The 72,089-nt window shown below is 36.7% G+C and overlaps 1 pseudogene; it reads left to right on the top strand.

Moving 5' to 3' along the window:
• Window positions 1-14,159: 14,159 nt before the first annotated feature.
• On the top strand, window positions 14,160-57,965 carry LOC109268572 (40S ribosomal protein S6-like; annotated as a pseudogene).
• The last annotated feature ends 14,124 nt before the right edge of the window (window positions 57,966-72,089 follow it).

The raw sequence follows: 72,089 nt of genomic DNA, 5'->3' as shown, positions 1-72,089 counted from the left end.
AAGTTTATTTTGATATAGAAGAATAGTACAAAGAGTTCCTATACGCCATTAACCTAGATACACTAAGTCTAAATTTCTAAAAGTGCAATTGCTGGCTCAAATTGCTGTAAATCCGAATACAGTGTTGTCACATAATGCCAAATTACCTTCCTTAAGGGTTGCATCAAATTACATTCCTACCAGCAATACATGAGAGTGCCTGTTATCCCAAGCCTTGAGGAACAAGAATATTGCCTGCTGGTCTTGAATTTGGGGCACTGCGATAGTTGAGAAATGGATCTTAGTGTAATTTAATTTGCGTTGAGCTATCATGAGTGAAGCTGAACACCATCTTATATGTTTAAGGCCTCTTTTATACCATTTTATATCATTCTTTTCCATTATTTATTTTTCTTTGGCCCATTTCTCTAGCAGGTTTCTGGTCTTTTTTCCCCTCAGGTTTTAAGAGTTCTTTTATATTGGTTTTAATATCTCTCATTCTGTTTCACATGTTGTACTTACTTCCAATGTGTCTGTTGTTTTTCAACTTTGCAGAAGTCTTATTTTTTTAAAAAAAAAAATGTAGTTAAATTTAACAATCTCCTCTTTTACTAACATAGATTTTGAACCCTAGTTAGCCTCTTTTGCACCCATCTCTCCCCCTGCCCTTCTTATAAAATTTCAGCCTTTCTCCCCTATTTATATCACTGTTTGATCTGGAGTTTATTCTTGTATATAGTGTGAGATATATATATATATATATATATATATATATATATATATATATATATAATTTTTTTTTAATTTTACAAATGGCCATCCAGTTATCCAAGCACCATTTATTTAAAAGTTTATTTTTACCCTAGTGATTTGCAATGCTAGTTTTAATATGTACTCAGTTTCCATATTCTAGACTACCCTATTTTTTATTGTCTTTTCTCGTATCAATACCAAAAATTTTTAATTGCAAACACTTTATAGTCTGTTTCCATATCTGGCAGGACTGTTTCCTCTCATTTATTTTCATTCTCAGAGATTCCTAGCTATTCCTGCATACTCATTTTTATGTATATTATGTATGGGTTTTAGTTTCGGCTTCTCTAACTGTACTAAAAAAAATGGAGACAAACGTCTTTAAGGTGATAATTTTTTTCTAATTATTGCTTTAAAAAATCCAGTGAGTGGTTGCCAGAGTGGAGGGAAGAGGGGGGAAGGTAGCTGGCCACAAAAGGGCCCCACAAGGGATCCTTGTGATGGGGCTGTTCTGTATCTTAATTGCAGTGGTAGACACACAAATCCATACATGTGACAAAACTGGTTTTATTAGTTTATTATTTTTCAGAACATGCAACATTCATATATTGTTCTTCCATTCTTACCACAACTTTGGTTTTAGTTCTACAATTAAGTATATTAGTTGCATCAATTCTTTTGGTTTTCTAGTTGTGTATTTGTTGGGTGAAGTACATATCTCAATAAGAGCTCATAGGTAAAATATCCCTTCAGTTCATGAACGTTTAAGATTGGTTTTCTGTACCTTTGATGCTTGCAACATAACTTGGTTGGTTGTAGAGTCTTTGATTTATTTTATTTCAATTCTGGAAATTGCCTCACTTTATGTCTAGGATCTTCTATTCAACCTTGTATTTCTGAGTTTCATCTATATTACCACAGGTGGTAATTGACTTCACTAAAAGGTATTATTTCATTCTGTGAATGTATCATGTATTATTTTATTCATGGACAATTGATTTGTTTCCAGTTTTGAACTATTATGAATAATGCAGCCTTGTACAATTTTATACATATCTCTTGGTGCCTATGTTTACACCTTTTTTTGGTGTACAACTTCTTTATACAACTTTGCAACTTCTTTGTCATAAAGTACGTGTGTATTCAATTTTAGGAACTACTGAAAAACTTTTTTCAAAATGTTTGGACACGTTTATGGTGGACAACAGCAGTACATAAGAGTTCCCTTTGCTCATATTTTCACCAACACTAGCTTTCAATTTTCAGCTCTCTTGTGGGTATTCAGGGGTATTTCCTGAAGCTTTAATATACATTTTCCTGATTACTAATGAGAACAAACACTTTCATGTTTCTTGGTCATTCTCTTTGGTGAAAGGTCTGTTAAAATCCCATGCTCATTTTTCCACTAGGTTGATTGTCTTCTTAATTTTTTTAAAATGACTTGTGAAAAGGTCTTTATATGTTCTAGAAACAAACTTTTTGTGAGTAGTAGATATTCTAAACAACTCTTTTTCTATGGCTAGCTTTTGACAGTCTTATTGGTGAATATTATGGACAGCAGTTCATAATTTCAATGTAGTCATTTTTTCATTTTCTTACATTAAAGTCTTCTTTTAAGAATGTCTATTCCTCCTAAAATGTTAAGGTGATCTGCTATATTATACTCTAGAAGCTTTATTGTTTTGTCTTTAACATTTAATCTACTTGGAACTGATGTTTGATTATGGTTGAGTGATCAAAATTTATTTTCCTTTCATGGATATTTGAATATGCCAGAATGATTTATTGAAATTGACCCATTTTTCATTGCTCTCTGTGCAGCCGTTGACTAATGCAAGTGGCCATATATGTGTGAGTCTCCTTGCATAATCTCTTTCTTTCCATTTTTTTATTCTTGTACCACTAAATTTCAGAGCAGAAAGAAGATGCTATTATTTGCAAAATTCAAAGCAATAAGTGGTACTTAAATTCATTACATATATTTATTGAAATATGTACAACCTTCTTTATTTAACATATACATATTGAAAGAATAAAGTCCTATGTAATTTCCTGCAGTGTTCATTTATTCAAAAAATATTTTAAAGCCAAATGTTCAATCCTGAAACAAACTCAACTTAGTCAACAGGTATTATCTTTTTTATATATGCATAGATTTAATTTGCTCATATTTTGTTAGGAAATTTTTTCCCTGATCATTTTTGTGGTTATATCGATGAAACTCCTTGTAATTTGCTTATATTATCATTCTTCTACTGCTATTTTCAGGTTTTGATGTCACAAATAACTTGGCCTCATTAGATAACTAAAAAGTGCTTTTCTTTAATCTGTGCTCTTAAAGGTTGATTTCATATCCTTTTTTGATGGCTTTCTTTTTTAAATTTTGATATTACTATCAGGTTCACAATACAGTGATTCAATAATTCTATACATTACTCATTGCTTATCGTGTGACGTGTACTCTTAATCCCCTTCACCTATTCCACCCATCGCCCACCCACCTGCCCTCTGGTAACCATCAGTTTGTTCTGTATATTTAAGAGTCTGTTTTTTTGGTTGTCTCCTTTTTCCTTTGTTTTGTCTCTTAAATTTCATATGAGTGAAATCATATGGTATTTGTCTTTCTCTGACTGACTTATTTAACTTACACTCCCTACATCCATCCATAGTGTTGCAAATGGCAAGATTTCATTTTTTATGGCTGAGTAATATTCCATTATATATATACTGCCTCTTCTTTATCCAGTTTATCTAGCTATAGACACTTGGTTTGTTTCCATAATTTGGATATTCTAAGTGGTGCTGTAGTAAACATAGGGGTGCATATATCCTTTTGAGTTAGTGTTTTTGTATACCTTGAGTAAATAACTAGTAGTGAAATTACTGGAACATATGGTAATTCCATTTTTTAATTTCTTGAGGAAACTCCATACTGTTTTCCACACTGACAACAGCTTACATTCACACCAACACTGCACAAAGGTTTATTTTCCCCACATCCTTACCAATACTTGCTCTTTCTTGTGTTTATTTCAGCCATTTTAACAGATGTGAAGTGGTATCTAATTGTGGTTTTGATTTGCATTTCCCTGATGATGGGTGATGTTTAGCATCTTTTCATGTGTCTGTTGACCATTTGTATGTCTTTGGAGAAATGTCTGTTCATGTCTGTATATTTTTTAATTAGAGTTTTTAGGATGTTGTGTTGTATAAGTTCTTTATATATTTTGCATACTAATCCTTTAATGGATCACATTTACAAATATCTTCTATTCAGTAGGTTGTCTTTTACTTTTGTTGATCCACTCATTTCTTGTGCAGAAGCTTTTTATTTTGATGTAGTCCCAATAGTTTATTTTTGCTATTTTCTATAGCAAAATATTATTTTGCTAGTTTATATTTGCTATTTTATTTTGTTTCCCTTGGCCAAGGAGATAGATCTAGAAAAATGTTACTACAGCCAATGTCAAAAAAATTACTGTCTGTACTCTCTTCTGTGATTTGTATGGTTTTTTTCAGGCCTTTAATCATTTTGAGTTTACTTTTGCGTATGGTATACATGGTCTGCTTTCATTCTTTTGCATATAGCTGTCCAGTTTGCCCAACACCATTTGTTGAAGAGACTGTCTTTTTCCCATTGCATATTCTTGCCTCCTTTGTTGAAGATTAATTGACCACAAAATTGTGGGTTTATTTCTGAGCTTTCTATTCTGTTACATTGATTAATGTGTCTGTTTTTATGCCTGTACTATACTGTTTTCATTATTACAGCTTTGTTGTACATATTGAAATCTGAGATTGTGATACCTCCAGTTTTGTTCTTCTTTTTCAAGATTGCTTTAGTTATTCATGGTGTTTTGTGGTTCCATACAGATTTTAGGATGATTTGTTCTAGTTCTGTGAAAAATGCTGTTGGTATTTTGAAAAGGACTGGATTAAATCTGAGGATTGCTTTGGGTAATATGAACACTGTAGCAATATTTGTTCTCCCAATCCATAAGCATGGAATATCTTTACATTTGTTTGTGTCATCTTCAATTTCTTTTAACAATGTTTTATAGTTTTCAGAGCATAGGTCCTTTTACCTTCTTAGCTAAATTTATTCCTAGGTATTTTATTATTTTGTTGCAATTGGAAATGGGATTATTTTCTTAATTTCTATTTTTGCTACTTCATTATTAGTGTCTAGAAATGCAACTGATTTCTGTATATTGCCTTTGTATCTTGTGAACTTATTGAATGTATTTGTCAGTTATAGTAGTTTTTTTTTGTGTGTGGAGTCCTTAGGGTTTTCTGTTTTCTATATATAGTATCATGTCATCTTCAAATAATGAAGGTTTTACTTCTTCCTTACTGATTTGGTTGTATTTTCTTTTTCTTGTCTGACTGCTGTGGCTAGGACTTCCAGTGCTTTGTTGAATAAAGCAGTGAGAGTGGACACTTTTTCTTGTTCTTAACCTTTTCTTGTTCCTAATCTTTTAGGGGAAAAGCTCTCCATTTTTTGCCATTGAGTATGATATTAGTTGTGGGGTTTTTATTTACGGCCTTTATGAAGTTGAGGTATTTTCTCTCTAAGCCTGTTTTGCTGAGGGTTTTTTATCGTAAATGGATGTTGTACTTTGTCAAAGGCTTTTTCTGCATCTACTGAAGTGATCACATGGTTATAATCCTTTCTCCTGTTGATGTGATGCATCACATTGATTGATTTGAGAAAATTGAACTACCCTTTTATCCCTGGAATAAACTGCACCTGATATTGGTGAACAGTTTTTTAAAATGTATTGTTGGATTCAGTTTGTTAATATTTTGTTGAGGATTTTTGCACCTATGTTCATCAGCGATATTGGCCTATGTTTCTCTTTTTTTGTAGTGCCTTTATCTTGTTTTGGTATGAGGGTAATGCATGCCTCATAGAATGAATTTGGAAGCTTTCCTTCCTCTTCTAGTTTTTTTTTTTTTTTTTTGAAAAGTTTGAGAAGAATGGTTATTAACTATTCTTTAAATGTTTGGGAGAATTCACCAGTGAGCTATCTGGTCTGGGACTTTTTTGTTGTTGTAGTTGCTGTGTTTGATTACTGATTCAATTTTTTTAATGTTTTATTTTATTTATTTAGAGAGACAGAGATAGAGAATGAGTAGGGAAGGGGCAGAGAGAGAGGGAGACAGAATCCACACCATCAGCACAGAGACCTATACGGGGCTCATATCCACAAACCATGAGATCATGACCTGAGCCAAAATCAAGTGTCAGATGCTCAACCACTGAGCAACAGGCGCCCCTATTAGTGATTCAATTTTATTGATAGTAATTGGTTTGTTCAAATTTTCTATTTATTCCTATTTCACGTCTTGGAGATTATATTTTTTCTAGGAATTTATCCATTTCTTCTAGGTTGTCCAATTTGAGGCATAGAATTTTTCATAAAATTCTAATAATTGTTTGTATTCCTATGGTGTCTGTTGTTATTTCTCCTCTTTCATTTTTAATTTTGTTTATATAAGTCCTCTCTTTTTTTGATAGTCTGCTTAAAGGTTTGTCAGTTTCCTAGAACTTTTCAAAGAACTAACTCCTTGTTTTATTGACCTGTTCCATTGTTGTTTTTAGTTGCTATTTCATTTATTTCTGCTCTAATCTTTATTATTTCCTTCCTTGTACTGTTTTGGGGTTTCGTTTGTTCTTCTTTTTCTAGCTCCTTTAAGGGTAAGGTTAGCTGTTTATTGACAATTTTCTTGCTTCCTAAAGTAGACCTGCTCTAAATTTGCCTCTTAGAACAGCTTTTGTGGTATCACAGATATTGGACTATTGTGTTTTCATTTTCATTTGTCTCCGTGAATTTCTTTGTTTTCTTGTTTGATTTCTTGGTTGACCCATTCATTGTTTTGTAGCATGTTGTTTAATCTCCAGGTATTTGTATTCTTTCTATTTCTTGTTATTGATTTCTAATTTCATAGCATTGTGGTCAGAAAAAATGCATTGTATGACATTAATATTTTTAAATTTGTTGTGACTTGTTTTGTGGCCTAATATGTAATGTATTCTAGAGAATGTTCCATGTGCACTCTTTAGCTTTTGGGTATCTATTACTGGTTTTTGGTTTGTGGTTATCATTAGATTTGTATATAACATCTTCTACATGTAGCAATCTATATTAAGTTGATGATTGCCTAAGTTTGAATCCATTGTAAAATCACCAAATTTTTACCTCCTCCCTCCACCTTTTAGGTATATGGTGTCATACATTATACGCAGACTTTGTGAATCCCTTGACTGACTTTTATAGATATGCTTAATTTTTTTTTGTGCTTCCTACTTTTCTTACTTTTACTTATGGTCTTTTCTTCTACTCACAATCTTCTTTAACATATCTTGCAGGGTGATTTAAGGGTGATGAATTCCTGTAACTTCTGTTCATCTGGGAAACTCTTTATCTCTTATTCCATTCTGAATGATACCCTTGCAGGCTTTTTTGGTTGTAGGTTTTATCCTTTCAGCACTTCAAATATATCATGCCACTCCCTCCTCGCCTGCAAAGTTTCTGCTAACACATGAGCTGATAACCTTATGGGGTTTCCCTTGTATGTAACTGTTTTCTTTTGCTGCTTTATTCTCTCTTTATCACTACTTTTTGCTATTTTAATTACTATGTGTCTTGGTGTGGTGCTCCTTGGGGTGATTTTGTTCAGGGCTCCCTCTGCTTCTTAGGTCTGGATTTCTGTTTCCTACTCCAGATTCAGGAAGCATTCTGATATTATTTCTTCAAATAAAATTTCTGCCCCGCCCCTTTTTTTAATCTCTTCTCCTTCTGTGACCCCTATGATGTGAATATTTTTATACTTGATGGTGTTGTTGAGGCCCCTTAATCTATTCTCATTTTTTATTTTTTGTTTTTTCTCTCTCCTTTTAATTACTCAGTCCTCTAGGTCACTGATTCATTCTTCTGCTTCCTATAGTCTACTATTTATTCCCTCTAGTGTATTTTTAATTTATGTTATTGAGTTCTTCATCTCTCTTTGGTCCTTTGTTATGTTTTCTATTCTATGTCTCTGATATAGGTATCAAAGGGTCTCACTCAGGTCCTCCACTCTTAAGTCCAGTGAGTATCTTTATGATCATTACTTTAAATTCTCTGTCAAGCCTATTACATATCTCTATTTCATTTAGCTCTCTTGCTGTGATTTTGTCCTTTTTTTTTCCTCTGGGACATATTCCTCTGTCTCTTAATTTTGTGTAACTCTCTGTGTGTGGTTCTATGTGTTAGGAAAGTCAGCTACATCTTCCATTCTTGAAAGTAGTGGCTTTATGAAGAAGAGGTCCTATGGTGCCCTGCAATGCAATGTCTCCTGTTTACCAGAACTGATGCTTCAGGGTTGTTTCCTGTGTGTGTTGCATGCATCCTACCCTTGCAGCTGAGCCATGTTTAACTTCAGTCCAGTCATTTGCACTGGCTCTTTTTGCCTGTTTTGGGCAGTTTGGTCCCTGTATTTTTAGTGGGCCAGTCTGGGGCTATCTTGGGCTTGAATTGGGTTAGACCAAGCATTTGCAAGAGCTGCAGTAGCACCTAACTGTAGGGTGCTCTCCCTCAGTTGTCTCCTGTGAAGTTTTTGTTGGTGAGTGGGGCCTTCAACCAGACCACATGTCTGTCCCCAGCTCACTGCTGAGCCCACAGTTGAAATTATGTTTGTGGTTTTCTTCCCTTCTCTCTGGGGCAGGAATCACTTTGGGATGGTGCTTACCCCTATCAGGGCTGCTTGTACACTGCCAGGTTTGTGGTACCACTTTGCATGGACTCTTGCTGTGGGTGTATTGGAGGGTGCAAGTTTGCAGGAGAACTCAGAGGTGGGACATGCAGTGTTAGCAAAGATTGTTAGATCTGCTGTGGGAGGAGATGTGGAGCCACTTTGGAGTATTCCTGCCAGGGCTGGTTTGAGGGGTAGGTCTGTAGAAGAGTTTGGGGGCAGGTGTGTGCTGTTAGCAAGCTAGGTAGAGTGTTTTGGGCTCTGCTGTTTCCTGCAGATGTCCTTGTATCTAGGCTGAGGGATGCAGGAAGGAAATGGCACCTACCAACTCTTTTGTTTTTGGAGAAGTCTCCCAAAGATCCCTATTCCTCCAGCACAAGTTCTGAGATTAGCAAATAAATCTCCTTGTTTACGCCAGGAATTTTCAAACTGCTTCTTCTGTGCTGTATCTCAGCAGTGCTGTTTGTTAGTTGGTCTCTTTAAAAGCAGGGACCAAGTTTCCTTTTGCCTCTGGCTCTCGAGAGCCAAGAGTGCTGATTTTTAAAATTCTAGACATTAAGCCCCACTGATTGTACTTACTCAAGAAGGCAAGCCCCTCTGGTTTTCAAAGCCAAATGTTATGGGAATTCATCTTTCCAGTGCAGGTCCCCTGTGTCTGTGATGCCTGGTTTGGGGTCTATTCCCCACCATGTCTTTCTCCTTCCTACCCTCTTGGATGTGGCCTCTTCTCTACATTTAAGTGTGGAGAATCTGTTCTGCCAGTCCTTGGGTCGTTTTCTGGGTTAGTTATACCGATGTGGGTGTTATCTAGGTGCATTCCTAGGATAGGGTGAGCCTAGGATCCTTATATTCTGCCATATTTTCTGGAAGTTTTGATGTATATATTTTTAACTATTTTGGATAATTCACTGGTAATGTAATGTTGACTGTTGAGTTGTGGGGTTTTTGTTTGTTTTTTGTTTTGTTTTGTTGTTTTATTTTTTGAGGATGGTTGAGTCTTAGAAAGAGTATGAGTAAAAAATTCTAAGTTCTGGAAAACAGTGTACAATATGATATTACTTGTATAAAGCTCAATAAGCATAGAGAATCAGTACATACTTTAGGAATACATGATATGTTATAAAACAATAGCTGTATCTTAAAGAGAGAATATTAAAAATATCAAGATTATGGTTACCTTGCAGTTGCTGCCAAGGGAGAGGAGTGCCCACGAAGATGCAGTATTCTAGGCATTAAATTATTTAAGCATTCCTTTAATTATTAGCTTTACAACATATATATATATGTATGTATATATATATATATATATGTTTTACATTTATGTTGTGTATCAAATATTACACTATAAAAATTTTAAAGTAAGTAAATATTAATAGGGAATATTTGCCTCATCTTAAATGACTGAACTTTTTTTAATTAAATTGTTGATTTTTTCAATAATTGACTAGGTTAAGGTTTTCAGCCATCAAATGGAATCAAACCTCAAAGTGGACATTCTACTCAAATAATAAAATAGAGCATGTTGCACTTTTACACCCTTGAGGTTTTTTGTCTGGGTTTTTCCTATTTACTGTAATTCCTTAATAGGTATTTAGTAAATATTGATATAATGAATAAGGTAGTTGATTAAGTCATGACATTCCAGCCTATTAGGTGAAAATGTGGAACTAAATAATGAATAAATAGCCCCTAAAATTCAAGAGGGAAGATTTTAATTAACAAAGGAAAAAGGGTGAAAACTTGCTAGAGGGACAGAAATTAATCTTATACAAGTGTGTGAAACTTTAAAATGTCCTTGCAAAGAGCAAAGTAAGGTCTTTGAAATACCTAGGGAGAGGAGCTCGTTTGACAGTGAGAAAATTAGAATAATTCTAGGCATAGAATGTTGCCTAGTGACTTATTAAGCATTTTCCTCTTGATTTAAAAGATCAGCCAAATGCTAAAGTGCCTGATGGAACTTGGCCCAGCTTCCTAAAATTGCTAATGATTGATAGCCACCATTAAAAAAAAAGAATACAGATATAGCAGCGTTAAAATAAAGGCTGAAAAATTATTTCCTCACTTACAAAATTGAGACAAATGGCAAACATTTTCAGGCATATTATTTACCTAAATATTTCTGAAGTTAAATGGGTAAGTTTTTTCAACCTACTGAGAAGGTAAAGTAATGGTATAAATGAGGAAAATATGCAAGACCATGGGTAATCCACCAAGAGAGAACCTGTTGCAGTAAGCAACTGGGTGTGGGAACCATAAGAAGATGATTATGTGTTAAGTGCTCTATCCACAGCTATGGGTCCTTAGAAGAAATCACTAAAACAAACAGCTTTCAGAGTTTCATCCTTCCATTTCAGGAGTCAAAAAAGAATTTAAATTATAGAACAAAAACTTACACTATATCTAAGGAGTTGGGGTTGTCCTGTCTGCTATCAACTCCTCTACTTACTACTGTGAATATCTTTGGGAAAATAGAATTCCTTCATCAGTGCAATACACAATAATCTGCAGACTAGCAGAACAATTCTGCTCTTTTTCAGAGAGTGTTGTAAACATCAAATGGGATACATGAAATCTAGAGTTATAAAGGTCATATAAATATATTATATATACATATAAACATACACGTTTTATACATATATATATATGTATGCATATGTATGTGCACCTAATGTGTATAGATATATACCTGTGTGTGTGTGTGTGTGTGTGTATATGTTATATATACACACAATTATATATATATATATATATATATATATATATATATATATATATACACATACAAACATATAAAATCATGTGAAAGGACCATATGTGATGTATTAAGGAGAATTGTTCATTAAATTTTATGATAAGCTGTTACTGAGTCATGTCTGCTAATTATCCAATACCTCTTTTCAAAATACCAAGTTGCAGTATTTCCACATTATATTTTTTGACTTAATATCTTGTTTATTTTAAAAGATCAAATTATATTTGTTTAATCAAAGCCAAGTTTTTATATTTAAGAGCTGAGTCTGATAGGTTACATATATTAAAAATTGAGTGAGCTCTTGCCATCCTAGAGAGACATCATATTAACATGTTATTGATATAATACTGTGCATCTGGCCTTAACTCTAGTGCCTAAATTTAGTCATCCATTCACATCCAGTTTTCTTGAAAAAATGAAGATGCATATTTTATTTGTTTAAAGATATGTAGTAAGGTTTTTTTAATTTATTTTTTTTTTAATTTACACCCAAATTAGTTAGCATATAGTAAGGTTTTAAAGTCAAACAGATTAGGTTTAAGTCTGTCTCCTCAGATATGTGAGTGGGTTCTAAAGTAGTATCTAGATACTAAAGTAGTGTCTTTAGTCTCAATTTTCTGTCTACTAAAAGGGGAATCTGCATACAAACACAGTCACTTCTTTGAAATTCTAATGTTAAATATTATGAAGAACAGAAGCATTTTGTAACTTAGTTATTGGAAAATGAACTAACATGAATCCATTCATCCAGATAACCTGACTTGAACTGATGTAAGACAGCTTATAATCTTTACCTATACCACTTAGTGTTAATATGCAGACATTTCACTCTAGAAAGTAATGTGTTTTATTAGATGGTTCTGCTCTAGATTCTGCTGGAGGTGTTACATTATATAAGATACAGGCTTTTGTATTACTTTTCTAAAATTCCCCAAACTCTCATCCCCAAGACATATCTGGCCCTAATATGGACCTATTATGCTTTCCTTGTCAATGTTCTTATGGGAATTACATGTTATCAGTGTTAAGCACCTGGCAAGCTTTCAGGGTGCCCTGAGATGGGGTCACATTGGAGTCCCTAGGGAAGGAGGATTCAGAATTCCATTTTCCTCATAGCTGATAGAGAACATCAGATATCCTAGCTGTTAAACCTGTTGGGATTTTAAATTTTAAAAAGCTGTCTAATTGGTCTATATGCTTCTACTCAAACTTCTAATAAATTTCCCCACACTGTGGCAAAAATCATTCTTTTGGAAGAAAAATCTGATACTCACCTGTTTGCAGTCCTTCAAAGCCTTCCCATCAATCTTATAGTAAACACAGAAGCCCTTACTTTGGGTGCAAGGCCTTTGCAGGACCTTACCCTGTGTGCTTTACCCTGTTTACCGAACACTAGCCCTTCAGTCCCTCGTGACTGGTTGCACCTTCCCATCACAGGCCCTGGCACAGGGCTGTCTCCTGGGTTTTTAAAGCTGTTGTCACTATCTACTTAGTTAACGTCTACTCATTCTTCCAGAGCAAGCTCAAATGTAGTTGTCTATGGCAAGCCCTCCAACATTCTTCTATCTTTTAACTCAGCCAAATCTCCCATCGAAACTTTCATTGCATCATAGCTGTATCCTTTGCAGCAATTCCCATAGTTGTGATTTTATATTTGTGTTAATTGTTGGTGAATTTCTCTTTCTCCCCCCCAGTATACTCTGAGGCCCTTAAGTTAGGTGTCTTTTTTTCTTCTTATTATTTTTCAATAGTGTGCCTTTATTTTTTATACAGGTACAGAATAAGCAACACTGTTTATGCTACAATAAATATATTGAGCTTTTAGTATATAATTTATTTTTGCTTTATATGGTTTTTTGATATTAAATATAATTTATGACCTTGCATTTTGTACATGATAGACTTCATTCTCTCCTTGCTGGGGGAAGAGTGACTCTTTCAACCTTCTCAGCCAGCACCCGGGGCGGTGTCTATGTTAATTAAGCTGAGAAACACCTGACTGCTATCTCTTTTTTTTAAATGTAATTTATTGTCAAATCAGCTAACATACAGTGTGTAAAGTGTGCTCTTGGTTTTTGGGGTAGATTCCCATGGTTCATTGCTTACATACAATACCCAGTGCTCATCCCAACAAGTGCCCTCCTCAATGCCCATCACCCATTTTCCCCTCTCCCCCAGTTTGTTCTCTGTATTTAAGAGTCTCTTATGGTTTGCCTCCCTCCCTTTCTGTCTGTAACTATTCTTTTACCCTTCTCTTCCCCCATGGTCTTCTGTTAAGTTTGTGAAGATCCACATATGAGTGAAAACATATGATATCTGTCCTTCTCTTACTGACTTATTTCACTCAGCATAATACCTTCTAGTTCCATCCACTACATAACTGCTCTCTTACCAAAGGGTCATATGAAAGGAAAAAATGTGTTGCCCACCAGATACAGTTTGCCTCAGAGGCCCAAACCAAACAGTTGTATTATTTGCTCAGTTGAATTCCTCGAGAATTTCTCTGATTATTTTTTGGCAAATGTACAATACAGTTCAAAGCATATGAGGATAACTCAGGTACTCTGGTCATAAAATTTGCCTGCTTTTGTTCATACTTTGTGGCAAAATCAATACTCTAAAAAGTTTGAGTTTCAGGCAAAGAAACTTTAAGGGTTTATGTAATCCCAGAACTCCCTAGATTGTCCTAGAATGGCCCAGAACAGAGAGACCTGAAGATTCTCATAGTCTATACCAAAAGATGAATCAACACACATTGTTTAGGAACAGAGTGGTCAGCACTATGCTTGGAAGGATGGGAAGATTTATAAGTAGCTACTAAGTGCACATTAAGAATATCAAAGTGGTTAGACAAACTGGAGACACGTAAACACTTCCTTGTTGGCTCTTGACAATGTGCACATCATATGACCCTAGTTGACAGAAGTCCCAGAGTACTATGGCCATATCAGGCCACACTACTGTCAGTGGTGAAGACCTGATACCTGCAGCCTCAGCTGCTGAGCTCCTGAGGGCAAGGCCAAGAAGTATTTTAGAAACCCTTCATCCTCTCCCAAGTACACATTTATTTATATCTTGCAGGTTTACTTGTGATCCATTAGAAAAGATTTAGATTTAGATTCCCAATCTTGGGATTCCCAAGTTGTGACATAAACCCACTATGTCTACAATATCTCTCTGGGCTGCTCTGCATCACCCACATGGGACCTGGTAACAAAGGGAACATATGCAAACAGGAATCTCAGGCTTCTTGCTGCACTGAATAATAAAGTCCTTTGTCTTGACGTAGGTGTCTTAAAGTTTCTGTCACAGCATCTATGACACTGGAAGACTAACATGCTCACATCCAAATAGGGTAAAAATCACAGATCCTTTCAGTTTTTTGTATTATCCTACTCTGCTATCCTCCTGATAGTAACAGTCTCTGCTTACTAGACGTACTTTCTTCTGTTCTTTGCCTGCATCTTAACAATGAACAGTCTAATTCAAGCTATCTTTAGTAAGGCCTCAGGGACTTGTGATTTGACCAAGGCCCCTCTCTCAGTAGTCCCACCTGCTGGTCCATTTAGTTACCTAGCTTTCACTCTCATTTTTTCGGCTGCAACCAGATTGATCACTGTCTCTGTACTCATTGACAATTTAAATTAAAATGATGTTACATTATGCATACCCCCACCTACCTTACATAATGGTGAAGGTGGTATGTTTTATGCCAGGGTATTATCAAATATATGTGAAATGTGAACTCTCTTCTACAAAATTAGAGAACAGTCTTATTTCTAGCTAGCTGCATTATCTATTAAATGTAGCACATGAATGGAAGAATAAATTAATAAATATCTAAAGCTTTAATCCTTAAAGATCAACCTTTTTATTGTGGTAAAAAACACATAAAGGAAGTCTACCCTCTTAACAAATTTTTAAGTGTATAGTACAGTGTTAACTATATGCACTTTGTCATACAGCACATCTCTAGAAGTTTTCAGCTTGTGTTACTGAAACTCTATACTTGTTAAACAGCAACTCCTTGTTTCTCTCAATCCCCATCCCCTGGCAATCACCATCATTCCTTCTGTCTTTATAAATTTGACTACTCTAGGTACTTCATATAAGTGGAATCATACAATATTTGTTCTTTGGTGTCTGGTTTATTTCAGTGACAATGTCCTTGAGGTTCATCCATATTAAAGAATATGACAGGATTCCTTTCTTCTTTAAGGCTGAATAATATTTCATTGTATGCATATACATATTTTTTATTTTTTTATTTTATTATTATTTTTAATATGAAATTTATGGTCAAATTGGTTTCCATACAATACCCAGTGCTCATCCCCACAGGTGCCCTCCTCAGTACCCATCACCCACCCTCCCCTCTCTCCCACCCATCCACCGTCAAGCCTCAGATTGTTCTCAGTTTTTAAGAGTCTCTTATGCTTTGGCTCCCTCCCTCTCTTTTTTTTTCCTTCCCCTCCCCCATGGTCTTCTGTTAAGTTTCTCAGGATCCACATAAGAGTGAAAATGTATGGTACCTGTCTTTCTCTGTATGACTTATTTCACTTAGCATAACACTCTCCAGTTCCATCCATGTTGCTACAAAAGGCCATATTTCATTCTTTCTCATTGCCAAGTAGTGTTCCATTGTGTATATAAACCACAGTTTCTTTATCCATTCATCAGTTGATGGACATTTAGGCTCTTTCCATAATTTGGCTATTGTTGAAAGTGCTCCTATAAACACTGGGGTACAAATGCCCCTATGCATCAGCACTCCTGTATCCCTTGGGTGAATTCCTAGCAGTGCTATTGCTGGGTCATAGGGTAGATCTATTTTTAATTTTTTGAGGAACCTCCATACTGTTTTCCAGAGTGGCTGAACCAGTTTGCATTCCCACCAACAGTGCAAGATTCCCATTTCTCCACATCCTTGCCAGCATCTATAGTCTCCTGATTTGTTCATTGTAGCTCTGACTGGCATAAGGTGGTATCTGAGTGTGGTTTTGATTTGTATTTCCCTGATGAGGAGAGACGTTGGAAAAAAGACAGTCTCTTTAACAAATGATGCTGGGAGAACTGGACAGCAACATGCAGAAGAATGAAACTAGACCACTTTCTTACACCATTCACAAAAACAAACTCAAAATGGATAAAGGACCTGAATGTGAGACAGGAAACCATCAAAACCCTAGAGGAGAAAGCAGGAAAAAAACCTCTTGGGCCTCAGCTGCAGAAATTTCTTACTTGATACATTTCCAAAGGCAAGGGAATTAAAAGCAAAAATGAACTATTGGGACCTCATGAAGATTAAAAGCTTCTGCACTGCAAAGGAAACAACCAACAAAACTAAAAGGCAACCAATGGAATGGGAAAAGATATTTGCAAATGACATATCAGACAAAGGGCTAGTATCCAAAATCTATAAAGAACTCACCAAACTCCACACCCGAAAAACAAATAATCCAGTGAAGAAATGGGCAGAAGACATGAATAGACACTTCTCTAGAGAAGACATCCAGATGGCCAACAGGCACATGAAAAGATACCATATTTTTTAATCCATTTATCCATCAACAGGTATTTAGGTGGCTTCTATCTCTTGGCTGTTGTGAATGATGCCACCATAAATATCAGGGTGCAAATACTTACTCAAGATCCTGTTTTCAGTTCTTTCTGGTAAATAGCCAGAAGTGGGATTGCTGGATTGTTTGGTAATTCTAACAATTAATTTTGAGTAAATTTAATAACTATATCTTAGTTTAATATCAAGTTAATATTCTCATTTCTGAATTTTTTATCAAAAGTTCTTGAACCTGAGAATTCCCATGAATTTGCTACAATTCAGTGAAGCATAGCTAGGTCTTTTTCTTCCATCCTGGCAGAGCTATCTTCATACCTGCTATGGAGCTCCAATGAGGAGGCATTTCCTTACACTTTCTCTGTATCACATTCTTCCAGTTACAAAGTACTCGGCAGTTTGAGATCTCTCTACTTCATGAGACTCACCCAGCCTTTCACAGGAACTATTTCCTCCTTTCTAAGTAATCCTCTCTTATAGTGAAATAGAAAAACCATATCTAAAACCTCTTCACCTTTTCCTGAAATTAGACCACAAGTTTGCAATTAGCCAATAGAGCAGATGGTTGCCTGTGGCAGAATCCTGGCATCCACTACAATTGGACTGAATTGAAGGGTCAGTTTTATTGGCCCTATAATTTCTAGATGTGAAATCAATTTATGATCACTGCTTCTTCCCTCAATAAATATCAATGTTTTCTGTCTATTTTCTAGGCTTGTGGGTCTTGAAAAGTTACTTCTTAAACTTTGCCTGTACGTATATAATAGGCAGTTCACTGATTACTAGAATTAGGAATGATTAGGTCCAACTTCCTGTACTGAGTACAATATCAAAACTATTTGCCCTCACCCTGCTGGCTGACATTTCTAAATCTTTCATTTGTTACCTTGGTTTTGCACCTCATCCCTAGGAGTTTATACTGGCACTTAAAATTTTTTCATTTGGTTTCAAATATTTTGACAATTCTATTTTAAAATCCAACAGCTTTTGTCAATGGAAACATTTGCATTGTGCTGTGCAAGGAACATTTTAAAGTACCCAAGGGAGCGCAAAGCATCCCACAAAAGATAACTCACTTGCAATGTCTCTGAGGTGATTAAGGGAATCAGGACATATGTGTTTCTGGATGCCAGTATGATGGGTTCACTGGCTTTATCAGTAGGGTGGATAAGGTCATTGATAATTATACACTCTATTCATGACTCATTTTTATTGAGTTTCATAAGCATATCTGGTAACTATTATGCTCCTATCAGTCATATTCTCTTTATTCTTCCTGGATTTATCACACCTGCCACAAACATTAATGTGCCTAAAGTATAACTGGCAATGAGTGCCATGATGCATTTGATGTTTGAGAAATAATGAAATGTCAGTTCCATTATAGAACAATGTGGCATTTAATGGAGCTATGCAGAGTTATTTGCATTACTATATCACTGTAATGATGTTGCTTGCAGTCACAACTGACAAAAATATCACTGAATGTTAATTCAGATGAACTTTAAAGTCAGCCACATGGGGATTGACCTGAAATGAAAGTTTCTGGTCTTTGCCTTGAAAAGAGCCTGCCCTTAAGGGTATCATTAGAGGTTCATCCCAACCTCTCAGGCTTCAAAGTTGGAAAGGTGTGTAAGAAGAGGAGACAGAGAAATAGCATAAAACACATTCATGCACATGCCTAAAGAGCTATTGGTTTTCTTCAAGTTGAAGCTATGACCTTGACCCTTATTAGTTGGTGCGAGTCTAAGCAACCAGGGTACTGATTGAGACGTTAATGAGACTAATGTTTAGAATGTATTCACAGGAGTGTAGGCTTTGCTTGCAAAAAAAAAAAATTAATTTCAAATAAAAGCTTCTCAAAAATCTCCTCAAACACATGAGCCAAGAAGTACCTTTAAATATAAAAGGAGCAAACCTTTCCTATATTTTATAGGTTCACAATGATTGGCTAGAAATAGTTTCTCTATTGCCCAACTCCTCCAAATTTAGAAATATTTATTCAAACTAGAATATGTCCAGAATTTCAGTTCAATAATATACATACTGAAGAATAGTTTTAAAAAAGCTGCCTATTTTTGCTGTTATTCTACAAGGAATTATAGTTTTTTGTGTGTGTGAGAGGCAGCTTACTAGAAGGTAGCTGACACTCGTTATGCAACTTTGACCATGTTCTCTGTTCTTTTTAATTCCCAAAGTTAGATTCATAATGTTAATACCATATTATAAATATCTCATAAAATTTAAATTTCAAAGTTCTCTGCCTAGAAGAGATATTTAATAATAAAACAAAAAAGATTTTTTTTTATTTTTTAATATATGAAATTTACTGTCAAATTGGTTTCCATACAACACCCAGTGCTCATCCCAAAAGGTGCCCTCCTCAATACCCATCACCCACCCTGCCCTCCCTCCCACCCCCCATCAACCCTCAGTTTGTTCTCAGTTTTTAACAGTCTCTAATGCTTTGGCTCTCTCCCACTCTAACCTCTTTTTTTTTTTTTTTTTTTTTTCCTTCCCCTCCCCCATGGGTTTCTGTTATGTTTCTCAGGATCCACATAAGAGTGAAACCATATGGTATCTGTCTTTCTCTGTATGGCTTATTTCACTTAGCATCACACTCTCCAGTTCCATCCATGTTGCTACAAAAGGCCATATTTCATTTTTTCTCATTGCCACGTAGTATTCCATTGTGTATATAAACCACAATTTCTTTATCCATTCATCAGTTGATGGACATTTAGGCTCTTTCCATAATTTGGCTATTGTTGAGAGTGCCGCTATAAACATTGGGGTACAGGTGCCCCTATGCATCAGTACTCCTGTATCCCTTGGATAAATTCCTAGCAGTGCTATTGCTGGGTCATAGGGTAGGTCTATTTTTAATTTTCTGAAGAACCTCCACACTGCTTTCCAGAGTGGCTGCACCAATTTGCATTCCCACCAACAGTGCAAGAGGGTTCCTGTTTCTCCACATCCTCTCCAGCATCTATAGTCTCCTGATTTCTTCATTTTGGCCACTCTGACTGGCGTGAGGTGGTATCTGAGTGTGGTTTTGATTTGTATTTCCCTGATAAGGAGCGACGTTGAACATCTTTTCATGTGCCTGTTGGCCATCCGGATGTCTTCTTTAGAGAAGTATCTATTCATGTTTTCTGCCCATTTTTTCACTTGGTTATTTGTTTTTCGGGTGTGGAGTTTGATGAGCTCTTTATAGATTTTGGATACTAGCCCTTTGTCCGATGTGTCATTTGCAAATATCTTTTCCCATTCCGTTGGTTGCCTTTTAGTTTTGTTGGTTGTTTCCTTTGCTGTGCAGAAGCTTTTTATCTTCATAAGGTCCCAGTAATTCACTTTTGCTTTTAATTCCCTTGCCTTTGGGGATGTGCCGATTAAGAGATTGCTACGGCTGAGGTCAGAGAGGTCTTTTCCTGCTTTCTCCTCTAAGGTTTTGATGGTTTCCTGTCTCACATTCAGGTCCTTTATCCATTTTGAGTTTATTTTTGTGAATGGTGTGAGAAAGTGGTCTAGTTTCAACCTTCTGCATGTTGCTGTCCAGTTCTCCCAGCACCATTTGTTAAAGAGACTGTCTTTTTTCCATTGGATGTTCTTTCCTGCTTTGTCAAAGATGAGTTGGCCATACGTTTGTGGGTCTAGTTCTGGGGTTTCTATTCTATTCCATTGGTCTATGTGTCTGTTTTTATGCCAATACCATGCTGTCTTGATGATGACAGCTTTGTAGTAGAGGCTAAAGTCTGGGATTGTGATGCCTCCTGCTTTGGTCTTCTTCTTCAAAATTACTTTGGCTATTCGGGGCCTTTTGTGGTTCCATATGAATTTTAGGATTGCTTGTTCTAGTTTCGAGAAGAATGCTGGTGCAATTTTGATTGGGATTGCATTGAATGTGTAGATAGCTTTGGGTAGTATTGACATTTTGACAATATTTATTCTTCCAATCCAGGAGCAGGGAATGTCTTTCCATTTCTTTATATCTTCTTCAATTACCTGCATAAGCTTTCTATAGTTTTCAGCATACAGATCTTTTACATCTTTGGTTAGATTTATTCCTAGGTATTTTATGCTTCTTGGTGCAATTGTGAATGGGATCAGTTTCTTCATTTGTCTTTCTGTTGCTTCATTGTTAGTGTATAAGAATGCAACTGATTTCTGCACATTGATTTTGTATCCTGCAACTTTGTTGAATTCATGTATCAGTTCTAGCAGACTTTTGGTGGAGTCTATCGGATTTTCCATGTATAATATCATGTCATCTGCAAAAAGCGAAAGCTTGACTTCATCTTTGCCAATTTTGATGCCTTTGATTTCCTTTTGTTGTCTGATTGCTGATGCTAGAACTTCCAGCACTATATTAAACAGCAGCGGTGACAGTGGGCATCCCTGTCGTGTTCCTGATCTCAGGGAAAAAGCTCTCAGTTTTTCCCCGTTGAGGATGATGTTAGCTGTGGGCTTTTCATAAATGGCCTTTATGATCTTTAAGTATGTTCCTTCTATCCCGACTTTCTCGAGGGTTTTTATTAAGAAAGGGTGCTGGATTTTGTCAAAGGCCTTTTCTGCATCGATTGACAGGATCATATGGTTCTTCTCTTTTTTTTTGTTAATGTGATGTATCACGTTGATCGATTTGCGAATGTTGAACCAGCCCTGCATCCCAGGAATGAATCCCACTTGATCATGGTGAATAATTCTTTTTATATGCTGTTGAATTCGATTTGCTAGTATCTTATTAAGAATTTTTGCATCCATATTCATCAGGGATATTGGCCTGTAGTTCTCTTTTTTTACTGGGTCTCTGTCTGGTTTAGGAATCAAAGTAATACTGGCTTCATAGAATGAGTCTGGAAGTTTTCCTTCCCTTTCTATTTCTTGGAATAGCTTGAGAAGGATAGGTATTATCTCTGCTTTAAATGTCTGGTAGAACTCCCCTGGGAAGCCATCTGGTCCTGGACTCTTCTTTGTTGGGAGATTTTTGATAACCGATTCAATTTCTTCGCTGGTTATGGGTCTGTTCAAGCTTTCTATTTCCTCCTGATTGAGTTTTGGAAGAGTGTGGGTGTTTAGAAATTTGTCCATTTCTTCCAGGTTGTCCAATTTGCTGGCATATAATTTTTCATAGTATTCCCTGATAATTGTTTGTATCTCTGAGGGATTGGTTGTAATCATTCCATTTTCATTCATGATTTTATCTATTTGGGTCATCTCCCTTTTCTTTTTGAGAAGCCTGGCTAGAGGTTTGTCAATTTTGTTTATTTTTTCAAAAAACCAACTCTTGGTTTCGTTGATCTGCTCTACAGTTTTTTTAGATTCTATATTGTTTATTTCTGCTCTGATCTTTATTATTTCTCTTCTTCTGCTGGGTTTAGGCTGCCTTTGCTGTTCTGCTTCTATTTCCTTTAGGTGTGCTGTTAGATTTTGTATTTGGGATTTTTCTTGTTTCTTGAGATAGGCCTGGATTGCAATGTATTTTCCTCTCAGGACTGCCTTCGCTGCATCCCAGAGCGTTTGGATTGTTGTATTTTCATTTTCGTTTGTTTCCATATATGTTTTAATTTCTTCTCTAATTGCCTGGTTGACCCACTCATTCGTTAGTAGGGTGTTCTTTAACCTCCATGCTTTTGGAGGTTTTCCAGACTTTTTCCTGTGGTTGATTTCTAGCTTCATAGCATTGTGGTCTGAAAGTATGCATGGTATAATTTCAATTCTTGTAAACTTATGAAGGGCTGTTTTGTGACCCAGTATATGATCTATCTTGGAGAATGTTCCATGTGCACTCGAGAAGAAAGTATATTCTGTTGCTTTGGGATGCAGAGTTCTAAATATATCTGTCAAGTCCATCTGATCCAATGTATCATTCAGGGCCCTTGTTTCTTTATTGACTGTGTGTCTAGATGATCTATCCATTTCTGTAAGTGGGGTGTTAAAGTCCCCTGCAATGACCACATTCTTATCAATAAGGTTGCTTATGTTTATGAGTAATTGTTTTATATATCTGGGGGCTCGGGTATTTGGCGCATAGACATTTATAATAGTTAGCTCTTCCTGGTGGATAGACCCTGTGATTATTATATAATGCCCTTCTTCATCTCTTGTTACAGCCTTTAATTTAAAGTCTAGTTTGTCTGATATAAGTATGGCTACTCCAGCTTTCTTTTGGCTTCCAGGAGCATGATAAATAGTTCTCCATCCCCTCACTCTCAATCTAAAGGTGTCCTCAGATCTAAAATGAGTCTCTTGTAGACAGCAAATAGATGGGTCTTGTTTTTTTATCCATTCTGTTACCCTATGTCTTTTAGTTGGCGCATTTAATCCATTTACATTCAGTGTTATTATAGAAAGATATGGGTTTAGAGTCATTGTGATGTCTGTATGTTTTATGCTTGTAGTGATGTCTCTGGTACTTTGTCTCACAGGATCCCCCTTAGGATCTCTTGTAGGGCTGGTTTCGTGGTGACAAATTCCTTCAGTTTTTGTTTGTTTGGGAAGACCTTTATCTCTCCTTCCATTCTAAATGACAGACTTGCTGGATAAAGGATTCTCGGCTGCATATTTTTTCTGTTTAGCACACTGTCGATATCGTGCCAAGCCTTTCTGGCCTGCCAAGTTTCAAAGGAGAGATCAGTCACGAGTCTAATAGGTCTCCCTTTATATGTGAGGGCACGTTTATCCCTTGCTGCTTTCAGAATTTTCTCTTTATCCTTGTATTTTGCCAGTTTCACTATGATATGTCGTGCAGAAGATCGATTCAAGTTACGTCTGAAGGGAGTTCTCTGTGCCTCTTGGATTTCAATGCCTTTTTCCTTCCCCAGTTCAGGGAAGTTCTCAGCTATAATTTGTTCAAGTACCCCTTCAGCACCCTTCCCTCTCTCTTCCTCCTCTGGGATACCAATTATGCGTATATTATTTTTTTTTAGTGTATCACTTAGTTCTCTAATTTTCCCCTCATACTCCTGGATTTTTTTATCTCTCTTTCTTTCAGCTTCCTCTTTCTCCATAACTTTATCTTCTAGTTCACCTATTCTCTCCTCTGCCTCTTCAAGCCGAGCCATCGTGGATTCCATTTTGTTTTGCAATTCGTTTAAAGCGTTTTTCAACTCCTCGTGACTGTTCCTTAGTCCCTCGATCTTTGTGGCAAGAGATTCTCTGCTGTCCTGTATACTGTTTTCAAGCCCAGCGATTAATTTTATGACTATTATTCTAAATTCACTTTCTGTTATATTATTTAAATCCTTTTTGATCAGTTCATTAGCTGTTGTTATTTCCTGGAGATTCTTCTGAGGGGAATTCTTCCGTTTGGTCATTTTGGAGAGTCCCTGGCGTGGTGAGGACCTGCAGTGCACTTCCCCTGTGCTGTGGTGTATAACTGGAGTTAGTGGGCGGGGCCGCAGTCCGACCCGATGTCTGCCCCCAGCCCACTGCTGGGGCCACAGTCAGACTGGTGTGTGCCTTCTCTTCCCCTCTCCTAGGGGCGGGATTCACTGTGGGGTGGCGTGTCCCGTCTGGGCTACTTGCACACTGCCAGGCTTGTGTTGCTGGGGATCTGGCGTATTAGCTGGGGTGGGTAGGCAAGGTGCACGGGGGCTGGAGGGGCAGGCTTAGCTCGCTTCTCCTTAGGTGATCCACTTCAGGAGGAGCCCTGTGGCAGCGGGAGGGAGTCAGATCCGCTGCCGGAGGTTTGGCTCCGCAGAAGCACAGAGTTGGGTGTTTGCGCGGAGCGAGCAAGTTCCCTGGCAGGAACTGGTTCCCTTTGGGATTTTGGCTGGGGGATGGGCGGGGGAGATGGCGCTGGTGCCTTTGTTCCCCGCCAAGCTGAGCTCTGCCGTCCGGGGGCTCAGCAGCTCTCCCTCCCTTTGTCCTCCAGCCTTCCTGCTTTCCGAGCAGAGCTGTTAACTTATGACCTCCCAGACGCTAAGTCACGCTTGCTGTCGGAACACAGTCCGTCCGGCCCCTCCGCTTTTGCCAGCCAGACTCGGGGGCTCTGCTTGGCCGGCGAGCCGCCCCTCCGCCCCGGCTCCCTCCCGCCAGTCCGTGGAGCGCGCACCGCCTTGCCGCCCTTCCTACCCTCTTCCGTGGGCCTCTAGTCTGCGCTTGACTCCGGAGACTCCCTTCTGCTAATCCTCTGGCGGTTTTCTGGGTTCTTTAGGCAGGTGTAGGTGGAATCTAAGTGATCGGCAGGACGCGCTGTGAGCCCCGCGTCCTCCTATGCCGCCATCTTCCGGAACCCCCCCAAAAAAGATTTTAAAAACATAAAAAAGATAAAGTATTTTGTAAAAGAACACTTTCAAATATTCAACAATTTACTTTCAAATATCAAATAATTCATGAAAAAAATAAGATCAGATGGTCAAATAGATGCTGTTGCTTAGTCATCTGATTCTTGGGCCTTTCATTTCTGTGCATCTTTAATGATAATGACCTTTCCTTCTAGTCTACCCCAGCCTCTGCACTGTGACCACATCCTAGAACTTCTCAACATGAGAAACTGTGCTATGATTAAAATCCTGAATTGAAATATGTCACTTTTGGACTATAATATCCAACCTATCCAAATTACTTTACTCATACCATTGTGTTAGAGCTGATGTTTCTCTACTTTGTAATGTTCAAACCATTGATCCCACTATGCATCAATTACCATTTTGACTATACTTCCCTTTTGTTAGACTCCATGGTGTATCATTAAAACCAGTCTGTAGGAAACAACCTACACTCTCTTGCATATCTCTACCTTTGCCATAGATATCAGACCATAGTCTAATCCTGGAAGAACTCAACAACCTGCCTTCTCTTGTCCACATCTGAACCGCTAAACATTGCTGGGGAGAAAAAAAATCACACAACCAAGCAAACTGGTTTCACAATAAATTCATTATCACAATCTGTAAGTACTTATCACATTGCATAAATAGGCTTGATATTGCAAAAACCAAGATAGTTATTTCCTGCATGGTCCTTTCTTCTAAAACCTCTTCTTTTGTCTCTCTCTCAACTGACTTTGTCTCGCACTTTAATAGATTTTCTTTTCAAGAAAGCAAATGAAATGCATTTATTTATATCTGCCTCCATTTGAAACCATTGCAAGATAATTACAAATAAAGTTTAAAAGTTACATACATCAGAGATGACTACAAATTTGGAAGATGAATGGTGGACAAATGAGCAATAAGCGATTTACTAGAGACAATTCTGTGCTACAGAAAACATTTAGAGGAAGATGACAAGAAGAAAGCACATTTTCAGCCCAAGAAAAACTCATAAATTGGAGGCAGAAGTTGGGAAACTAGAGTGAGTAGAAAGCAGAAAAATTAGTTGAATTTCAATGAATTCACTAAAGAATCATTCGGACACATTTGCCACAAAATACTATACAAAGATAGTTGACTGTCCATTTCTCACCCGAGCAGGAAACAAGGGGTTTAAATTAGCAAGATTGTAAAAAATTAGTGTACCATGCTAAAAAGAGGAGAATCATATGAAAATTCAAAAATTGAATGGTGAAATTGCCAGCTCCATTCCTGTGCTCTGTTTCCAGAACATTTGTTACTATGTTTAATTCTTAGGTAGAAAAATTGGAAGATCTCTTAAAAGAGAATGGCCTTAGAGAAAAGAATTTTAGATGCACTCTTTGAAAGTCCATTAATGTATGTGATCTCCATCGTACAGAAAAACTGCCAACAGGGGTGCCTGGGTGGCTCAGTCAGTTGAGCGTCCCACTTTGGCTCAGGTCATGATCTCGCAGTTTGTGGGTTCAAGCCCCACTATGGGGCTCTGTGCTGACAGCTCAGAGCCTGGAACCTGCTTCAGATTCTGTGTCTACTTCTCTCTCTGCCCCTCCCCGACTTGTGCTCTGTCTGTCAAAAGTAAATAAATGTAAAAAAAAAAAATTAAAAGAAAAACTGCCAACTAACCAGCCCACAAACCCAAAACTCCCATGCAGCTCTTCGTTGCCACCTTTTCAATTTTGCACTGAGAACTGCATATCACCAGACTTTGAGCAACACGAATGTAGGATTAAAACATTACCAGTAAAAACAAAATGAATACAGGAAAAATACATGGAGAAAATAAGCAAATGCACAAATAATAAAAATTTAAAATATATAAATAATATCTTGACAGAAGTAAAAGATAAATTTCACCCATGACAAAAGACAGGATGCTTTTTTAAAAGAACTGAGTCCTGTCAATCGATGCAGAAAAGGCATTTGACAAAATTCAGCAAACTTTCTTAATAAAAACCCTCGAGAAAGTCAGGATAGAAGGAACATACTTAAAGATCATAAAAGCCATTTATGAAAAGCCCACAGCTAACATCATCCTCAATGGGGAAAAACTGAGAGCTTTTTCCCTGAGATCAGGAACACGACAGGGATGTCCACTCTCACCGCTGTTGTTTAACATAGTGTTGGAAGTTCTAGCATCAGCAATCAGACAACAAAAGGAAATCAAAGGCATCAAAATTGGCAAAGATGAAGTTAAGCTTTCACTTTTTGCAGATGACATGATATTATACATGGAAAATCCGATAGACTCCACCAAAAGTCTGCTAGAACTGATACATAAATTTAGCAAAGATACTAGCAAAGATATATTTTGGCAGGATACAAAATCAATGTACAGAAATCAGTTGCATTCTTATACACTAATAATGAAGCAACAGAAAGACAAATAAAGAAACGGATCCCATTCACAATTGCACCAAGAAGCATAAAATACCTCAGAATAAACCTAACCAAAGATGTAAAAGATCTGTATGCTGAAAACTATAGAAAGCTTATGAAGGAAATTGAAGAAGATATAAAGAAATGGAAAAACATTCCGTGTTCATGGGTTGGAAAAATACATATTGTCAAAATGTCAATACTACCCAAAGCTATCTACACATTCAATGCAATCCCAATCAAAATTGCACCAGCATTCTTCTCGAAGCTAGAACAAGCAATCCTAAAATTCATCTGGAACCACAAAAGGCCCCGAATAGCCAAAGTAATTTTGAAGAAGAAGACCAAAGCAGGAGGCATCACAATCCCAGACTTTAGCCTCTCCTACAAAGCTGTCATCATCAAGACAGCATGGTATTGGCACAAAAACAGACACATAGACCAATGGAATAGAATAGAAACCCCAGAACTAGACCCACAAACGTATGGCCAACTCATCTTTGACAAAGCAGGAAAGAATATTCAATGGAAAAAAGGCAGTCTCTTTAACAAATGGTGCTGGGAGAACTGGACAGCAACATTCAGAAGGATGCAACTAGACCACTTTCTCACACCATTCACAAAAATAAACTCAAAATGGATAAAGGACCTGAATGTGAGACAGGAAACCATCAAAAGCCTAGAGGAGAAAGCAGGAAAAGACCTCTCTGACCTCAGCCACAGCAATTTCTTACTTGACAAATCCCCAAAGGCAAGTGAATTAAAAGCAAAAATGAATTACTGGGACCTTATGAAGATAAAAAGCTACTGTACAGCAAAGGAAACAACCAACAAAACTAAAAGGCAACCAACGGAATGGGAAAAGATATTTGCAAATGACATATCGGACAAAGGGCTAGTATCCAAAATCTATAAAGAGCTCACCAAACTCCACACCCAAAAAACAAATAACCCAGTGAAGAAATGGGCAGAAAACATGAATAGACACTTCTCTAAAGAAGACATCCGGATGGCCAACAGGCACATGAAAAGATGCTCAACGTCGCTCCTCATCAGGGAAATGCAAATCAAAACCACACTCAGATATCACCTCACGCCAGTCAGAGTGGCCAAAAGGAACAAATCAGGAGACTCTAGATGCTGGAGAGGATGTGGAGAAATGGGAACCCTCTTGCACTGTTGGTGAGAATGCAAACTGGTGCAGCCGCTCTGGAAAACAGTGTGGAGGTTCCTCAAAAAATTAAAAATAGACCTACCCTATGACACAGCAATAGCACTGCTAGGAATTTACCCAAGGGATACAGGAGTACTGATGCATAGGGGCACTTGTACCCCAATGTTTATAGCAGCACTCTCAACAATAGCCAAATTATGGGAAGAGCCTAAATGTCCATCAACTGATGAATGGATAAAGAAATTGTGGTTTATATACACAATGGAGTACTACGTGGCAATGAGAAAGAATGAAATATGGCCTTTTGTAGCAACGTGGATGGATCTGGAGAGTGTGATGCTCAGTGAAATAAGCCATACAGAGAAAGACAGATACCATATGTTTTCACTCTTTTTTTTTTTTTATTTTTTTTATTTTTTTATTTTTTAATATATGAAATTTACTGTCAAATTGGTTTCCATACAACACCCAGTGCTCCTCCCAAAAGGTGCCCTCCTCAATACCCATCACCCACCCTGCCCTCCCTCCCACCCCCCATCAACCCTCAGTTTGTTCTCAGTTTTTAACAGTCTCTAATGCTTTGGCTCTCTCCCACTCTAACCTCTTTTTTTTTTTTTTTTTTTTTTCTTCCCCTCCCCCATGGGTTTCTGTTATGTTTCTCAGGATCCACATAAGAGTGAAACCACCATATGTTTTCACTCTTATGTGGATCCTGAGAAACTTAACAGAAACCCATGGGGGAGGGGAAGAAAAAAAAAAAAAAAGAGGTTAGAGTGGGAGAGAGCCAAAGCATAAGAGACTCTTAAAAACTGAGAATAAACTGAGGGTTGATGGGGAGTGGGAGGGAGGGGAGGGTGGGTGATGGGTATTGAGGAGGGCACCTTTTGGGAGGAGCACTGGGTGTTGTATGGAAACCAATTTGACAATAAATTTCATATATTGAAAAAAAAACAAAAAAGAACTGAGGAAGGGGTATCTGTTGGCTCAGTCAGTTAATCATCAAACTCTTGGTCTCAGTTCAGGTTTTGACCTCAGGGTTGTGCCGTGGGCTCCGTGCTAGGTGTGGAAACTATTTTAAAAAATAAAATAAAATAAAATAAAATAAAATTAAATTAAATTAAATTAAATTAAAAATAAGCTGAGGGAATGGGAATAAAAGGTACAGAGTAGGGAATATAGTCAAGGATATTGTAATAGTATTGTATGGTGACACTTGTAAGCATAGCATAACGCATAAACATGTTGAATCACCTGGAACGAATACAATATTGTGTGTCAACTATACTGAAATAAAGGGGAAATTTAAAAAAGATCTGAGGGAAAATAGAGATACTATAAACAAAATAAAAATGTTTTATAAGTACTGAAATGTACTTCAGGAAATATCTTTGAAAATAGATAAAAAGTAAAAACTAGGAGAAGTACAAGTGAGGAATAATAGGGAAAGTCAAATATATTATTGAGAATGCAGTTCCATAAAAAGAGAAGAGAACAAAATTGAAAGAAGGAAATTAACCAAAAAAAAAAAAAATCAAAGATATTTCCTGTAACTGAAGAACATGGTATTCTAGGTTCATAGAACCCACAGTGGGCCTCACCTAATGACTAAGAAAATATTTTTGAAAAAAGCACATTATCATTACATTTCAAATCCTATAGACACACAAAAAATTATAAAAGTTTATATATGGAGAAAAGAATAACAATTTATAAAGAAGGATCATAAATTAGAATTAAATTAAAATTCTCAATAGAAAAATCTAGATAATAGATGACATTAAAGGAAAATATTTTCCAGCATGGAATTTGAAAATCTGTAATTGAAAAAAATTATTCAAGAAAGGCAATTTCTTATGAGTATTGTAGAACTATTTTGTAATAATAGTTTAAATGTAATGAAAGAAAAGGAAAGGAAGTAGAATTCATGAGCCAAAACTCTCTCAATTCTTCACTAAATCTTCCGAAAGTCTTAACTTACCTCTACTTTTTCTTTCTCCTGGTTACAGCTTATAACATGTTTCTTCTATAAAAGGCCAAACTATAAAGCTACAGAGAGATTTCATTGCTTCTATTATACTTCTTCTTTATCACCAGGCCCTTCATCCTTATTAGTCATTTTGATAAGCACAGAAATATTATAACAAATGCTACCTTCAAGTTCTGTAGGTAAACCACTTCAAATCTTACTTATTAAGATTTTAAATCTTTAAATCATTTCTTATTCTCCAGATTCATTCTCATATCTGCTTACATATACAACCAAATTTGTTGAAAGAAATACTCATCCACTCTACCTGTATTTTCCCCCAAATTGTAATCTTTATCTATTTATTTTTGGTATTTTGTTTAATTTTTTAAGTTTTAATTTAAATTCCAGTTAGCTAACATAAAGTGTACTATTAGTTTCAGGTGTACAATGTAGTGATTCAACACTTCCATACAACACCTGGTACTCATCACAAGTGCACTCTTTTGTCTCCATCGGCTATTTTACCCATCCTCCAACTCACCTCCCCTCTAGTAACAATCAGTTTGTTCTCTATAGTTAAGAGTCTGTTTCTTGGTTTACCTCTCTCTCTCTCTCTCCCGCTTTCCTCATTTCTTTTTTTTTTTTTTTTTTGTCTCTCAAGTTTCACATATTCTTTTTTTATGGCTGAGTAATATTCCAGTGTTGTGTGTGTGTGTGTGTGTGTGTGTGTGTGTGTGTGTGTGTATACACACCACCTCTTCTTTATCCATTCATCAGTCAATGGGCACTTGGGCTGTTTCCATATCTGGCTATTGTAGATAATGCTACTCTAAACATTGGGGGCACATATATCCCTTTGAATTAATATTTTTGTATTCCTTAGGTAAATGTCTAATAGTGTGATTGCTGTATTATAGGGTAGTTTTATTTTTAACTTTTTCAGGAACCTCCACACTATTTTCAGGAATGGCTGCACCAGTTGGCATTTCACCAGCAGTGCAAGAGGGTGCCCCATTCTCCATATCTTCACCAATACCTGTTGTTTCTTGTGTTGTTGATTTGTCATTTAGATAGCTGTGAGGCAATATCTCACTGTAGTTTTGATTTGTATTTCTTTGATGATCAGTGATGTTGATGTTTTCACATGTTTGTTAGCTATCTATATGTCTTCTTTGGAAAAATGTCTATTCATGTCTCTGCCCATTTTTAATTGGATTATTTATTTTTTGGGTGTTGAGTTTTGTAAGTTCTTTATACATTTTTGACACTAGCCCTTTACTGGATATGTCATTTGAAGATATCACCTCCCATTCCATAGGTTGCCTTTCAGCTTTGTTGACTGTTTCCTTCACTGAGCAGAAGCTTTTTGTTTTGATGAAGTCCCAATAGTTTATTTTTGCTTTTGTTTCCCTTGCCTCAGGAGACATATCTAGAAAGAAGTTGCTATGGCCAGTGTCAAAGAGGTCACTGCTTGTGTTCTTCTCTAAGATTTTAATGGTGTTCTGTCTCAATTTAGGTCTCCATTCTGGTTTGAATTTATTTTTGTGCATGGTGTAAGAAAGTGGTCCAGTTTCATTATTTTCCATGTCATTGTCCAGTTTTCCCAACACCATTTGTTGAAGAGACTGTCTTTTTCCCATTGGATATTCTTTCCTGCTCTGTTGAAAATTAATTGGCCATTTAGTTGTGGGTCCATTTCTGGGCTTTATATTCTGTTCTATTGATCTATGTGTTTATTTTTGTGCCAATATCATACAGTTTTGATCACTACAGCTTTGTAATATGACCTAAAGTCCAGAATTGTGGTGATTCTGTCTTTTTTTTCCTTTTCATTGCTGCTTTGGCTGGCTATTTGGGGTCTTTTTGCATCCATGTGCCTTGAGGATATTGTCCTTTAATTATCTTCTTTAGTGGAGTCTGTATCTGGTTTTGGTATTAGGGTAATGTTGACCTTATGGAATGAATTTGAAAGTTTTCCTTCATTTTCTATTTTTTAGAATAGTTTGAGAAGAATACATATTAACTCTTCTTTAAATGTTTGGTAAAATTTGCCATTGAATCCATCTGGCCCTGCACTTTTGTCTGTTGGGAGATTTTTGATTACTGATTTAATTTATTTGCTGGTTATTAGTCTGTTCAAGTTTTCTACTTCTTCTTGTTTCAGCTTTGGTAGTTTATATGTTTCTAGGAATTTATCCATTTCTTCCAGGGTGTCCAATTGGTTGGCATATAATTTTTCATAATATTTTCTTATAATTGTTTGTATGTCTGTGATGTTGGTTATTCTCTTCTCTCATTTGTGACTTTATTTATTTGGGTCCTTTCTCTTCTTTTTGATAAGTCTGGCTAGAGGTTTATCAAGTTTATTTTTACAAAGAACCAGCTCCTGGTTTCATTGATCTGTTCTGTTGTGGGTTTGTTGTTGTTGTTGTTGTTGTTGTTGTTGTTGTTGTTGCTGTTTGGGTTTTTTTTTGTTGTTCTCTAGGTCATTTATTTCTGCTCTAATCTTTGTTATTTCATTCTTCTGCTGGCTTTAGATTCCATTTGTTGTTCTTTTTCTAGCTCCTTTATGTGTAATGCTATATTGTTTTCTTGAGATATTTTTGCTTCTTTAGGTAGACCTGTATTGCTATATGCTTCCCTGTTAGGGCTGCTTTTGCTGTATCCCAAAGTTTTTGAACCACTGTGTTTCATTTCCATTTGTTTCCATGTATTTTTTTCCTTTATTTCCCTGTTGACCCTTTTATTATTTAGCTGAATAATCTATGTATGGTTGGGTAAAAAAAAACCAATGAGATTTGACCAAAAAATACAAAAAACAAACAGACAATAAAAAAACTTTGAAGGAAAGAATAATTATCAAGAACTGTAAGACCAATACTTCCCAGAGCTCATACACGGGAAAGAAGTACCTAGGCCCCTTCCAATCAGACTGGAGACACATTTTGAAAAGAGGAGAGAGGCCTTAGAAGTAGATTGATTGTTTTACAGAAAAGGTTTAATACTCTTTAAAGGAAAATAATATTCAGCACTTGACAATGTAAAATTCAAAATATCCTGGTTCCAATAAAAATTATTAGGTACAAAAAGAAAGAGGAATATGTGGGTAATAACCAGGGAAATATCAATCAATAGGAATAGAAATAATAGAGATGGCAAAATCAGCAGATAAAGTCATTAAAACAATTGTTGTAAATATGGTCTATAGGCTCAAGCAGGTAGAGCAACACAGAAGCCTAATGAGGAGAAAAGTGGAAGATATAAAACAGAAAACCAAATAAAATTCCTAGAGATAAACAATAATATATCTGAAATGGAAAGGGGATTAATAGCAGATTAGTTATTGTGGAGAAAAGATCTAAGAACCTGAAGAAATGGCAATAGAATCTATACAAAATAGAGTATACAGAGGGGAAAAAAAGAGAGAAAAACAAAGGAAGTAATAACGACCAGTGAGAAAATATCAGTGATCTAATATGCGTGCAGTTGGAGTCCCAGAAGAAGTAGGGGGGTAAAGCTTTTTTTTTTTTTAATGACTGAAATATTTATAAATCTGGTGAAAACCATAACTTCACACACACACACACACACACACACACACACACACACACACTCATACGACTGCACTAAGGATTATAATAGTAAAATTTCTGAAAACCAGCAAAGAAGAGAAAATTCTAAAAAGCAGCCAGAGGTAAAACACATATTGCATACTCTGAAACAGACCAAGAGTAGAATTTAGAATTTAGGTTGGAAACAGTACAAGTCAAAGACAGTGGAACTTCATTTTTAATATGCCAAAAGAAAAAAAAAAACCCTGTCAACATACAAGTATTTATTCTGTTAAAATATACTTTAAAATAGAGGAGAGATTTTCAGATTTCTGCTCAGGAATTTAGAATACTGAAAGAACATTGCCCCCACACTTACAAGAATAAAGAAAAAACAAGCTTTAAGTTCATGACTTTTCCTGAACCCCTGACAGCTAAGGTGCCAGGGCAAGAAACATGTTTAAACTATAAGGAGAGATAGCTGCCTGCAGGGAGATATAGGACACAAACCCTTGCTTAAATGGGTCCACATTTGTAAGAATTTTACTGGAATAATTAATAAACTGGTGGGGGTCAGTTGGGGGCTGGTGAGAGTATATGGAGACCCCGGAGGTCACAGATGTATAGGAGGAGTTTGTTCCTACTTGCCATCATTTTCTACATAAATTCTACCAGGTACTCACATAAAAAGTGATGAGAGTCCCAAGAAAGGACTTGGGAGAGGAAGAGCAGCTACTGTAGGAGGCCATGAACTTCAACCCAGGACATTCTCTCTTACCTTTGTTACAAAACAAAACTTCTGTAGGACACAAGGGCAATCCTAGGGTACTGGTGAATAACTCTTGCACTGGGTAAGAGAACAGAAAAATACTCTCCACCTGGGAGAGGGACAGGTATTCAGGGTCCAAAACCACATAAGAAAGGCTAAGAGCATTTTTGCTCACAATAGCAGAGATGTATTGACCATTGTAATGAATCAATATTGATGGTATAATTTTAGGGACATCCTTGAGGATATTCCTAATACATGTCATAACCTGTCTGCAACATAATCTTAGTAAGACAAAAGATAGGGAATAGATAGCAACCAAAGCATGAGGCTCCTTTAAAAATCTGCAAATGTGGGGGCACCTGAGTGGCTCCACCAGTTAAGCCTCCAACTCTTGATCTAGGCTCAGGTCATGACCTCACAGTTCGTGAGCTTGAGCCCCCGCATCCCAAGAGCCTGCTTAGATTCTGTCTCTCCTTCTTTTTGCCCCTCACCTGCTTGTGCTTTCTCTCTCTCTCTCAAAATAAATAAATAAATTGTAAAAAATCTGAAAATGTGTTATGAGTATGTTCTGGTTATTCCTTTTTTTTCTCAAGATGGGCAGAGGAATTTCCTTGCTGGAGAGCTATGGCTATATGGTAGGAAAAACATGATTTGATTTTATACTCCCAATTTTAGAATCTCAAATTCTCTCTTCAGTAACAAAGGTGTACATTTCACTAATATTGTTTTTAAAAGAAACCTCTAAACCTTTACCATTTACTCAGAAGTAGCAGTATCCTTATCATCCATAAGCTTCAGGGTGAAAAGTGAACAGAAATAATAAATTCTGTAAATTGTATTTTTCTCCTGTTCATCCATAGTTGCTAGTTTTCAAGTTTATTTCTCTTAGACTTATCCATTTATTCATGTTAGCACTCTAGAATTCTTTGTGCAACATCTCTCCCTTTGGTTATGTATTATTATTGTGCTAGAGATATGTCATCAAGTGATATGATAAAGTACTCAATAAATAAAAGCATTTGTCATTCTTTCTCTCTCTCTCTCTCTCTCTCTCTCACTTTCTCTCTCTCTCTAACCAGAATCAGCAGAGCTCTCAGAAACCCTCAAACTTCCACGACCTGAAGTATTGCCATTTTTCCTGATGGAAATAAGATCTATGCATAGATCTGGGATCCACAGATTATTTCCTTGTGAGTTAATAACAGACTGTCTCTGTGTTTGGAAATGTTACTTCCATGCTTAGATTCATCTCTATTACAATTGGTTAAAATAAATTGCTGCAGGAGACTACTATGATACCAACAAGTACAAGCTGATATTTTCAAAACACTCACCTAACCAGCCATTGCACGATGAGAATCCTAGAGTTTGGATATGCTGGGAAAGACATCATGTAAATACTACATTTGAGACACAATAGAAAAGAACTTACATTGTTAACAACAAAAAGCAGTAAAATTGCAAAGCAATGATCCTCGGATGCATTATTCCCAAATAAAAAGAAATACATCACTTTCTCCTGGCTAATAGATGTTCATTCTATTAAGAGACTTCAGATAAGGATTCTTAGGAATTCTCTAGGAACTGACAACTGTACAAGCTGTACTGCAGCTTCCACACAAGGTGACAGAACAAAAGTGGATCCCTTTGGCACAAAATGCTAGAGAAAGATTACACAAAGATTATCGTAAGCGACTCAGCTCTCATCTTAGCTTTCATGACACACATAGCTGCAAGTGAAGGGGTTGGGAAAAAATATTCCGTGTGAGTGATAACCAAAAGACAATAAGATTATTGTAATCTTTCTCTAGCATTTCAGAAACTTTACTACCTCTTTTTTCCCTTTTCTTTACCATTAACTTATTATTATACTTTGATACCCTTTATATCTGACTTGCCTTCCTCTCATTCCTTTTAATGAACTCCAGAATTATTTTGTTTCTCAGCTAAAACCACTTGTTTAATCTTTAAAAAAATGAAATTCCTTATTATGCCTTATCTTCTGCCTGGCTTGGTTTGCTTTCTCCTTCACCCACCAAACTTCAATCACACTGGCCTCCTTTCACTTCCTCATTCTTGGAGATTTTTTCTTACCTGAGGACCTTTGTGTGTACTTTTGCTGAAATGCTATTCTGCTTGCTGGTGTGATAATCATAATTAAGAGACCAGTGATGCCTCTTGTTGAAATGTTACCCTGCTCTATTACACAGGCCTAAGTAAGCACTTTTGTTTTAGGGGTATTGACTTCTATTAGTCAAGGTTCCCCAGAGAAACAGAGCCAATAGTATATCAGAAGACGTTAATGCTGTAATGGTGGTGCACAAGTCAATTTCAAATCCATTGTAAAAATTAAAAAAACAGAAACATTAGAAATAACCCTAACTACAGTTGTAATGGATACACAATATAAAAAAATGTAAATTGTGACACTGATAACATAAAGCATGTATGTGAGAAGTAAAAGTATAGCTTTGTATATCATCAAAGTTCAAATGCTAGCTTAAAAGTAAAATGTTGTAACTACAAAATATTTTATGTAAGACTCACGGTAAACTCACATTAAAACCTGTAGCAGATACCCAAAATATAAAGAGGATACCACAGGCACATCCCTGTAGAAAAATCACCAAATCACAAAAAGATAGCAAGAGAGGGGGAAAAAAAATAAAAGGAACTAAAAACAGTGAGAAAACAGTTCACAAAATGACAGTAATAAATCTTCACCTATCAACAATTACTTTAAATATAAATAGACTAAACCCCGATCAAAAGACATAGAGTGCCACATAGATTTAAAAAAAAAAAATAAAAAGAACCAACTATATGCTCACTATAAGAGACTCAGCTCTCACCTCAGCGTTCATGACACACATAGACTGAAAACAAAGGGGTTAGGAAAAATTATTCCATGTGAGTGATAACCAAAAGACAAAGTGTATTAGACAAAAGAGACTAAGTAAAAAATTGTCACAAGAGTTAAAGGGGTCAGTTCAATAGTACATTATAACAATCATAAGGATATATGCACCCAACACTGGAGCCCCTACGTATATAATGCAAATACTAATAGATCTGAAGGGAGAAATAAACATCAATACAATAATAAGAGACTAACACCCCAATTTCAACATTGAATAGATCATCTAGACAGAAAATCAGTGAAGAAATAGATTTCAAGAACACTGTAGTCTAAATGGACCTAGGAGCCATATGTAGAATATTCTATCCAAAAGCAACAAAATACACATTTCTCAGGTGGACATGGAACATTCACCAGGATAGATCATATGTTAGGACACACAAAAAGAGGTAATAAAATTAAGACAATTGAAATATAAAGTATCTTTTCTAACCAAAATGGTATGAAACTAAAAATCAACAGTAGGTGGACAATTGGGTAATTCACAAATACGTGGAAATTAAACAAAATACTCCTGGACAACCAGTTGATAGAGAAGAAATCAAAAGAGAAATAAAAAAAAAATATCTTGAGATGAACAAAAAATGGAAATATAACAAAACTTATGGGATATAACAAAGGCAGTTATAAAAGGAAGGTTCACAGTAATAAAACAATTTCTGCATCAAGAAAAAAAGAGAGATCTCAAATAACCTATTTTATACCTCAAGAAAGTAGAAAAAGTAGGATGAACTAAGACCAAATTTAGCAGAAGGAAGGAAATAATACAAATTACAACTGAAATAAATGAAATAGAGACTACAAAAACAATAGAAAAGATCAACAAAAGTAAGAGCTGCTGTTTTGAAAAGATAAATAAAACTCTGTGGTTATACCAATAGCAAAATGCTAATTGGAACATATATCCTCATGTAGGAATAAGGTTTTAACCTTAGAATTCTAAAATGAATAAAATGAATTTGGCAAAGCACCAAGAGAAGTTGTTAGCTGAGGAAGACATTAGGTTGGACATAATGCCAATCAGGCGTAACATTACAGTGTTTTGAGATGTTAGTTCTTGTTATATACAATGAATTTTTACTTTCATCTGATCTCTGATCACATGTTCAGTTTTCCCAGTGCATGCAGGAATACTTGACCTGCATAATGTCCATTGTTTACTACTAACCAAAATGTCTGCTCACAATACCTTTCTGCTCTTCTCAGATAATAAACGCCTGGGAATGAAGGCCCAATTAAATCCCCTTAAGGCCAAAGCATAGCTAAATGTACCTAGACAGGGCCTAATTTCATGCTTTCTTGGATTTCATCTCCAGATGAAGGCAAACCTTGGTTCATTACACCACCCTGGTAGGAAAGGAGGAAGGCAGTACAGCAAGAAATAAATAATGTCTGGTCTTTTTCCTTCTGCATTTCTCAAAGATTTCCCCCCGCAATGATGTAGGTGCCTTGTGTTCATTTTATTACTCATTAATTTGTTTGATTAATATATTTATTATGTGCCTAGCAAATGCCAGACATTGCATACTAAGTACTGGAGATTCAGTGGTGATCAAAACCATGGTCTCTGTCCTTCTGGGGCACAGAGACAACAGAAGGAGAAAGACATAATCAAATAATAACACAGATATATACGAATCACAATTGTGAGAGTGCTCAGAAAGAGTCCCCACCTTCTCATACTTCTTAGCACAAACCCCAATCCTTTTCTGAAGTGAAGAATTTGTTAGAAATAATAGAGGATATGGGGGTGGAGATAGGGTAGGTTCAGCCACTATGTGCAGATACATGTTGGGAACAGAGGAAGCAGAGGGAACAGATGATGATAATAAAGAAATATGCCTTTGATATAAGGAATCAAGTGGTTCATTAAAGATTGGCAGAATTTGTATTTTCAATGTGATTAATAAGTTAGTGAATTGATTAAAAAAAATCAATTTGGCAAGTGATATCATTGCCAGATGAATCTATACAGCAAGTTCAGGACAGTGGGATGTGGAGCTTTGAAGAGCTGGGAAATGGTAAATGAATTTTTGGAGCCAGGTCTGGCACTTTGTAATTTGAGACATCATGGTGTTTCCGAAGGAGACTAGTCAACCTTCTGTGTGAGAATAAATGACGTTTCTAGCCAACCTCCAACAGGGTGGCCTCTCGTTATCATCACAGAGAGAACAGATTGTCTGTTTAGAAAAGAAACCTTGGCCGAAGAGGATTTCATTAAGAGGAGCCTTGGGGTAAAATTGTGCCTACAGTTTAATAAAAACAAACTTACTTGGTGGGAAGTGGGGGAGAGGGGAGAATGGACTCAGTTGTTCTTGCTCTTAATTCATGCCCTTATTTTAAATTAACTAGTTGAAATGCCTATTAAAATTTTATGGACTTGCACTCCTTTCAAAATCCTTGGACTAATTTTTTTATTATACTATTTTCCATTCAGTAAAAGAACACAATAGGATCTCAGAAGGCATTTGTTGATAGATGCAAGTATTATATTTGTGTTTCAAATTATTACTGCTGTTGTTATTTTTTCATTTTTATCAAATAAACAGGAGGCTGTAGCAGAATCATATTGTAAAATACATAATTCATGCGTTAAGAATACAGGATGAAAAGGATTGGAGAGCATTAAAGATGAAAGTCTGAGGAGAAAATTTGAATATATATTTGGATTCAGTAATGAATGACTTATAAATGGTATTTGCAACTTAGTTTTTCTTTTCTAAAAAATGAAAATACAAATATTTATCCATACTGTGGCAAATACCATTCAGATTTAAGTTACCCACATATATACTAGGCTGTTACTAGAAAGTTCTCATATATAAGCTATAAATATCCACTGAAGTCACAGTGTTCTTTGATACTATAAATAAAATTTATAATCCCCATCTCACATTCCTTGAGAAGCCCTATATCCTCTATGTCATTTCAGTGAATCCTAAAACCTTCCCTTTTCTTGGCCACCTCTTGTGTTTTTTCTTCCATGGATTTTTTTTTTGTCTCATTTCAACTTCCCATGCTGCTGCTGTTCTGCCTTATTCATATTAACCCAGATGTGGAATATATAGGTGTGTGTGTGTGTGTGTGTGTGTGTGTGTATACACATATATATATGTATATATGTGTATACACACACACACACACACATGTATGTATATGTATACACATTCCAGAACTCAAAGAATACATGAAATTTTGCATATGGAAACTCCAACTCCATTTTTCAGGTTGCTCTCCTTAGCTCCTTCCTTTCACACACCTTTGGTCCATTAGCAAATCCTATGAGCTCTACTTTCTGAATATGTTTGAACTGTGTCCATTTCCAAACATTGCTTCTGCCACTCTGTTCCAAGACCTCTTGCTGGGCTTCCTGCCTTTGTTTTCAGTCTATTCTCAACCAGCAGCCAGATTGATTCTGTCGAAACATAACCTGTCGCTTTTCTGCTCAAAATTCTCCAACGGCTTTTAGCTCACTAAGCACAGAAGCCAACAGCCACTAAACCCCTATGTGATCAGATTCCCGGTTACTTCTTTGACAGTCTCTGAATCCTCATCCCATCACTTGCCAACCCCAGCTTCACTGGCCTATATGTTGTTTCTTGAAGATCCCAAGTACATTCCCCCCCCACACTTAGACTTTGCATGTGCTGTTTTCTATGCCCAAAATGCTCTTCCCTCTAGTTCCTTGATAGCCAGCTTCCTCATTCCTTTAAAAGAACTTTATCTCTTAGAGTGCCTAGGTGGCTCAGTTGGTTGAGCACCCAACTTCGGCTCAGGTCATGATCTCACAGTTTGTGAGTTCGAGCCCCACATCGGGCTCTGTGCTGACAGCTCAGAGTCTGGAGCCTGCTTCATATTCTGTGACTCCCTCTCTCTCTGCCCCTCTCCCACTTGCTCTGTCTCTCTCTCAAAAATAAATAAAAACATTAAAAATTAAAAAAAAAAGAAGTTTATCTCTACAGTTAGGCCTTTCCTCCTGACATTAAATAAAATGTAGCACCCTCACATGCCAGAACATTTTCAGTGCCCAATGTGTCTCTTCTTTCTCTTTCTTCCTCATCCCATTTCCATTATCATCCCCTAATTTTTCAGAACAGCAAAATATCTCTGACTTACACTGTTTTTGCAAATCATGCTTTGAGATCTGAACTTTTTTGTATATGCAGCTTGTCAAGAAATTTAGCTAAACAAGAGATTACCTGATTAGAAGAAGACAAAACTTTAACTTGAAGTCAATGGTGATTTTCAGCCCTGACTAATACAGTAGTATTTTTTTCAAGAATGGAAGTAAAATCTAGTAAATTAATAATAATTAAATTTAATATATCGATGATCGTAAGTAACAAAATAATAATACCTTAGTTACTAACAAATTAAATGTAATTAGTAATTGAATTATTTGTAAAATTAAAATTACAATATATGTAAATAGACTTTAGCCAGTTAAAAGACATGAAATTTTCAGATTGGACATAAAAAAAAAAATCCTGATCTATCTTGTCTATAAAAGACACAGTTTTAAAAAATGGGGGTGGGGCCTGGGTGGCTCAGTCAGTTGAGTGTCCAACTTTGGCTCAGGTAATGACCTCATGGTTCTTGAGTGCAAGCCCCACATCAGGCTTTGCCATGGCAGGAGGCTGCTTAGGATTCTCTGTCTCCCTCTCTCTGCCCCTCCCCTACTCACACTCCTCTCTCAAAGATAAATAAATAAACATTTTTTTAATAGAAAAAAAACTTGGGAAAGTCTGAAAGAATAGAAAATGATATACATGGTAAATATTAGCCAGAAGAAATCTGGGGTGGCTATATTAGTTCTAAGACAAGATAGGCATCAAAAAGGTCACTACATAATGATAAAAGATTCAATTCAATGAGTAGTTATAGGTCTATAATAGTTTTACCTAAAATCCTTGAGGTAAATGTGTTTCAAAATTTAGCAGTTACAGTTTTATGTGTGGTTCAAATTCCAAACTTGGTGATTAATGGAACCAGCCGTAGTTACTAGGCTTTAATAGAACTGATAAATGAGGGAAAGAAAGGACAAAGGCAAAGGGATTAGCTAAAAATAAAATGGATTAACTAAAAAGGTTAGAAGAGATCTCTCCATCTCAGAAAGAAAAAGGAATGGGGCAAACAGATCACATGAATGTTCCACAGGAACTTCAAAGGAAGCCTCTAAACATGTATGTCCTAGGCTCTCCTGGAAATAGCTTAGTAATGTGTGTAAGTCACACCTCCACTTCTTTGTTTTTCTACTTTTGTTATTAGCTTATTTGACATCAGATGGAGAAATGAGTTCATTATGCTCCTTGGTTTATGGCACGTATTAATCTTTAGGTGGGGAAAGTTCCCTCTCTTGCCTGATTGCTTGATTTTCTTTCATCTCCATTCTTCATGCTTAGTCTTCTCACCACCATGGACAATCATCTTAATTTCTTAAATATTCATCTTTTTATGTGATTATGTTATTGGAAAATGACTGCTGCTACTTTATGTTCGTGTATCTTTAATTTACTTAAATGATACTATTATATTTCTCCTTCTGTTTCTTAGAAACAGAAACAGACATTTAACAGGGATGAGATAACAAGTAGCCCCCAAGGAAGAAAATAATCCTGGAGGGAATTGTCATTTGATTAATTTACTTCCCCTGTTGTCTGACTAAACTTCTCACAATTGAATCCTTTGTCTGTTTCCAATAAAAAAGAAAATTTCACTTTTATTTAAATTTGCTTAATAAGTTTCTCTTTCTTGCTGCAAAAGTAGATGCCAAACAAGGAAAGAGAGTATGATTAATTTTGTTATCTTTTATTCTGAGTACATATGCACTGTGGTTATTAAAGTGATAGATGAAAATTGGCTCCCTCTTTCCACAGTGAATATATAAGAAATAATTAATAGAAAGCAAACTAAGACAATAACACATTGTTAACTGTGAGCTACTTGGTCTGGTAGACCCTGAGATACTTCGATAAACAAACAATTCCCTGGAGTAAAGATATAATTGAATCTTCAATATACCGAAGGACTAAACAGGTTAGTCTTCTCTGGGGAAATCTCAGATGAGGGAACAATGGCTAACTCCCCATCTACATTCAAAAACTATTTCCTTATGAAAACTACATATTTGCCGGCATGAAGGACCTTGGAGAAAATACCACATGCACAAATATCCTTTTTATAGAATAGTTTTTGTCACTATAAAGTAATATGTATTCATTTTGGATACATTAGGGAGGCAGTATGTTGGAATTAGGAAATTGCAGAGAATGATGAATATTTGAAATATTTGTTTTAAGCAATCACAGAAGCACCTTCTTAGGGACACATAAACATACTGTTTAGCAATACTAAAGGCAAAGCTGAGCTTAAATGGGAATCAGATCATTTGTAGCATTTTCAGTCTTGATCTTTCTCCAGTATTGTTTGGAAGCCTGGGCAGAGGAAGACAGAGGAAGGCTTGAAGGGTGGGATCCAGCTAGGAGGCAAAGGCCCTCAGGGCACTGGCACTAGACTGGTTGGAGTGGTGGATTGTGTGGTCCAGATTAGATAGAATAAGGGGCAGAGACCTAAGTGTTGAGAAGACAATAGAGGAATGAAGATCATAGGACTTGTTGGAGTCAAATTGGAATAAGAAAGTGATATGACCATAAATATGGTCATTTTTCACTTTTCAAATATAAAATGGATGTTAGTGATGACAAGAGTGTGTCTATGAGCATAAGCTACTATGGTAAAGTGGAGGTGAATGCTTTTGGAGTCACAGAACTATGAACTTAGAGTATGGATAGATAATTAACCACTAGGCTACCAATAGAATTTGAGAACAGAAATGAACAACATTAATTGAGATTCCAAAGTCATTGATGAATAGATGAAAATAGTTTTGGTGGTGGGCTTGTAAATGATAGCAATATTGAAGGATGCAGGAAGTATGACTACATGACCTAAATGTAAAAGAAGTCATATTATTTATACTACAGTAGAAGAGTAATGGTTTCTTGCCAGTATTAGGAATTGAGAATAGAGCCCTATTTACCTTGTGCATTTACCTTTGGTAAATCCTTTGGCCCTGCCATCACATCTTGTGCAAAAGTCTAGACAGAAAACTAGTTCTTTAAGTCCTTTGGAGGCCAGTTTTTCTTTTCATAATCTCAGTAATGGATCATATTACTGATTCCTTGCATGTCTGTTGCTTCTTCGATTACACCACTAGAATCCAACTCATTGTAAGTCCTGGATACACACCAGCTTTGCCTATCACTGGCTTCCAAAGCAAAAACCATTGTCATGCTTTACAGAAACTCATTGTTCTCTTTTGCCTTTACAGGCTACCTTAAATAACCCCTAACCTCACTGGACAGTGAGATGAATTAAAGAAGATTAATAGTTTTATTATTTTTATTTAGTTTTTAAAGTCTATTTTTGAGAGAGAGAGAATAAGCGGGGGCAGTGCAGAGAGAGAGAGGGGGAGACACAGAATCTGAAGCAGGCTCCAGGCTCTGAACTGTCACTGCAGAACCTGATGCAGGGCTTGAACTCGCAAACTGTGAGGTCATGACGCAAGCCTAAGTCAGACACTTAACCGACTGAGCCACCTAGGCACACTAGAATTAAAGGAGATTAAATACTGCTTATATCCACAAAGCTCTATTGGTATGTGCCCTCACTGGTTTATATTCATACTGCACCAACTTGGCTTTCTCCATCTATGAGTAGAAATAAAAAACAACAGAAATAATGTTTTGAGGCAGCTTGGAACTTTTGCAACTCTGTATTATACATGAAAATGACAGAGAAAGCAAATATAGTTACTTGAATTGTGAATAACTTATTCTGCAAGTGTTTCACAAGACAATCAAGCATTTCCAATAAATTTTAACTTGATAAACCAGCGATGTCTTGCAATACAAGTAGTATGTGACAATATGACACTGAATGTTGTGTGATCACAACTGAGCCAATGGTTCTTCTCTCTCTCCCTCTTTCTCTCTCCCTCTTTCTCTCTCTCTTTCTTTTGCTACATAGTTGTGGGTGATCTTCTCCCATGCTTGGATACTTGGTCTTGGGCCATGGTGCTGGGCAGAAATCAGTGATTTTTCAGAATGTTGAAAGGTGCCCACAACTGGCACTAGTGTATTTTTTGTCACTTCAAGGCACCTATGGACAGTCTTTGCTTTTCCATACAAGAGTAAGTTTAGGAATGCTTTGCTTCATTCTAGGTCATTGGATAGTTTCCTTGTTAAAGTTGTAGAAGAAAAAGATTACATTGAGCCAATAGATACCAGTGATTTCATTACTGATAGTGGAAATTGTCCTACACAATAACTTTCCTCTCTCTTTTCTCCCTCACACCAGCCACGAAGGTTTTCAAAGGTAAACGCAGGTTAATTTATTTTTCTTTATGTTTTGTATTTTTTTTATTATTTTGTATTATATTACAGAATTGTAATCATTTTTATATAAATACTTTTGGGTTGTGGAACGAATCATCGGAGTTTCCATTATTTCTTGTGGGGAATTCACTTTGATATACAAGTGCTTTGGATTACAAGCATGTTTCCAGAATGAATTATGCTCACAAACCAAGCTTTTACTGTATTTTCCTCCAGGGTGTGGTGGCTGCCAGGTGCAGGCACTTATGTGATTTCTAGCCTCTTTCTGTCTCTTTCTCCAATTCTCTTTCTCACTCTCCTCCCTCTCCCTGCTCCCTGCGCGTGCGCACACGCGTGCACACACACACACACACACACACACACACACACACACACACACACGAATATATCCCAGGCTCTGACACTCACACATAATGTATACACATAGTAGAGATCAGGTATCCCAAATTCTGACTTTAAGGGCCAGAATGGTAACATACATCATGGAGAATCCAAGTTGGATATAGGGAGTAGATAAGCACATAACAGAACAAGAGAATGTGATCCTATCCGACGACATGCACATTCAAAACTTTTAAATTCTGTTGCCTGAAGATAAATATCTGCATAGTTGGCTGTCAGATGTCAGTTTTCAGTCTCAGTAAATATGGAAAATTATAAAGAAATTGTCCACTAGATCCCTTCCTTTATCAGATACATATTTTCTCAGTTTGCTTTTAAATGTCATAATTGCCACAAATATCTGATAATCACTCATTATCTAAGTATGAATAAAGTAAATCAACTATGCAATGGAAATTCACAAACAGAAACCCAACTTAAAAATCATAGACCAGTGCTTTTCAAAGCGTGGTCCTCAAATTATGCTAGTTCCTAACCATCAGTCAAAGGTTTGGAAAAGAGTGGCAGTTTTCAAAGGAAAAAAAATATTATAGATATTGTATTCACACACATGTCACAAACTTGAAATATATAACAGTAATTATGCCTTTTTTGGAAGCCCTTTATATGTGATTTTCATGAATAAAGATTATTTATGCACAATAAAGCAAGTACAGTTGGAATCTTTAGTGTCTTATAATGAATACTATATACAAGTGTGTCCTTGTATAAAAATACAACTGTGTATTTTTATCTCACTTGCCTATTTTGTAGTATTTTTGTTAAATTTGATTTTTTTTCTTATAATTAAATGTTGTGTTATATCCTCAATGGAGATAATAGATTAATGGCTTGAGAGTTGCTCATAGAAATAAAAATGTTAAAATAACAACATAAATAGACAAATTGTATGTTAGGATATTGACTCTGCTATTTTAAATGAAAACAAATGGCATTGACTTACATAGAGTTAAAAGGGTTTTTTTCCTCTTTTCTGTAAAATTCTTACCTGGTCGAACATTCCAGGAAGGTATGAAAGCTCTGCCTGTGAGGTCATCTGAGTGCCCAGGTTCTCTCTGGAGAGCTTCCCCATTTCGTAGGTTGTCATCCTCATCATTATGGTGAAAAGTGACTTATTACCATAATGTCTCAATTCTGGCTCTCAGAGTGTGATAGAGGAGGTGGGCGGGGCATGGGAGGAAAGAGAGTAACTTCATTTAAAGGACACGTCCCCCCAAATTATACGTTATACTTGCTCATGTGCCATTAGGCATCAATTAGTTACCTGACTATATCTATTTGCAAGTAAGGCCAGAAAAAATGGGTAACCATGTGCTCTGACAGAAACAAAAATTAATGTCAGAAGCAATATTAAACAGCCCTGTTAAAAAAAAAAAAAGAATATGAGTTTGTATGTACAAGCACAAGCAAGTCTGGGATTGTGAGGGATTATTACAAACAGCTGGAAAAGTAAAAGTTGAATATAATAAAGATGACAATGTATTAAACCTAGATTGTATTAGACTAATTATCCTTTTGCCTTAGTCTCTAAAAAGCTGAAAAATATAGCATTTTGTCTACAATAATTAGAATTGAAGGCTTTCTATCAATTTAAAAATAAGTGTAGTTACTACTTTGATAAACAATTGACTTTGTAAGGAAAAATTCTATTACCAATTTTTACTATAAACTGAATGAATTTTGAGTGAAGCAACACAAACTGGAAGCATCATTCAAAATCGTACTTTTATAGCAAAAATGACCCAATTATACTCTTGGAGAGAAGCTTGAAAACTAGTCTAAAAAATTATAAATAGCAATAGCCAAGGCAAAGCAAAACAAACCACACACTAAATACGTTTATTAAATAATAGAACAGCATCTCAGTATTGTGAGTCATTCAACATGGATCATCAAATTATTTCATGATTTACCAGCAGATAATTTAATTTGTAGATGGGAAATCCTTAATATGTAAAGTTTATATAATATACATGTGGTATGTACATGAGAGTTAAGTCCATGATATTTTTTTTCCTGTTTATTAGTAATATCCTTTGGTAGAAAAGTTTATTTTTTTTCATTTAGTCAATGGTTACTTTGTGAGTCATGACGTAGAGTGAATTGAGATCACACATAATCACCATTATTTATTTGAGTGGAAGAAAAATGTTACTCATAAGGTTGAATTCCCATGCCATTCCACACTTTATTTGTCCAAAGTGGACAAAATGACTCAATATGCCTCTTAATATTGGTCCATGGGAAAATTTTGATGGCCTGAAATGAAGGTTGCTTGCTTGAGAGAACAATTGGTTTGGCTTCTAGCAAGACCATGGTCAAAGTAACTTCCAGCTTACTCTAAATTTTCAACCTGGGATTTTGGATCACATCAGGAAGAAATCTGTGCTGTAAAGTCAGATGAGGACTAATCTGTTTCAGCAGTTTTTCTTTTGCCTCTGTTAAGCTTTAAGGTTCAAGAGGGTTGCTTTACCCAGCAGTCTCTTAAGAGACTGTGGGTGGGGGTATTCCTTATTGATTTTCCCTTACAAAATGGGCTCTTTAGGTTTCCAGATTTTTAGGGGGAGCACCTTCTTTTGGGCTCTAGACTGATATTTTTCTCCGGTTTCCAGGAGGATATAAAAAGTAAAATTCAAATTAGCTTATTTCTTCAAAAGCTCCCAGTGTGAAACTGGCAGACAAATTCCATTAACTGTGTAGTATACAGCCTAAATAAGTAGCTAAAAAGAAATTCAAATCACCATATTAAATGGTGAGATGGCAAAACCAGATAGCCTTTATTTAACAAGAGCTGGAAAAGCTGAAACCAGAAAATGTAGCTAGCGAATACAGCTATCAAAACTGACATTCCCCTCTGTAAAACATAAAATAATCTTTACCTTTGGTGTCAGAACCTATGTTATAATATGGTTTGAGGCTCTGAGATCTTTGGAAATCTAGAAGGCTATAGAATCAATTATTTTCTAAAGTTCAGAATATACATTACACATGATTTGTAGAACGTACCAACATATATTGTAGATGTACTCCAATTGGGCAGTTACAACTGGAGAAAAAGAGTGGAGGAGCTAGGGCACTGTTAACTCCTGATTATTTTTGCTTTTCTTTTATTTTTTTAAGTTTATTTACTTATTGTTTAATTTACACATAATTTAGTTAGCATACAGTGCAACAATGATTTCAGGAGTACATTCTTTAATGTCCCTTTCCCATTGGCCCATACCCCTCCCCCAACCCCTCCAGCAACCCTCTGTTTGTTCTCTATACTTCAAAGTCTCTAATGTTTTGTCCCCCTCCCTGTTTTTATTTTATTTTTGCTTCCCTTCCCTTATGTTCACCTGTTGAGTATCTTAAATTCCTCATATGAGGGAAGTCATATGATATTTGTCTTTCTCTGACTAATTTTGCTTAGCATAATTTCCTCCAGTTCCATGCACGTAGTTGCAAATGGCAAGATTTCATTCTTTTTGATTGCCAACTAATACTCCAGTGTGTGTGTATGTATACACACACACACACACACACACACACACACACCCCACACCTTCTTTATTCATTCATCTGTTGATGGACATTTGGGCTCTCTCCATACTTTGGCTATTGTCGATAGTGCTGCTATAAACATTGGGGTGCATGTGCCCGTTCGAAATAGCACACCTGTATCCCTTGGGTAAATACGTAGTAGTGCAATTGCTGGGTCATAGGGTAGATCTACTTTTAATATTTGAGGAATGTTCATACGGTTTTGCAGAGTGGCTGCACCAGTTTGCATTCCCACCAGCAATGCAAAAGTGATCCTCTTTCTCTGCATCCTCACCAACATCTGTGATTGCCTGAATTGTTAATGTTAGCCATTCTGACAGAGGTGAGGTGGTATCTCCTTGTGGTTTTGATTTGTATTTCCCTGATGATGAGTGATGAGCATTTTTTCATGTGTCAGTTGGCTATCTGGATATCTTCCTTGGAGAAGTGTCTATTCATGTCTTTTGCCCATTTCTTCACTGGATTATTTGTTCTTTGGGTGTTGAGTTTGATAAGTTCTTTATAAATTTTGGATACTAACCCTTTGCATGATATGTCGTTTGCAAATATCTTCTCCCATTCTTTCGGTTGCCTTTTAATTTTGCTGATTGTTTCCTTCACTGTGCAGAAGATTTTTATTTTGATGAGGTTCAAATAGTTTGTTTTTCTTTTGTTTCCCTTGCCTCCAGAGACGTGTTGAGTAAGAAGTGGCTGTGCCCAAGATCAAAGAGGTTTTTCCCTGCTTTTCCTCGAGGATTTTGATGGCTTCCTGTCTTACCTTTAGGTCTTCCATCCATTTTGAGTTTATTTTTGTGTATGGTGTAAGAAAGTGGTCCAGGTTCATTCTTCTGCATGTCACTGTCCAAGTTCCCAGCACCACTCGCTAAAGAGACTGTCTTTATTCCATTGGATATTCTTTCCTGCTTTGGCAAAATTAGTTGGCCATACATTTGTGGGTCCATTTCAGGGTTCTCTATTCTGTCCCATTGATCTGAGTGTCTGTTTTTGTTCCAGTACCATACTGTCTTGATGATTACAGGTTTGTAATACGTCTTGATGTCCGGGATTGTGATGCCTCCTGCTTTGGTTTTCTTTTTCAAGATTGCTTTGGCAATTTGGGGTCTTTTCTGATTCCATCCAAATTTTAGGACTGTTTGTTCTAGCTCTGTGAAGAATGCTTGTGTTATTTTGATAGGGATTGCATTGAATATGTAGATTGCTTTGGGTCGTATCGACATTTTAACAATGTTTGTTCTTCCAATACAAGAGGATGGAATGTTTTTCCATTTCTTCATGTCTTCTTCAATTTCTTTCATAAGGTTTCTATAGTTTTTAGTGTATAGATTTTTCACCTCTTTGGTTAGGTTTATCCCTAGGTATTTTATTGGTTTGGGTGCAATTGTAAATGGGATTGATTCCTTGATTTCTCTTTCTGTTGCTTCATTGTTGGTGTATAGGAATGCAACTGATTTCTGCACATCAATTTTATATCGTGCAACTTTGCTGAATTTATGGATCCGTTCTGGCAGTTTTTGGTGGAGTCCTTTGTTTTCCATATAGAGTATCATGTCATCTGCAAAGAATGAAAGCTTGACTTCCTCCTGGCTGATTTGGATGAATTGGTCTGTTCAAATTTTCTATTTCTTCCTGTTTCAGTTTTGGTAGTTTATATGTTTCTAGGAATTTGTCCATTTCTTCCAGATTGCCCATTTATTGGCATATAATTGCTCATAATATTCTCTTATTATTGGTTGTATTTCTGCAGTGTTAGTTGTGATCTCTCCTCTTTCATTCTTGATTTTATTTACTTGGGTCCTTTCATTTTTCTTTTTGTTCAAACTGGCTCAGGGTTTGTCAATTTTGCTAATTTTTTCCAAGAGCCAGCTCCTGGTTTCATTGATCTGTCCTACTGTTTGTTTGTTTCGATAGCATTGGTTTCTGTCTGATCTTTATTATTTCCGGTCTTCTGCTGGTTTTGGGTTTTATTTGCTGTTCCTTTTCCAGCTCTTTGAGGTGTAAATTTAGGTGGTGTATCTGAGACCTTCATCCTTCTTTAGGAAGGCCTGGATTGCTATATACTTCCCTCTTATGACCATCTTTGCTGTGTACCAGAGGTTTTGGGCTGGTTTGTTATCATTTTCATTGGCTTCCATGTACTTTTTAATCTTCTCTTTAACTTCTTGTTTAGCCCACATTCTTTAGTAGGATTTTCCTTAGACTCCAAATATTTATCTTTCCAAAATTTTTCTTCTGGTTGATTTCGAGTTTCATAGCATTGTGGTCTAAAATTATGCACGGTATGATCTCGATCTTTTTGTATTTGTTGAGGGGCTGATTTGCGTCCTAGTATGTGATCTATTCTGGAGAAGTGTCGTGTGCACTTGAGAAGAATGTGTATTCTGCTGCTTTAGGATGAAATGTTCTGAATATATCTGTTAAGTCCATTCAGCCCAGTGTGTCATTCAAAGCCATTGTTTCCCTGTTGATTTTCTGTTTAGATGATCTGTCCATTGTTGTAAATGGCGTGTTGAAGTCCCCTACTATTATGGTGTTCTTATCAATGAGTTTCTTTATGTTTGTGATTAATTGATTTATATATTTGGGTGAATTCCCGTTTGGAGCATGAAGGTTTACAATTGTTAGGTCTTCTTGGTGGAGAGACCCCTTGATTATGATATAATGCCCTTCTACATCTCTTTTTACAGTCTTTATTTTAAAATCTAGATTGTATGACATAAGTGTGGCTACTCCAGCTTTCTTTTGGCAACCATTAGCATGATAGATGGTTCTCCATCCCCTTATTTTCAATCTTTAGGTGTCGTTAGATCTAAAATGGGTCTCTTGTAAACAGCATATAGATAGATCTTGTTTTCTTATCCTTTCTGTTACCCTGTGTATTTTGATTGGAGCATTTAGACCATTGACATTGAGAGTGAGTACTGAAAGATATGAATTTATTTCCATTTTTTTGCCCATAGAGTTGGGGTTTCTGATGGTGTACTCTGGTCCTTTCTAGTCTTTGTTGCTTTTGGTCTTTTTTTTTTTTCATCTTTTCTCCCCTCAGAGAATCCCCCTTAAAATTTCTTACAGGACTGGTTTAGTGGTCACAAACTCCTTTAATTTTTGTTGGCCTGGAAAACTTTTTGTCTCTCCTTCTATTTTCAGTGATAGCCTTACTGGATAAAGAATTCTTGGCTGCATATGTTTCTGATTGAGCACACTGAATATATCCTGCCACTCTTTTCTGGCCTGCCAAGTTTCTGAGGATAGGTCTGCTGCGAATCTGACCTGTCTTTCCCTTGTAGGTTAAGGAGTTTTTTCCCTTGCTGCTTTCATGATTCTCTCCTTGCCTGAGTATTTTCTGAATTTGACTATGATATGCCTTGTTGATGGTCATTTTTTTATTGAAGTTAATGTGATTTCTCTGTGCTTCCTAGATTTTGATGTCTGTGTCTTTCCCCAGGTTAGGAAAGTTTTCCACTATGATATGCTCCCATAAGTTTTCTACCCCTTTTTCTCTCTCTTCCTCCTCTGGGACCCCTATGATTCCAATGTTATTCCTTTTTAATGAGTCACTGAGTTCTCTAATTCTTATTTCATGATCTTTTGCTTTAGTCCCCCTCCTTTTTTCTGCTTCATTATTCTCTGTAAGTTTGTCCTCTATATCATTCATTCACTGCTCTGCCTCATCCATCCTTGCTGTTGTGGCATCCTTTTGAGATTGCAACTCAGGTATAGCATTTTTTATTTCATCCTGACTAGCTTTTACCTCTCTTATCTCTGCAGAAAGGGATTCTAATCTATTTTCAACCCCAGCTGGTATTCTTGTTACTGTGATTCCAGTTTATGGTTCAGACATCTTGCTTGTATCTGTGTTGATTAAGTCCCTGGCTGTCATTTCTTTCTGCTCTTTCTTTTGGGGTGAATACCTTCTTTCATCATTTTGAAGGAAGAAAAGGAGTCAATAGAGTAAACACACACACACACACACACAATTAAAAAATTAAAAACAACACAAAGAAATCATATAAAGAATGTCAGATTCTAGGTGTGTTTTGGTCTGGTTGTTGAAAGAAGTTTGATAGATTGGAGAAAAAAAGTAAAGACAATAAAAGAAATAAAGGGGGAAAAGGGGGGGAAAAGGAAAACATTTGAAAATTTGAAAAAATGAATACAATAGAATAAAATTAAATGATGAAAGTAAAATAGAATTTTAAAAACTTATAAAAAAGTTAAAACTATGGTAGAAAAAATATTAAAGAAAAATCTTTTTAATAACAATGGAAAATAAAAATAATTTTTTTTCTTTTTCTGTATTTAAGAATAAGAAAAGAAAAAGAAAAAAAATTGAATGAAAGGACCAGCAAACAGAATGAAATACAATTGAAATTACATCCAGTTTCCTGTAGAAGTCAAACCATGAAGCACTTTATAGTCCATAAACTAAGTAGGCAGAGAGACTTATCATGTTCCTCAAGCAGGACAGTTAGGCTCAGTTGGGCAAGGCTTAGTGTAATGGCTCCAATCTCCACTAGATGGCGCTGCTTAGCTTCCTGGGGTGGATTGTTGTGGCTCCTATAGGGGTGCATGTGCATGCACTGGAGGGGTGAAAATGGCGTCACCTACATACCCAGTCTCCAGTGTCAGAACTCTGTGCTCTCCCCAACCAGTAACCAAGCACCCCCTTTGTATCTGGCTTTCTTCCTCTCCCCGCTTTTACACTGTCCATGACCAATCCATCAAGTTGCCAGGTGGCACCTCCCTCCTGAGTTCTATCTCAGATGCGGCTGTGAGATGTCCCTCACTTCTGAGGGACTGGGGATTTGACCCACTCAGACCCTCTGGGGGAGGGTGTTGCTGAGCAATGGCTGGTGCCGGCCTGCCTCCAGGAACGTTCTCGAGACTGTGCTGCTGCCGATGCCCAGAGACCCTGGCTGGGTGCCAGCCCACCCTAGAAAAAGTTCATGCAATCTTGTATCAGCAGTGTTTCAGGGATTATGGTAAATCACAACACACACCTGGCGCCAGGCTTAACCTTTAACACCCTTGTTCCAACACCAGTGAATGTGGTTGTTTTCTGGGATCCACTGGGACCTTTGTGGATGGGGTGGCTGCACAGCCTCTATCAAATGTCCTCCCAGCAGGGGAACTGCCACTCACTTTGTAGGCTGTAGACCCCTCAGACCTCACTTTCTGCTCTTGGGGATTCGCCCTTCCCACCAGAGCACCGCCAGTTATCCAGCTGCAGAGTTTTGGACTCTGCACTGTCCCTGTTTATAGAGTCTTAATGGAATTTAAACTCTCCTTTCTCCTTTATCCCTTTTTTGTTCAGACCCTTGTGACTGTTTCCACTTTTTCTTTTTCTCCCCTGCTGCTTTTGGGGGGGGTGTGTTTCCCGTATTCTCCACCTGCCCCCCATCTCTGTCCTCTCTCTGCAAGCAAAACCAGCTCCCTGCTCTCCGCGGCTTCTCTCTCCCCCAGTTCACCTCTCTGTGCTGCGTACCTGCCAAGTTCTGTGGTTCAAGTTGTGCAGATTGTTGTGTTAATCCTCAAATCAGTTTTCTAGGTGTGCAAGATGGCTTAGTGTTAATCTGGTTGCATTTCAGGGATAAGAGATGCAAAAAAAACACTTCCATGCTGTTTCTCCATCTTGGCCCCTCCCCTTATCAGATTTTTAGCTGCATTAAAATATTGGTGCCTTAACAAGGAGGACAGAATCTAAACCTTGATTTCTTTGCTTCTAGATGAAAGATAGAAGCAGACTGTAATTTCCCTCTGACACATAAATCAGCTATGCTTTTTTAAAGTTCTACCTGTAAGGCTGATGGAGGCTCAGCCCTGGAAGGACAAAATTTTGACTATATCTTTGCTTTCAAAACCAAATAAGATAATGAAGTGGGCCAAAACTCTACACTCTTTGCCAGAACTTCTCACTGGATGGTCTGCATGCCAGCTACATCAGAATTAACCTAAGTGCTAAACAGATTTCTTGGCCCTTACTACCAGATCAACTAAATCAAAATCTCTGCAGGCTTATCCGATATACATTACTATTTGAAAACCACTGCTCAATGAAAGGCAATCATTCATTAATTCACTTATGTGTTCATCTGTGCCTTCAGTTAACAGAGAATTTTGGAATGCCTCCTACACAAGGAAACTGTGCTAGTCATGGAAGAGGAAACAGAATTAAGACACAGTGACTGGCTAGTCACATTTATATTTTAACAGAGGAGATTAGAAATATATACAACTGACTATAATACTGTGAAAAGCCTAAAACACATAGGATTCTATAGATCTTATAGAGTGTTTTGACATGTGTTATTTCATTTTAATGCAATATCCTGCATTGCACTTATTAGGCTTACTTTGTCAATGTTTTTATGCCCATGAGACCGTTAATTCCCTGAGTAGGGGCCTCAACTTAGTTGCCTGGATATGTCTTAGACAAAGAATAGTAGGGCTCACGCATCCAAATTTGAAGTTTGTTAAACTGAATAAAAGGTATTATTATGCCCTATAGTACAGGCAACTTCAATATGCTGAAAAAATTCTCCAGTTCCACCACGTTATAAAGATATTATTTTATCTCCTTATTCCTCTCATGTCCTCATATATTTTCCCAAAATTATTGTGGTATAAACTTCATTCAAATCCAATCACTTTTTGACCATTTAACATATTTTATATTTTGTGTTAAGTGCTTGAGATAGTCAAATAAATGACATACTCTCTGCTTAGAAGGGTGTTGTATGCTAATGAGGGAAACAGACACATAAGTAAATTAATATTATTTAATGTGAAAAGCCCTATGATAAATTATAGTAAAAAAACACTTCAAAAACAGAAACACTGAACAATCATTTAAATCCATGGGGAGTGGCAGTCAAGTTATATTTCATTATTTTATTTTATTTTTATTTTAATGCACATTCAATTCATTTTTCAACATTCTTTCCAGCATCAGATACAAGTTTATATAAAAAAGATCATATTGCTCTTTTTTTTGTGGTACCTCAAAGGCAGTAAGCTGCTTTAGGACGAAGCTGAACATCTCTTGCTCAGCTACTGGCTGCCAAAAGCTCATAGAAGTGGATGATGAACACAAACCTCATACCTTTTATAACAAGGGTATGGCCACAGAAGTTGCTGCTGATGCTCTCGATGAAAAATGGAAGGGTTATGTGGTCCAAATAAGTGGTGGCAATGACAAGCAAGGCTTCCCCATGAAGCAGGGTGTCTTGACCCCTGGTCATGTCCACCTGCTGCTGAGTAAGGGGCATTCCTGCTACCGACTAAGGAAGACTAGAGAAAGAAAGTGCAGATCTGTTTGGGGTTGCATTGTGGATGCCAATCTCAGAGTTCTCAATTTGGTTATTGTAAAAAAAAGGGGGGGTGAGAAGGATATTCCTGGAGTCACTAATACTACTGTGTCTTGCCACCTGGGGCCCAAAAGAATGAGAGGAATCTGCAAACTTTTCTAAAGAAATGATGTCCACCAGTATGTTGTGAGAAAGCCCCTAAACTAAGAAGGCAAGAAACTAGAGCCAAAATGGCCAAGATTCAGCATCTTGTTTCTTCATGTGTCCTCTGACACAAACATCAGTGTATTGCTCTGAAGAAGCAGCATACTAAGAAAAATAAGGAAGGGGTTGCAGAATATGCTAAACTTTTTGGCAAAGAAAATGAAAGAAGCCAAGGAAAGATGCCAGGAACAGATTGTCAAGAGATGGAGGTGGTATCTGAGAGCTTCTACCTCTAAGCCTGAGTCCAGTCAAAAATGAGATTTTCTAAGAGTAACAAATAAATAAGATCAGACATCAAAAAGAAAAAAAAGACCAAATTACATATGCTCTTTCAGTAGAAACATGGTTCTAAAAATAGCTTTTTCTTTATTTTCTATCATCCTCTTCCATTCATTCCAAGGTAACCAGTGTTAATTAAATTCCATGCTTTTGTTTTTAAGGGACAGACTCTGCAGTGGGATGGGAATGCCAGATTGAAGACTGTGTGTACTGTCAAAGCAAAAACTGCACTGGACAAAGTTAATCGGATGCTGAAAACTTTATTCAAGGCTATTGCAATAGGGGAGACAGAACATAACTAAGTTATCTCAATTCTACTGAAACAAAGTGAGTTTTCAAGAGCTGGGATTAGACTAAAGAAATCACAGGCCATCTTTGTTGGCTAATTAGCTTTACCCAAAGGAAAAGTAAACAGTCTTCATATCTTCCTGACAGGACACAGTTTTACAACTTGAAGCAAGGCATTCACTGAACTTAGGCTCCTACCACCCCCCCAGACATTAGGGGATGGGGGTATTATCTTCCTAGATGAGTACATTTCAAAAGGATGGCTCCCAGGTCCTTGAGAAAGATAGGCCTGGGTTGTGAAATTGGCAAAAGACTTTTGAAAGGACTCACGTCTCAAAGGGATGGAGAAAGAATTTACAGTTACTAGTTTTCTAAAGTAAGTGCTCTAAGAGAGATTTTCTAAAGTAAATCCTCTCTAAGAGAGGAGGAACCTCAGTGGTGTAGGCCATCCAGATTCTGTAAGGGCCATGGTAAGAAGGAGGTCAGGGACCAGGAGATAGGAAGAAGCCTGTCTATAAAGGTCAAACTGAGGGAAATATCAAGGCCATCTTAGCCAGTAGATTTAATTTTAATGGCTATTGCCAGATTGATTATTTTATCAAAGACCTATAACAGTTGATATTTTACCACTTCTCCCTTCTCAACATTAGAAATACAACTGACTTTGTTTTTACATTGTGATAGGTTAAAAAGTGACACTTTATTATTGTTTGAACTTTTATTTTCCTGCCTACTAAGAAGACTGAGTATCTTCTCACTGTTTAATTAGATGTTTCTTATAAATTTCATATCTGTCCATTTTGTCTTCTTTTTGGTTGGCCTTTTTATTTTTGTTAATATTTTTTAATGTATTGTTTGTTTATGGACTTTTATTATGTTTGCCATATAACTATTGGTTATTTTGGTTAAAATATTTTTTTGAGTAATTGCCTGGGGTCAGGGTGAGGGGAAAGGATTAACTGCAAAAGAGCAAGAAGGAATGTTTTAGGATGATGGAATGCTCTGTATCTTAGTTGTGGTGAGGCTTACATTTCTCAAAACACCTCAAATTGCACACTTAAACTAGCTAAATTTTATATGTAAATGATGCCTCCATAAACTTGGGGGAGAGAAATTAGAAAAAAAACTCCATAGCAAACGGTACAGTTAAGGTTTGTGTATTTCATTGTATGCAAATTTTATATCAAAAGAAAACCCTAGCAAATATTGAATTCTAGTTAACAATTTACACGTTGAAATATTTAAGGAATATGTTGATGCCTTCAAGTTCCTTTGAAATTCATTGAAAATAAGATGAATTAATGAATAGATAAAAGGACAGATAGATATTGACAAAAATGTCTTATCATTTATATAAATTATAAATGTTGATATAACAATTGTTAATGGGAGGTCTACGTGGTGAGTACACGACTATTTAGCAACATCTTGTAACTTTGCTGGAGGCTTGATAACTTTCATAATAAATGTTTACAATAAAAATATATTCTGAACACCTAGGTTGCTATATAGTATACTAAAATTCCTTCTATAATTTTACTGCTTCATACAGTAGAATTATAAGATGACCCTCAAGATTCCTATCCCCTGATATTCATTCATCTTCTTCCATTTATTCTTCAACAAGAATCTAGTTACTGCTGTGAAGAGATTTTGTAAATGTAATTAGCATCCCAAATCAGTTAATTTTCAGAAAGGGTAATTATCCTTAGTGAGGCTAATCAAATGTATCCTTTTAAGGCTTTTTCTGACTCCAGTGTTAGCTCAGTTGTGAAGCAGTGTCACCAGGACTCATTGTTCTGCTTCACCATCTTTGGTGTATTGCTTGATCTTGTAAAAGGATTAAAGTAGACATAATAGAGCAAAATCTTTTGTCTTCTTGCTCTTTTCCTCCTCTTTCTTTCACTTTCTATTTATGTATTTAGTTAGCAAGTTCCTTCCTTCTCTCTCCTTAAAATTAAGTAATAGAGAAACTTCAAGGCTTATAAAAATAGCTCTCAAAAGCACTCTTCTTGGATTTCATCAATGATTCCAATGAAGAGGCAATAAAGAAGAGAAGAAGAGGAGGAGGAGGAGGAGGAAGAGGAAGGAGGAGGAGGGAGGAGGAGGAGGAGGAGGAGGAGGAGGAGGAGGAGGAGAATCTCCAACCAATCCAGTGAAAACTGCTACCTGACCCAAAGCACCAGGACCCATACCTCTTCTTCTGAGTCCACAAAACTACCCCACATTGACTTAGGGAGTTAGCCACCCTTCAGATGCTCCCTCATACTTACCAGATGAATAAAGTATCTGAACTCTATTTGAGTTACTTAAACTATTTTTTCATTGACAGTCTTTAGGCTTATCACTTTATAGTTGTAAGATGGTTGTTACATTTTCTGGAAGGGCATGGAGTGACAATGTCCATGGGCAGAGGAAGTTTTTCTCCTGTGTTTATTTTAAGGAAGAAATTATATCCCAGAGACTGAGTCAGATTTCTCCCTCAGATGCCAGTGGCCAGGACTGAGTCACATTCTGATGTCCTACTGCAATGGAAGCAAGCAAAGTGACTGTTCAATATTTTTAGCTGCTCTAATGGGAGGTAAGTCAGCAAGAAAGAAATCCTGGGGAGGGAAGAATGGCTGTAGAGTATATAGCCAACAGTGCATAGCACCACATTTTCCCCAAATATTATTGAATATGTCGTATTATTTCAAGTTAGTATGTTCAATATTTCAAGTGTACAGACAAATTTTATGCCACTCTTTCCTAATATTTTGATTGCAATTAGAAGAGATCTCAAGTAAAGCAAAACTGTGTTAGCATACTTTAAATAATAGACTCTTTTCCTGTTTGAAAATCAGCTTGAAGAAAGCCATAGAGAAGTTCTTCATAAGAAATGTAAATGCTGACATATAGTTGTTGGAGCAAAACAATCAGCATCAATACAAATAAAACACATTATCAAAAGTGAGACAAAATGGTTAATTTGTATGTTAATATGATTAATAGTAAGGGCCATGTGCTAGCCCTGAAACCAAACTAGGAAACCAGAACAATGTCTCCTGCTGTATGTCCTCCATTGTTCAAGGATGTGTTTCTGTTCAGGTCGATATCCATGATAGGTACATTGCTAGTGAAATAAGCAGGGTTGCTAAGCAACGGGGCGGGGGGGATGATGTTGGAGAAAGCCATCTCTTTCAAGCAATAGCTGACAAGAGAGCTGTTGCTAAGTGTCGTTTAACATGCATAAAAACTGAACCTTGTCATCATCTGCAGTTAAGTGTGTCATGGCGCTCGGCACTGCTAACGTTTTTCAAGTTGAATAAAAGGTAAGGAAGAGGATGAAATACAGGCCCTTCCGTCATGCTGCAGGTGGCTCAAAGAGGACAGTCAATTGATGATTCCCACATGTTTGTGTATTCTGAGGTATAAATTGTCAATCAGTAATCATATTATTGGGGTTTTTTCCCAATAATATGGCCTCTTCCTATTTTTTTTTCTCTTTGGTCCATATTTGCAAAACATATGTCTGATAAAGGACTGGTATTTGGAATATATAAAGAACCCACAAAACTGAATAAGGAAATAAACAGCCTAATTAAAAATAGGCAAAAATATTTAACAAATATTTCACCAAAAAGATTAAAATTTTAAATACGGATGGCAAACAAATATATGAAAAGAAGCTCAACATCAGTAATCATTAGAGAAACCCAAACTAAAGCCACAGTGGCATACCTCTTCACACCTATTGCAGTGGCTAAACAAACCAAGACAAGAACAACCAAAACCCCCAAACTTGAAAATACCAAGAATTACTGAAGGTGTAGTGTAACTGGAACCTTCATACAGTTTTGGTAGAATGTAAAATGGTACTATCATTCTGGAAAACAGTTTGGGAATTTTCTTATAAAGTTAAAGAAGATACTTTTAACAACTCAGCAATTCTGCTTCTAGATATTACTCAAAAGAATATTTTATGTCCTCCCAAGTACATGCTTGTAAATATTTCCAACTAGTTTTATTCTTAACATTCCAGAAATGAAAATAATTTAAATATCTATCAACTGCTGAATGGAAATACAAACTGATAAATGCATCCTACTCAGAAATTCAAAAGAACACACTACTGATAAATGCAACAGTATAGATAAATCTCCAATGCATTGTACTAAGTGTAAAAAAGCCAAACAAAATCAAAAACAAAAACAAAAAAAGGCTTCATACCATATACTTTCATTTTCATGATAGTTTAGAAAGTTCAAAACCACAAGGGACAGAAAACCAATCAATAGTTGCCAGGGTCCGAGGGTAAGAGGAGGGGCATGAGAGAGCTTTTTGTGGTGCTAGAAATGTTCTATATGTTGATTGTGATGGTGATTATGTGACTGTGTACATTTTCAAAATTCAAAAATCTCTACACTTCAAAAGGGCTAATTTACTTACTGCAACAATATTAAACCTTAATAATCCTGACTCCATAAAGTGACAAGAGTAAAACTCAGGTACAGTCATTTACTCTCACGGAGCTATGGGTCATCTGGGGAAGTTTTGCCTCAGGTTGGTATTACTAATAGAGTTCTGCTTCTTACTGCTCACTCTCTTGGGACCAATGGACTATCTAGGTCATGATTCTTATAATGGGGCTGGCATTTTAAAGCCCTTGCTTTCATAAGGTCTTCCAACATCTCACTTGGAGAGCCCAAAGTCAAGGATAAGGTATCCAACTGGTGAAACTTCACTCTTACCTGTATCTTCCTATCCCTGGAAGAGTGGAGAGTTGAAGTCAATACTACATCTATGATAGTACCCCAAAAAATTGGTCATGCATAATTTTAAGGAGCTTTTGGTGAGTCAGGGTTATCATGGAAAATTAGAGGAAGGTGGCATTAGCTTCTTTCCCACAAACACACTAGCAGTTATAATGAAAGCAAATCTCAGAGCAAATTTTATCACATACCAACATTTATGGAATGAATATTCTTTAGAAGAAGGAAGAAAATATTTCATATGACCTGTTCCATCAGTTTGATAAATGCCCATCTCTTTCTCTCTCTGTCTCTCTCTCTTTAGGCACTGACCTGATCTTGCATGAATAGCTGACTTAAGGCAAGTATAATTATATTCTATATGCAAAATTCTACACACTTAGAGTTGGCTTATAATTATCATCAGCAACCAAAATCCTCCATGCCAATAGATGGAGAAAGGATTCTTTCAAAATTGTCTTCAGCACCCCTCTCAGGCACACAGGCTGCAGGATTTGCTAGCTGCATATATCCTGCTCGATTAATGTGGAGAGTGTGTCTAAAATGTTCTAGCTAATCTTCTTATCTTTATTTTCATTGATTTTGCCAATGAGATCCCACTTCCAACATTCGTTATGCGAACCAGCAAACCACTAATTTCAGCAGTGAGTCCCTGTATCAAAAATTCAATTGTTCAATGTATGGCCTTAAAATAATGCAGTACATGTACCTCAAAAGTAGCTGCTTCTAAAATGGAGCGGTTCTAATTAAAGGCTAAGTGACAATGCCAGAGATGTGAATCCCTGATTACAACGATTGACAACACCTAACATGTAGATTGCCTGACAGTAATTAATACATGTAAAATACCACGATGCTATGCTACAGTATCTAAAAGCAAATCGCCCAGGAGAAATGTGTAAGTGTTTATAGCAACATTATTCAAAAATACCCTAAACGCCCAACAAGAGAGTGGGTAAAAAAATCATGCAGTGTTCCAATAATGGAATACTACAAAACAACAAATGGCATAAAGCCATGGGTGTATCACAAATGTTATGATGAATGAAATAAACCAGGCACAAGAAAGTAAATACTACTTGCCTGGTTCCATTTCCAGGGAGTTCAAAAATTGGCAAAGCTTTCATGTGGTGATAAAGCTCCTGTGTGGTTGGGCTGGAGTGGCACTGATGCAAAGCAAGAATGAGAAAATCTTCTGGGTGATGGAGATTTTCTCTATCTGAATGTGAGTGACTGCATTAAAGGTGTATACATGTATAAAAATCAAGAAGTACCAATGATCTGTGTCCTATATGCACCTCATTGTATACAATTTTTTAAAGTTTATTTTTATTTATTTTTGAGAAAGAGAGATAGAGAGTGAGCAGGGGAAGGTCAGAGAGAGAGGCAGACAGAATCCCAAGCAAGCTCATGCTGTCAGTGCAGACCCCAATGTGGGGCTCAAACTCACAAACCATGAGATCATGACATGACCCAAAATCAAGAGTTGGACATTTAACTGACTGAGCCACCCAGGTGCCCCAACATTTTATACCTTAACTTAAACATGAGTGACCAAAAACAATTAAATGAACTACAGTCATAATATTAGTATAAAACTTAATTCTGGTTTCAGTGGCCCCAAATATGTACAGTAAGTTATAAACTATGAGTGGCAAAGGAGATAGAGAAGTATCTAGTTATCACTTCAGAAACACACTCTGGAATTCACACGAATTATGGAAAATTGTTCTCATTACCCACCACCAAGACTCCTGCTTACCTCTGCCTCATGTTTGGGCACATTTCTCTCCAATGACCTGCTAAGTACCGGTATAAATATAGACTTCTTGGTAGCTATACCTCCATCCTCAAACCTCATCTTCATCAGAATTGTTACTTCAAGCTCTGTGTTCTTGTAGTGATTTTTTTAACATAATTTTATCAGGGTAATTATTTTATGTGAGATATTTCTTTCCAGACTGTTTCCTCCCTCAAAAGATTTATGGAGGTGTGGAACTGTGTCTGATGTGGAATTTTTATTCCCAGAAACAGAGAATGCCTGCACATAGGAGAGCCTGTTTGCTTGTATTTAAAGAAGGAATCATTTCTTCTTCCACCTTTCCGAAGGTGACAGGAAGTGTCTTTGAGGTTATGAGTCCACCCTCTATGTTCTACAGTGAGAAAGAACTGAGCTTTTGTTTTTCTATTATCTTCACTTTGGTTATCAGTATTTTCACTGTACCATGGTAGGAGTCAATAGGCTATTTCTTTGTCTCTATCAGATCTGTGCAATTTTTGGTTTTACGGTGACTGCCTAACATCAGTCTTCATCAACTGCCTGAATAGCAGCAATGGCCTCCTACTTAGTTGCTCTGTATCTAATTTACCCCTAACTCCCCTAGTCCTCATGAGCTCCACAAACCAGATTTCACTACCACAGACCAAAGGATCTTTCTATAGTGCTAGCTGAGCATTCTGGACTAAGTGACCTTCCTTTTTATTCTCAGAGCAGCACTCGTAATAACATATCATAATTTCTGGTTTGCATGTCTATTTTCAGCACTACATTTCAGGGGAGGGACTTTGTTTTCTTTAATATTCTATACCTAGCATCTAGGACAAGGCTAATACAGAGTAGATGCTCATGAGTTAAATAAGTGAATAAATAAAAAGGCTTTATATTTTTCCACATGCAATCAGTTCTCCCTGTCACCTAGATCTTTATAGAGAAGTCTTCTGAATCACTTCTACATCATTTAGTCCCTTTATTGTATGTATGTGTGTGTGTGTGTGTGTATAAAATATTTTTCATGTGTTAAAACACATGCATAAATTGATCTAAACCTTTCATTTGTTAGTACATAATTTTATCAATTATTTCTGTGTCACTTTGTATTCAAGCTTGTTCTTCCAAATATCTTAAAAGCTTTTTGGAGGGGAACAATTTATCCATTGTGCCTGTTACATATTCTTACATACATATCATACTTAGTAAAATACTACACACAATAATCACATATTACTTCAATAATTACTGTAACTACCAAAGGCTTACTTTTATCCTAAATTTGGCCAATTGCTATTTAAGTAAAGTTTAACTTACAAAATTAAATTTAAAATTGTATAAAACAGAAGTTTACACATACTATACACTTCTAATCTACCAGGTGATTCCCCCCAGCCATGCACATCCAAAATAGAACACACAAAATGTCATCTTTTCCCACAAGAATCTCATAATTTAAAGAAGAAAACAGCCAACCACAAAGGACTTAATGTGATGGAGTGTACATCTGGGTGACACGTTCTCATTTCCATGTTAGTGGATTGTTTGATGGTCGATTTACCACAGATGTTGAAACTACATTCAGAGTATGAATGACTCTCCTTCTAAACAAGAATATTATGGAACACTATTTGGTTGATCTGTAGAAAGAAACAACAATTCTTGTAACTTAACATTTTCCATGGCACACCATTTATAGTTCAATACTGAAACCCTGGAAAGAGTAATGAGATGTTTGCCAGGTACAATGAGTTACTTGAAAATAAGGATTGCATAACCACAAGACATGATGAATACAGCAACATCAGAAAAGGTATTTCTAAAATCTAATTTCAGGAAAAATACTATTCTTTCATTATCTTAATGAAACTTGAGTAGCCCCTGCAGATCTAAGTGCAAACCACTTTTTTTTTTCTAAAAATAAAATGTTTCTTTGACTTAGCTGTATTCTTTAAAAGGATTTAGGAGACGGCATGCTAGTCAGAAGCTTAGAGCAAGAAAAAGTAGAAGCCACAGAATGTCATGACTGAAAGAAATAATGGTATAGAATCTTCTTAAACATTTTTTACTTATAAAAGAAACATTTCATAGTGGCTGTCAAATAACAGATAAAAGTTTGGAAACACGAATAACTTGTGCTTCCTCAAAAATAGCCATAGATCTTTCATCAACTTCTACAGCAACCATTCCATAGAATTTTGTTGGAATTACACTTTCATTGACAATAGCACATTAGCCATCATATATTTTCACATGCCCAACATATACACATTTTTAAAATATATATGAAATTTCTTGTCAAATTGGTTTCCATACAACACCCAGTGATCATCCCAAAAGATGCCCTCTTCAATACCCATCACTTACCCTCCCCTCCCTCCCACCCCCCATCAGCTCTCAGTTTGTTCTCAGTTTTTAAGAGTCTCTTATGATTTGGCTCTCTCCCACTCTAACCTCTCTCTTTTTTTTTTTGCCTTCCCCTCTCCCATGGGTTTCTGTTAAGTTTCTCAGGATCCACCTAAGAGTGAAAACATATGGTATCTGTCTTTCTCTGTATGGCTTATTTCACTGAGCATCACACTCTCCAGTTCCGTCCACGTTGCTACAAAGGGCCATATTTCATTCTTTCTCATTGCCACGTAGTACTCCATTGTGTATATAAACCACAATTTCTTTATCCATTCATCAGTTGATGGACATTTAGGCTCTTTCCATAATTTGGCTATTGTTGAGAGTGCTGCTATAAACATTGGGGTACAAGTGCCCCTATGCATCAGTACTCCTGTATCCCTTGGGTAAATTCCTAGCAGTGCTACTGCTGGGTCATAAGGTAGATCCATTTTTAATTTTTGAGGAAACTCCACACTTTTCCAGAGCGGCTGCACCAGTTTGCATTCCCACCAACAGTGCAAGAGGGTTCCCGTTTCTCCACATCCTCTCCAGCATCTATAGTCTCCTGATTTGTTCCTTTTGGCCACTCTGACTGGCGTGAGGTGATATCTGAGTGTGGTTTTGATTTGTATTTCCCTGATGAGGAGCGACGTTGAGCATCTTTTCATGTGCCTGTTGGCCATCCGGATGTCTTCTTTAGAGAAGTATCTATTCATGTTTTCTGCCCATTTCTTCACTGGGTTATTTGTTTTTCGGGTGTGGAGTTTGATGAGCTCTTTATAGATTTTGGATACTAGCCCTTTGTCCGATATGTCATTTGCAAATATCTTTTCCCATTCCGTTGGTTGCCTTTTAGTTTTGTTGGTTGTTTCCTTTGCTGTGAAGAAGTGTTTTATCTTCATAAGGTCCCAGTAATTCACTTTTGCTTTTAATTCCCTTGCCTTTGGGGTTGTGTCGAGTAAGAGATTGCTACGGCTGAGGTCAGAGAGGTCTTTTCCTGCTTTCTCCTCTAAGGTTTTGATGGTTTCCTGTCTCACATTCAGGTCCTTCATCCATTTTGAGTTTATTTTTGTGAATGGTGTGAGAAAGTGGTCTAGTTTCAACCCTCTGCATGTTGCTGTCCAGTTCTCCCAGCACCATTTGTTAAAGAGACTGCCTTTTTTCCATTGGATGTTCTTTCCTGCTTTGTCAAAGATTAGTTGGCCATACATTTGTGGGTCTAGTTCTGGGGTTTCTATTCTATTCCATTGGTCTATGTGTCTGTTTTTGTGCCAATACCATGCTGTCTTGATGATGACAGCTTTGTAGGAGAGGCTAAAGTCTGGGATTGTGATGCCTCCTGCTTTGGTCTTCTTCTTCAAAATTACTTTGGCTATTCGGGGCCTTTTGTGGTTCCAGATGAATTTTAGGATTGCTTGTTCTAGCTTCGAGAAGAATGCTGCTGCAATTTTGATTGGGATTGCATTGAATGTGTAGATAGCTTTGGGTAGAATTGACATTTTGACAATATTTATTCTTCCAATCCATGAGCACGGAATGTTTTTCCATTTCTTTATATCTTCTTCAATTTCCTTCATAAGCTTTCTATAGTTTTCAGCATACAGATCTTTTACATCTTTGGTTAGGTTTATTCCTAGGTATTTTATGCTTCTTGGTGCAATTGTGAATGGGATCCGTTTCTTTATTTGTCTTTCTGTTGCTTCATTGTTAGTGTATAAGAATGCAACTATTTCTGTACATTGATTTTGTATCCTGCCACTTTGCTGAATTCATGTATCAGTTCTAGCAGACTTTTGGTGGAGTTTCTCAGGTTTTCCATGTATAATATCATGTGATCTGCAAAAAGTGAAAGCTTAACTTCATCTTTGCCAATTTTGATGCCTTTGATTTCCTTTTGTTGTCTGATTGCTGATGCTAGAACTTCCAAAACTATGTTAAACAACAGCGGTGAGAGTGGACATCCCTGTCATGTTCCTGATCTCAGGGAAAAAGCTCTCAGTTTTTTCCCCATTGAGGATGATGTTAGCTGTGGGCTTTTCATAAATGGCTTTTATGATGTTTAAGTATGTTCCTTCTATCCCGACTTTCTCAAGGGTTTTTATTAAGAAAGGATGTTGAATTTTGCCAAATGCCTTTTCTGCATCAATTGACAGGATCATATGGTTCTTATCTTTTATTTTATTAATGTGATGTATCACATTGATTGATTTGTGAATGTTGAACCAGCCCTGCATCCCAGGAATGAATCCCACTTGATCATGGTTAATAATTCTTTTTATAAGCTGTTGAATTTGATTTGCTAGTATCTTATTGAGAATTTTTGCATCTATATTCATCAGAGATATTGGCCTGTAATTCTCTTTTTTGCTGGATCTTTGTCTGGTTTAGGAATCAAAGTAAGACTGGCTTCATAGAATGAGTCTGGAAGTTTTTCTTCCCTTTCTATTTTTTGGAATAGCTTGAGAAGGATAGGTATTATCTCTGCTTTAAACGTCTGGTAGCACTCCCCTGGAAGCCATCTGGTCCTGGACTCTTATTTGTTGGGAGATTTTTGATAACTGATTCCATTTCTTCGCTGGTTATGGGTCTGCTCAAGCTTTCTCTTTCCTCCTGATTGAGTTTTGGAAGTGCGTGGGTATTTAGGAATTTGTCCATTTCTTCCAGGTTGTCCAGTTTGTTGGCATATACTTTTTCATAGTATTCCCTGATAATTGCTTGTATTTCTGAGGGATTGGTTGTAATAATTCCATTTTCATTCATGATTTTATCTATTTGGGTCATCTCCCTTTCCTTTTTGAGAAGCCTGGCTAGAGGTTTATCAATTTTGTTTATTTTTTCAAAAAACCAACTCTTGGTTTCATTGAACTGCTCTACTGTTTTTTTAGATTCTAAAGTGTTTATTTCTGCTCTTATCTTTATTATTTCTCTTTTTCTGCTGGGTTTGGGGTGTCTTTGCTGTTCTGCTTCTATTTCCTTTAGGTGTGCTGTTAGATTTTGTATTTGGGATTTTTCTTGTTTCTTGAGATAGGCCTGGATTGCAATGTATTTTCCTCTCAGGACTGCCTTCGCTGCATCCCAAAGCATTTGGATTGTTGTATTTTCATTTTCGTTTGTTTCCATATATTTTTTTAATTTCTTCTCTAATTGCCTGATTGACCCATTCATTCTTTAGTAGGGTATTCTTTAACCTCCATGCTTTTGGAGGTTTTCCAGACGTTTTCCTGTGGTTGATTTCAAGATTCATAGCATTGTGGTCTGAAAGTATGCATGGTATGATCTCAATTCTTGTATACTTATGAAGGGCTGTTTTGTGACACAGTATGTGATCTATCTTGGAAAATGTTCCATGTTCACTCGAGAAGAAAGTATATTCTGTTGCTTTGGGATGCAGAGTTCTAAATATATCTGTCAAGTCCATCTGATCCAATGTATCATTCAGGGCCCTTGTTTCTTTATTGACCATGTGTCTAGATGATCTATCCATTTCTGTAAGTGGAGTGTTAAAGTCCCCTGCAATTACCACATTCTTATCAATAAGGTTGCTTATGTTTGTGAGTAATTGTTTTATGTATTTGGGGGCTCCAGTATTTGGTACATAGACATTTATAATTGTTAGCTCTTCCTGATGGATAGACCTTGTAAGTATTATATAATGCCCTTCTTCATCTATTGTTACAGCCTTTAATTTAAAGTCTAGTTTGTCTAAGTATGGCTACTCCAGCTTTCTTTTGGCTTCCAGTAGCATGATAAATAGTTCTCCATCCCCTCACTCTCAATCTAAAGGAGTCCTCAGATTTAAAATGAGTCTCTTGTAGACAGCAAATAGATGGGTCTTGTTTTTTTTATCCATTCTGATACCCTATTTCTTTTGGTTCACGCATTTAATCCATTTACATTCAGTGTTATTATAGAAAGATACGGGTTTAGGGTCATTGTGATGTCTGTATGTTTTATGCTTGTAGCAATGTCTCTGGTACTTTGTCTCACAGGATCCCCCTTAGGATCTCTTGTAGGGATGGTTTAGTGGTGACGAATTCCTTCAGTTTTTGTTTGTTTGGGAAGACCTTTATCTCTCCTTCTATTCTAAATGACAGACTTGCTGGATAAAGGATTCTCGGCTGTGCATTTTTTTTGCTGTTCATCACATTGAAGATCTCCTGCCATTCCTTTCTGGCCTGCCAAGTTTCAGAAGAGAGATCAGTCACAAGTCTTACAGGTTTCCCTTTATATGTTAGACCACGTTTATCCCTCTCTGCTTTCAGAATTTTCTCTTTATCCTTGTATTTTGCCAGTTTCACTATGATATGTCGTGCAGAAGATCGATTCAAGTTACGTCTGAAGGGAGTCCTCTGTGCCTCTTGGATTTCAAAGCCTTTTTCCTTCCCCAGATCAGGGAAGTTCTCGGCTATTATTTCTTCAAGTACACCTTCAGCACCTTTCCCTCTCTCTTCCTCCTCTGAAATACCAATTATGCATAGATTATTTCTCTTTAGTGCATCACTTAGTTCTCTAATTTTTCTGGATTTTCTTATCTCTCTTTTTCTCAGCTTCCTCTTTTTCCATAATTTTATCTTCTAGTTCACTTATTCTCTCCTCTGCCTCTTCAATCTGAGCTGTGGCTGTCTCCATTTTATTTTGCAGCTCATTTATAGCATTTTTAGCTCCTCCTGGCCGTTCCTTAGTCCCTTGATCACTGTAGCAATAGATTCTCTGCTGTCCTTTATACTGTTTTCAAATCCTATATTTAAACAATCCTATATTGTTTAAATCCTTTTTGATCAGTTCGTTAGCTGTCGTTATTTCCTGGAGATTCTTTTGAGGGGAATTCTTCCGTTTCGTCATTTTGGATAGTCCCTGGAGTGGTGCGGAACTGCAGGGCACTTCCCTTGTGCTGTCTTGAATAAC

Source organism: Panthera pardus, unplaced genomic scaffold (genome assembly GCF_024362965.1).
Source record: "Panthera pardus isolate Hobbes unplaced genomic scaffold, ASM2436296v1 HiC_scaffold_6, whole genome shotgun sequence".
In the NCBI taxonomy this organism is placed as follows: domain Eukaryota; kingdom Metazoa; phylum Chordata; class Mammalia; order Carnivora; family Felidae; genus Panthera; species Panthera pardus.
This window is presented reverse-complemented; position numbering and strand designations above follow the sequence as displayed.